This window comes from Nicotiana tabacum, chromosome 12 (genome assembly GCF_000715075.1).
Source record: "Nicotiana tabacum cultivar K326 chromosome 12, ASM71507v2, whole genome shotgun sequence".
In the NCBI taxonomy this organism is placed as follows: Eukaryota; Viridiplantae; Streptophyta; class Magnoliopsida; order Solanales; family Solanaceae; genus Nicotiana; species Nicotiana tabacum.
In genome coordinates, this window is record NC_134091.1 from 17,476,042 (window position 1) to 17,548,130 (window position 72,089).

Genomic DNA, 72,089 nt, shown 5'->3' on the forward strand with positions numbered 1-72,089 from the left:
TTAAGTTTTAAACTTTGGAACTAAGTGTTCTCATTCATTCCAAGACCTCACCGGACCCAAACCAATTACCCCAGCAAGTCACATAACCACTGTAAAGAATAATTTGAATAATAAATGGGGGGAACGGGGTTGTAATACTCAAAACGACCGGCTGGGTCGTTACAGGATAACACTTAAGTTTCCTATTGCGCCCGTTATCACTTCCTTTTCCTTTGCAGGTCTTCCCAAAGATGTTGCAATGGGGCCCACATCCGGTTATGAAGATATCCTCCCTGAACCATCTGCTTTGAGGCAAGATAAAGAGAAGAAAAGAAAAAGGGCTTCGAACTCTCTGTGCTCTGAGAAGAAGAAACCGAGGAGGAGGCTGGTGCGCAAATAAAAAGCAAGTACCAGCGCCCGAGAGATTCCATCGGACTCACTCCACCGGTTGAGGGATGATTTCGATGAAGAAGAAAAAGAAGCCTCTAAACCGTTCGCCTGTGTGCGGTTGTAGTCCGAGGGATGGGGGGCCCAAATCAGAGAGAGGCAGCATCGAATTGCACCGAATCAGGGGGTAATGGAGAGACAGTGGCCGAGGCCTCGAAACTAGCTAGGGGCGAGGTCATTTTGCCTCAAGTTAGGGAGGCCGATAAGTAGGATGCGGCCGATGCTTCTCAGGTAGAGGACAGTGCCCCAAAGGATGCACTTGGAGTGATAGATATCTCTGAGTCGCCTTCGTTTACCGACTCCATGATCAACGAGGCTCAGACGCTAAAAGGTCACCTCAGTGAAGGGCCCCAAGGGGTAGCAGACTCTCTCAACAACTTCTTCGATGGCTTAGATTCTACCGCCTCGGAGGACGTCATCGGGTTGGGTGACTTACCGGTCCCAAAGAAGAGACCATCTTTGGGAGCCAACAGACCTTCTTCAAGTCTGAAATTAGTAAACCAGTTCCAAGCTCCGAGTGCAGATCCTGATCGGAAGTGGTCAATTATTATGTCTATTCCAAAGGAATCCCGGGTTCTCTCTGCCCCCGTGGGGGTTGCTAGTTATCTGTTCCTGGTGACCGAAGAGGATCAAGCCAAGATGGACGAGGTGTAAGAGCCATGCTTGTTCAACGAAGATCAAAGGGGGTTAAATCGGGTAACTTCGAACACCTCTTTACTATGTACTTAGATTAAGTCGCAAACAATCGTAACATCTTTCTTTGTGCTTGTAGGCCTCGATGCTTCATCACAAGACTTTTCTCCAATATCGGGAGGAGTTAAACCATCACGAGGCTGAGACTCGGGAGCTTACTGGGAAGAGGGATGCTAACAAGCTTCTTAGTGAGAAACTCCATACTGAGCTAGAAGTGGCTCGGAAGGAGCATGCCGAACTGGTCGAGCAGGTAAGAAGAGTGTTTGAAATTAGTGATGATGAGTCAGATACAGTAGCTAATGGTCCGAACCCGCAGGTTAAAAAAAACTTGACCAGAACGAGCAGCTCCAGGTGGAGGTGGATACAGTAAAAGCTGAGGCCGTAGAATGGAAAAAAAACATGGACCGTCTGGCCTCGGAAAACGAGACTGCTCGAGCACAATTGGCTTCGGGTGAGGTCCAGCTTCGGGCTGCAAAGGAAAAGGCCTTGGTACAGGCCAAAAATATCGAGGAGCTCTAGTCTCAGTTGAGCTTGGCGCTCTCCGATCAAGAAAATCTGGCCAAGGAGCTTGAGGTGGCCAAGTCATAGGTCGTTGTGGTCAAGCCGAGGCCAATGAGAGGGTAGCCCAGCACAAGGCCGATGCCGAGGCGGCTCAGGACCAAGTGAGAAATATGGTAGAGCATACGAAGTGGAAATCTCGAAGGGAGGCCCTCGAGGGAGTTCATGCCTGGGGTTTTGACTAATTATCTTAAATCGAAAATGCCAAGGTATTCGAAGTCAAGTCCAGGAAGCTGGATTATCCCTAGGAGGAAGATTCCGAGGGGTATGAAGATTCGGGTGAGTCCGAAGGTGATGATATGTCCCCCGGCGAAGACTAGGCCACTTAGGATCCTTTTAGATATTTTTGTCTATTGCTTTTTGAGGTCGTTCGGCCTTTGTAAAATTTTGTATATGGGCTATTTGGCCCTTGTAAAAAGAATTTTGGATATGAATGTATAAGGATTTTTCCCCTTTCACAACTTTGTATTTTTCTCTTTGCTTTATTATTTGTCTTCGTAATGATCGAAATGCCTTAGCATGAAATAATTAGGTTATGCTCGAAGGTTCAAACAAACCTCGCCTTTAACATTATTCTATTTGAAGGCATCGTGGGGGTTCGGTATCACCGAAAACTTTTTTCTCAAAGTAGTTTAGATTATAGTTTCCCGAGGGTAGCCTTTAGAAGCAGTTGTAAAAAATAAATTTGAATGCCTTGTTTTTGTTATGGGTCTCGGACGGCTCCGAGCCATGTTAATATGGCCGTAGCCTTTTTAGTTCGGGTGTCGCCCAGTGGGATTGCTATTCCGAGTTATCTGGGATTGCCTAAGGTAACAGTCCCCGAGTGGGGGTGGCCGTGGCCTTTGAAATTCGGGCGTTACTCAATAGGTCTTATTCCCCCGAGGTCTAATAGCTTAGACTGTCCGAGTTTTTTTTTCAGACGGCAGTCTCCGAGTGAGAGAGTGATTGTTCAAACTTGGGTTAAGGCGACCCTTGGGCACGATACCTTAGGGGATCAGATGTAGGAAATTCCTTAAGAAATACAAGAAACAATTTTAAAGGGCAAGATGTTTGCAAGGAAGAGACTTCTTTTTATTCTTGTGCATAATAGTTATACATGTGTACATGCTTTGTGCCAGGGTTCGAGCAGTCTATGTGGGCATGGTTCATTTGACCGTTTGGCCCTTACAATGAATCCTATCAATCGAGACCCTTCAATCCTAAAGTCTCTTTCAATGCTAAAATTGATATCCGAGGGTAATGCCCCCTAGTGTTCGGGGTTGATCGAAAAGAGGCCTCGAATGATGTTGTTATCATCGTCACCGGCTCGTAAAAGGCCTTCAATTCTAAGTTAGCACGCTTTACGGTTTGCCTCATTAAAAACCTTGCTGGAAATCCATTTGGGACAAAATCGGTTCAAGGAAAAAAGAGTGCAACTCGTGCTTTCAGACCTAAAATATGGTATCATCCTTTATTGGTTACCTGCAAGCATTAGTTTAAAATGTAAATAAAAGAAAGAATGAGGTTGTACCTTAGAAATAATATCGCTTTAAGTGAGTTATATTCCAGTTGTTCAATAGTTTCTCGCTATTAATTGTTCCGAGTTTATAGGATCCTTTTCAGGTGATCTCGATAATTTGGTATCGTCCTTCCCAATTCGGCCCCAATTTCTCTTTGTTCGGGTTTTGGGTGCTCAGTGTGAACTTTCTTAATACCAAGTCCCCGGTATTGAAGTGTCGAAGGTTTTCCCTTCGATTGTAATACCTTTCGATCTGCTATTTTTGTGCGGCCAATCGGACAAGGGCGGCTTCGCGCCTTTCATATAATAGCTCAAGGCTCGTAGTCATAGCCTCGTCGTATGATTCCTATGTTGCATATCGGAATCTGATTCTTGGTTCTCCGACTACGACCGGTATCAGAGCTTCGACGCCATAAACCAAAGAAAATGGGGTAGCCCCGGTACTGGACTTCGATTTTGTACAGTATGCCCATAGGACTTCGGGTAGTATTTCATTCCTTCTTCCTTTGGCATCGTTTAACCTCTTTTTAAGGTTTTGGAGTATGGTTTTGATAGTAGATCCGGCCTGTCCATTCCCACTAGGGTGATAGGGTGTTGATATGACCCATTTGATCTTGTGGTCTAAAAGGAATTTGTTACTTTGCTTCCGATGAATTGTTTCCCATTGTCGCATACAATCTCGGCCGGCATTCCAAATCGGAATATGATGTGGTCCCAAATTAAATCGATGACTTCCTTATCCCAAGCCATCTCATATGCCTGGGCATACACCCATTTGGAAAAATCGTCAGTCATAAACAATATAAATTGAGCCTTACCGGGTGTCGATGGAAGGGGACCAACGATGTCCATTCCCCACTTCATGAACGGACATGGTGACAAAACCGAATGCAGCCACTCCCCAGGTTAATGAATCATCGGAGCGTGTCTTTGGCATTCATCACATTTTCTAATGAACGCCTTTGTGTCTTTTTCCATGTCGATCCAATAGTAATTGGATCTGTCTATTTTTCAAACCAGCGATTCGGCGCCCGAATGATTTCCACAGGTACCTTTGTGGATTTCCCTCAGAATGTACTCAGTATCCCCTGGCCCTAGACATATTATAAGTGGGCCACCGAATGTTCTTCTGAATAGGGTTCTGCCTTCGGACAAGCTAAATCGGGTTGGCTTTGTACACAAGGCCCTCGATTCTTTTGGATCCGAGGGCAGTTTACCGTTCCTGAGATATTCCACGTACTTATTCCTCCAATCCCAAGTTAGGCTCATTGAGTTGATCTCGGCGTGGCCTTCTTCCACCACCGATCTCATAAGCTTTACGACTGCTCCCGAGTTGAACTCGTCGTCTTCGACCGACGACCCCAAGTTAGCGAGGGCATCGGCCTCACTGCTTTGATCCCGAGGTACATGTTGCAAAGTCCATTCTTTGAACCGATGTAATGTCACTTGTAACTTGTCCAAGTATCTTTGCATTCATTCTTCTCTGACCTCAAATATTCCATTAACTTGGTTTACCACAAGGAGGGAGTCGCACTTGGCTTCGATCACCTCTGCCCCCGAACTTTTGTCTAGTTCAAGGCCTGCAATTATGGCCTCATATTCGGCCTCGTTGTTAGTCAATTTCACAGTCTTAATGATTGTGTAATTATATTACATGTTGGTGGCTTTAGTACGATTCCATGTCTGGACCCTTTTGCATTCGCGTCGTCGTCCGTAAAGAGGGTCCATATTCCCAAGAAAGTTTCTGAGTTAACCAATAACTCTCTTTCGACCTCGGGTATTAGAGCCGGCGTAAAGTCGGCCACAAAGTCTACAAAAATTTGAGACTTAATGGTGGTCTGAGGTCGGTATTCAATATCGTACCCACTTATTTCTACGGTCCATTTGACCAATCGGCCCGAGAGTTCGGGCTTATGCATAACGTTCCTCAACGGGTAAGTAGTTACGACACATATGGGGTGACACTGAAAGTATGGTTTTAGATTCCTATAAGTGCTTAGCAAAGCGAGCGCTAGTTTTTCTAGGTGAGGGTACCTAGTTTCGGCCTCACCTAAGGTCCTACTAACATAGTAAATTGGTAATTGCGTACCTTTCTATTCCCGAACTAGGACTCCACCTACCGCTATCTCCGACACCGCCAAGTACAAGTATAGTTGTTTGTCTGTCTTTGGTGTGTGAAGTAGTGGCGGGCTCGATAAGTACCTCTTGAGTTCCTCCAAAGCCCGTTGGAATTCCAGGGTCCACGAGAAGTTATTCCTCTTCTTCAATACTGCAAAGAATCGGTGGCTCTTATCGGATGACCTCGAAATAAATCGCCTCAGGGCGGCTATGCGCCCGGTTAACCTTTGCACGACCTTTACGTTGTCCACGACGGTGATATCTTCGATAGCTTTGATCTTATCGGGATTGATCTCGATTCCCCGATTGGATGCCATGAATTCGAGGAATTTACCCGACCCAACTCCAAACGCACATTTTTTCAGGTTCAGCTTCATATTGTATTGCTTCATTATGCTGAAAGTTTCCTGCAAGTGTTTTGAATAGTTCTCCACTCGTAGGGACTTAACTAACATGTCGTTAATGTAAACTTCCATTGATTTTCCTATTTTTTCCTCGAACATCCAATTTACTAGGCGTTGGTATGTGGCACCAACATTTTTTAAGCGGAACTGCATTACGTTATAACAGTATGTGTCGTATTTAGTGATGAAGGAATTTTTTTCCTGATCACTCGGGCTCATCCGTATTTGGTTGTACCCGGAATAGGCACCGAGAAAACTGAGGATCTCGTGGCCGGCCGTGGCATCGATCATACGGTCGATGTTGGGCAAAGGAAAAGAATTTTCGGGGCATGCCTTTTTCAAATAATTGTAATCTATACAAATTCTTAGTTTAGGGACTACCACTACATTTGATAACAAATCCGGGTATTTAACCTCCCGAATATACCCTATTTTAAGGAGTTTAGATACCTCGTCCTTGATGAAATCTTGCTTGATCTCGGACTGGGGTCTCCTCTTCTGTTTGACCGGGTGAAACTTCGGGTCCAGGCTTAGTTTGTGAGTGGTTATCTCCGGCGGGATCCCTGTCATGTAAAGGTGGGACCAAGCGAAACAATCTTCATGAGTTACAAGAAATTGAATGAGTTTTTCCCTAAGTTTGGAGCTTAACCCCATGCCAAGTATACCTTTCGATAAGTGTTCTCGCAATATGACTTGTTCCAGCTCCTCGACCGTTAATTTAGTGGCGTCGGAATCATCGAGGGCTATAAAAGATCTGGGAACCCCATCATCATCCTCACCTTCCTTTTTGTTTGTCTGAATCTGCCGAGGATGGTATCAGTAATTGCTATTTGGCCCCGTTTTTGACTATCTGGTTTGGATCCTTCGATGTTGACATTGTAGATGCCGGTATCATCTCCTCAACAGCGAACATTTCCTTTGCAGCCGGTTGTTCACCGTAGAACGTTTTGATTCCGCCAAGTGTTGGGAATTTCAGTGCATGGTGCATTGTCGAGGGCACCGCCCTCATGTTATGGATCATGGTCTTCCGAATAAAGCATTGCACACATTGTACCTCATGGCCTTCCGGCGGTGTTTACTGGTAATGTTATTTCGCCCTTAGTAGTCTCAAATGCCATGTTGAATATGTTTAGAGCTCTAACTGAAGGCACGATTTGGTCTTCTAGACCGAGCAGCTCCACGACCCTCGATCGAATGATGTTGGTCGAGCTACCTGGAACAATTAACACACATTTATCCCAAATTTTATTTACGAGTACAGATATTTTCAGTGCATCATTGTGTGGTTGTACGATCCCTTCCGCATCCTCATTGCTGAAAGATAAAGTTCCTTCCGGTATGTAGTCTCGAGTTTGTTTCTCCCTAGTGATGGATACTTTGGTGCGTTTCAACATCGCCCCCTGTGGGACATCAACCCCACCGATGATCATGTTAATGACGTGTTGGGGTTCTTCTTGTTTTGCTTGTTTGTTAGAATCCCTATTCCTGAAATGATTCTTGGCTCGGTCGCTCAAGAATTCTCGAAGGTGCCCATTGTTGAATAGTCGGGCTACTTCCTCTCTTAACTGTCGACAATCTTCTGTTACGTGACCGTGAGTGCCATTATATTTGTACATCTGGTTAGGATCTTTTTGGGTTGGATGGGATTGTAGAGGGCAAGGATATTTGGTATCTTTGATGTGCCCGAAAGCTGATACAATGGCGGCATCATCGACATTAAAGTTGTATTCCGACAACCTCGGCACTTCTTTAGACCCGATAGATCTGTTGAAGCTATTCTTGGTCATGAGTCCCCGGTTGCTCAGACCTCGGTCATTTCTCCTTTCGTTTCTCATGGAGTTCTGCCCGTACCCACTGCTTGTCCGAGCTCCATTATATGACTGATATTAATCCATGTTTGGTCTCGGTTCACGATCGATGCCTATATTGACTTTGTCAAGGGTTCTAACGGGATAAACAGACCCCAAAAGGCTCCCGAGTTATCATCTTTGACTCTTATTTTTGATTGATACCATTTATGCACGTCGGCTCAGGTAATGGCCGGGTATTCTATCAGGTTCTACTTTAGCTACTGTTAAGCCACCGAGCTTCGAATATTGAGTTCCTGAGTGAAAGCTTGAATGTCCCAGTCATCAGCAACTGGCGGTAGGTCCATTCATTCGATCTGAAACCGGGACACGAACTCTCTAAGCATCTCATTATATTTCTGTTTCACTTTGAAAAGGTCTAATTTCCTGGTCTCGGCCTTGATGGCACCGGCGTGTACTTTTACGAAAGAATCTACAAGCATAACAATGAGTCAATAGAATTAGGAGGCAAATTGTGGTACCATATCATAGCTCCCTTTGACAAGGTCTCTACAAATGTTTTCAGCAAAACGCACTCGATTTCATCGTCCTCCAAGTCTTTTCCTTTGATGGCACATGTATAAGATGTTACATGCTCATTTGGATCGGTCGTTCCGTTATACTTGGGTATCTCGGGCATACGAAATTTTTTGGGGATCGACTTCGGAGCCGCGCTCAGATGAAAAGGTTTTTGCACGAACTTCCTGGAATCCAGGCCTTTCAATATCGGAGGTGCTCTTGGGATTTGGTCTACCTTGGAATTGTAGGTTTATACCTTTTTGTTATTAGCTTCGATTTTCTTCTCCCTTTATTATATCCTTTTTGTCAGCTCCTCAAGCCTCTTTATGATCTCAGGGTTAGCCCCTGATTCGCATTCATTTGTCTTTTCTATGACCGGTTCATCCCTGCGGGTGACTTCCCGGGGCGGATTGGGCTCAACCCTGCTTGGTGCACGACTTTGGTTCTGTAACTGAGCTATCGCCGCATGTTGAGCCTGCATTATTTCGAAGATCACTCGTAGACTGATTTCGTCTCCTTCAACATTTTGTGGGTTTTGAGTTGCCGATCGGGCTCCACCACGAATGCTATTTTCGGGGTCGGTAGGCAAGTTTGCGTTGATAGCCACATGTGAATTAGCATCAATCGGATCTGCGATCGGAATTCCAACAGGATCAGTAAGTGGTACCTCGTTACATGGCGTTATGTTGTTATTTTCATCTTGATCACCGTACTCGTTGTCAACATGTAGGGGTGCTGATTGAGAATTTGACATTTTATGTTTTAGCTTGGAGTTAAAGATACTTCAAACAGAAAGTGTAAAGCAGTATGTGTTATGGAAATTTATATCAAATAACAGCTATTATCCTTAGTCCCACTGTGGGCGCCAAACTGTTTACCCTCAAAATCGGATAACAATTGAATTTGTATGTGGTTTTAAGGATACGTGACCTAACTTGATCCAAAATGAGAAATTAGATTAAAATTTAAATAAGCGATAAAAAATCTCTTAATTTGCTAGTTGCCGGCTCCTTGCCGATATGCGCCGAGATTTCCGCCGTAATATCCGCTCGGTCGCAGATATTTTGGTCTTCTGTTAGTTATTTCTGAGCTCACTCGAGGCTAAGGTCGACGCTGGACTCAACGTTCCTCAAAGGCAGGTCTTCTGACCTCGGGTTCTAGCTCGATAAGACTTGAGGTCGATCTCTAGTTCATGGTCTCCACGTTCCAAGCCTAATCTACCAAGTTGTAGTCGAGCTCGATTTCGGCCGTACACACTCTGATTGTATTTTTTTATTTTTTTTGCTTATATATAATATATGTACTACTATGTAATTGTCTATATGTTCCATGTTTTCTATGTAACTTCTGTTCTAATAACCAAATCATGATATAAAGTATCTTCAACATTTTAATTGCTTTCAGATTAATTATCTACGCTTGTTTATGCCTCTAGATATATGGTCATTCTAGATGTTGTTCTACACACATGAAAAAATATAATTAACCTTATCTTTCAATAAAATTTTAGAAATATCTAGATATGTCTTCGAGATAACCTTTTTTGCTCGAAATTATGATATTTTAAAAAATCGACTTTACTTTTTCACAATCGTGTCAAGTCACGATTTTAGAGGAAGGAGGGTATATAAACTACTTTTAAGCATCCCCTCCACAAGCCCATCCTAAAGAAAACATAGCCGAGCCATGTCAAAGAGAGATAAATAATTGAACTCGATTCCCTATTATCTTCAAAGTCAGTCGAGCAGCAAAAGTGTATATTTAATATATCTATATCTATCTATCTATCTATCTCTCTCTCTCTCTCTCTCTCTATATATATACAGCATGAAGGCCCTTAGCGAAATATCGTTCTCACGACCCAAAATCCACCTAGTCGTGATGGCACCTAACCCAGCCCGTCACATAAGCCAATTAATAACTATCCAATTTAAGGAAATTTATTGAGATAAGAAATGATAATACATAGCTTTTATACAAAAATTTTCCAATGACTGGTAGTACAAATCATGAGCTTCTAAGATTTAGAGTTTACAAAGCTGATATGAAATAAAGTACATCATCTGTTTGAAATATACATCAACAGATTTTCAATAATCTAAGGCTACCATGAACAAGAGGCAGCTACAACCGGAACGCAGATACATTTTCAAATCCAGCTCCCGTCGAACACAGCAACATCAGCATCCAATATCTGCATGCAATGTTCATAAGTGTAGTATGAGTACAACCGACCACATGTACTCAATAAGCAACAAACCTAATCTTAGATTGAAAGTAGTGACGAACTGGAACAGAGATCGGAGTCCAACACCAATTGCCAACAACAGTTCATAACAACATAATAATAATAGTACAAGAAACAAACTCAGATATAAGATGCTCAACTCGTTCACAGTTTCGGAAAAATAGGCATGCTTTTCAAGTGTATCAGTGAAATCCCAAATTCTTTTACCGAAATCACCAAAATATGAGTAGGTTTGTAAAACTGTGATTTTTTCCAAAACTTTTCAACAACAGACAAGATGTATCATTATCAAATGGCGCGAGAAAAATACATCTCTACGCCTACATGTCAATGCATATGAGACGTCATGAATGACGTGATACCGTACAACATGAGAAAAATGCATCTCTATGCATGTATGTCAAGTGTCCATATCGAATGTGATGCAACCCAGTGATAAAACTATATGCATACTCCCAGAGTATCAATTCACTCAGTCCTCCTAGTTATTCAGTCCTCACAATCACTCATTCCTCGCAGTCACTCAATCCTCCCAATCACTCGGTACTCGCACTTAGTAGGTACAGGTGCTCACTTGGGGTGTGTAGAGACTCCAGAGGGGCGCCTTCAGCCCAAGCGCTATAACAAGCCAATCATGGCATAAATCAATAAAACATGTTGCGGCGTGCAGCCCGATCCCATCATAAATCAATATCCTCACCATCAGGCCCTGAACCTCAATCAGTCATCAATCTCTCCAGTCTCTCAGGCTTACAATGTCATGAAATCAGCCCAAAATGATGATATGATGCATCAATAAATGGTAACAGAGACTGAGATATGATATGCAAATGAATATGCATGACTGACTATGCAATTGCAAGGTAAGCAAATAACTCAACAGCAGAACTGACCTCAGTGGGTCCCAACAGGCTAAGCATATAGCCTAGACATGGTTTCTAACATGAATCACAGCTCAAAAGCTCTAGTACGTAGAGATTTCATGGTTATAGATAAGATCAGGTAACTACACAGTACCATAGAAATAACGGAGTCACCATTCACTCGATGCACGCCCACACGCCCGACACCTAGCATGTGCGTCACCTCAATACCAAAACACATAACACATAAAATCAGGGTTCATTCTCTCAGCTCCAAGTTTAGAAGTGTTACGTACCTCGAACAAGTCAAATCCAATATCGAGCAAGCCAAATGATGCTACAAAAATGCCATCCCATGCATACCGACCTACGAACAGCTCGAAACTAGCCAAAAGCAACTTAAATACATCAATTAATGCCAAAGGAAACAAACCCAATCGATAAAGATCAAATCTTTAATCAAAAGCCCAAAATCGACTAAAATATCAAAACCGACCCCGCCCCTTGGAACCTGACAAAACTCACAAAATCCGACAACCCATTCAATTTCAAGTACAACCATACTAGTTTCACTCAAATTCGACTCTGAATCGACGTTCAAAACTCAAAAACTCACTCTATCAAACTTTAGGCTAAAAACCCCCCAATTTTCTATTTAAAATTCATCAACCAATTGCCAAAAAATAAAGATAGTTTCATGAAATAAAATCAAAACCAAGTGTAGAACACTTATGTCACGACCCCAATTTTTCTCTGTAGGATGTCGTGATGGCACCTAGTCTCTAAGACTAGGTAAGCCTAACAATTTACGGAATAACAGAATATAAAACTGAAACTCAAACCTCAACATTTGAAATAAATACAAACTGCGATTCAAAATAATTACAACCCTCAAAACCCAATAAAAATAAGTCACAAGCTTCTAAGAGAAATATTATGTATCTCTATACATCAGAGTCTAAAGAGAATAAGGAAAATAATATAATAAGGATAGAGGGGGACTCCGAGGTCTGCGGACGCTGGCAGATGTACCTTGAAGTCTCCACGCACAAGCTATCTCACTTGTATCTAGTCTGGTAGGAAGAACCCGAATCTGCACAAAATGATGTGCAGAAAAGTAGCATAAGTACACCCAATGGTACCTAGTAAGTGCCAAGCCTAACCTCGGTAGAGTAGTGACGAGGTCATGCCAGGGCTACTGGAAATAATAAGAAATAAGGCGAAAGATATAATAATATATAAAGAAATAACTGAGAAGTGAAAAATGAGAATTTACAGAAAAATAACAACACAATAAATAGAGGTAAACAACAGGGGTGTTTCCGAGGTACCGCCTCATAGTCCCAAAAGTAAATACACAATAGGGGAGCTCCCGAAGTACTGCCTCGTAGTCCCAAAAGTAAATATGCAACAAGGGGTACTCCCGAGGAACCGCCTCGTAGTCCCAAAAGTAAATATGCAGCAGGGGGTACTCCCGAGGAACCGCCTCGTAGTCCCAAACTTTAGTATGTATTATGTAACTTGTATTTTGGAACATCTTGATTAGTTCCTTTTTCTTCTCAATGATGGTATTAGCACCTTGTTGTGCTCATTTCATAGGGGGGAGGAAGACCAAGAAAGATATTGCCATATTTGTTATTGCTATAATAAAATTACAAGGCATTACTTTGAATATCTTTTTACAATAATTTTGTCTTTAAATTTGAATTAAAAAATTAGGTCACAATTTTATAATAAATTTACAAGGTATTGCCGTAGATATTTTTTTAACATCTTTTTGTCTCTAATTTGTAATTAAGAAACTACTGCTTAGTCGTTGGGCCCATTTAGCCCGTTGGGACCGTGGGCCCTTCCCGTTTAGCCCAGGAGCATGAGTTTGTGGGACCGGTTTCTACAATAAGCACGCTTAGTCCTAGACCATTTAGCCCGTTAATTTAAGGCTCGGGACCGCAGCCCACGAGACCAGCACGTTAGGCCCGTTTAGGGCCCATCCCGGCCCACTTGCCACCCCTAATTCGTACATAGGTCATCAAAATTCACAATAAAGTATATAAGAAATTTTACAGGGCAGTATTCTTTATTTATTGAACTAGCTGAATTGGATCAACATTTATCAATTTTAGGAACTTATATTTTCTTTTAATTTTTGTTCAATAGCTCAAACACATTATTTAATAATAATTACTTAATTTTTTAAGATCATATATTCACTTATATAGGGTACACGTGCAAAGCGCGTACCCTAAGACTAATACTATATTAAAAGCACGATGCCCCTCAACGAAATATCGTTCGCCTTTTTTATCCTTTAAAAATAGAGTTCACACTAGATAAGATAATCATTTAATTCTTCTCCTAATATTTAGGACCTAGAAATTCATTAAAATTTGGTTATTATATCTTTCTTTATTTAAACTAGGTACCTAAAGTTTAGGACTTTAAAATCAATTAAAATTTTACCTTAAATAAATATTTTAAAAAGTCAATTTAGAACATTAGTACAAAATTTATAGATGCTCATCCGAAGTAGGTTATACATGGCAATTGAAAAGTGATATCCTAATGGTACTCAAATTGTATTCATGGTCAATAAAATAATTTTTTAACATCAATAAGTAATTTTTTGAAGGATAATTTACTTCATTTGGTATTTGCAATAAATTACATTAATTTATTCTAATTATGTGGTAAAAAGAACTGTAGAAAAATAAAATTTTATTAAATTTAAATCCACAAGTAATTTGGATTTCATCATATATTAAATACATATTAGTCCAAATCATACTATGGGCTAGTATAATCGGGTCGATTATTTAAATCTAAAATAAATTGATTTAAATAAAAGTCCAATGTATTATTAGGCTAGCCCGTCAATTAGTCTTCTATCAAATGGGTTGGCCCATAAGCCTCAAGCCCAATGATCCACTAAGGTTTTCTTGGAGATTACTCCACCCCACACCTATATAAAGGGATCAGGACAAGGCTAAGACAGGCAAGTAAGCAGAAGGAAAGGCTAAAGAAGTTCTGAAGAATAGCATCAAGGTCTCCATCCTCATATGCAATCTTTGTCTGTGGTCAAATCCCAAAGGCGAACACAAATCATAAGCGGGCGGCATCAAATCTTCCGTTCGTGATAACCCAACAACAAATCTTGGTTCGTGAAGACCTTCAAATTGTTTATGAAGCACCACAATTTAAAATCCGTCAAGTTCAAGATCAAACTCTCAAGCTCTTGAACCATCGTTCTTGAGGAGAAGAATAAGAGGACTACATCAATTTAGATTTGAGATATTCTAGAGATTGTAACCCCATCACTTGAAATTGAATATAATATTTGTCGCTATATTTCTTGTCTTGATTATTATTTTTCAAGAACGAAATTTAGTTGTAACAAATTTTGGCACGCCCAATGGGACCATATCTACCTCTTATCTCTTCCCAACTCTCAACATTCAAGATAACTAAGATGGCTTTAAAGAAGATCGACTCAAAAGTTGCTGACTCCAAGTTTTCTTCTGTCGTTGAAAGTATCTTGAACGCTACTATGGGGAGTCTTGGGACAATAACCCGAAGCAAGGCGAATGTCTTGGGACAACAAGCACTCCAAGTGTCGTTTGCACCAATACTTGCTTTGAGATCTTCATCATCCGAAAAACAAAGGTCCTCTGCTAGCAAATCATAGACAGGAGATAATATTGCAGAAGTTGTGGAGAAAGCTCTTGCTCAACTTACTTTATATAATGCTAAAAGTCAGCTTACCCAACCTGGTGATGAAGTTTTAAGTGTTGGATCTACGCCAATCTCGCCACATGACATGTTCCAAACTGAGTTCAATCCATGGGAAAGTCTCAGTTATTCTTCATCATCTGCAATAATCATGGAGGCCATGATGACTAACACTTCGACAATGGAGGAACAACTCGCAAATCTGACAAAGGCGATTGATGGCTTAACAAAGTATGCTCAAGATCAAGATGTCTGTATCATAAAATTGGCAGGCATAATTGAAAGCATGATGGATATAGAATCAAGTCATGCACCTGGAAAGCTCCCTGAAGTCACCGAGAAGGCTGATCCTCCAACAAAATAAGTGTTATCTGCCAAAGAACTTCATGTCTCCTCCGAAGGATCAATTCCCGTCGAGAAATTGAAGGAATTCATTGTGAGAACTATTAAATATAAGTTTGAGGTCGCTTCAAAGTCTTCTCTCACGTACGCAAAGACGTATACTGCAAGAATCGATAGCTTAAAGAGGCCTGCTAGCTATCAACCTCCCAAATTTCAGCAGTTCGATGGCAAGGGAAATCCAAAGCAACATGTCATGCACTTTATTGAGACAAGTAACAATGCAGGGACTTATAGAGATTACCTTGTCAAGCAGTTCGTCTGCTCACTAACAGGAATGCTTTTGATTGGTACACCGACCTCGAGGCTGGATCCATTGATAGTTGGGACCAATTGGAGCAAGAGTTTCTCAATCGCTTTTATAGCACGAGGCGTATTGTGAGCATGCTGGAACTTACAAACACTTACCAATGAAAAGATGAACCAGTTATTGACTTTATCAACCGATGGAGGAATGCAAGCATTAATTGCAAAGATAGACTAAGCGAAGCTTCTGGCATAGAGATGTGCATCCAAGGAATGCATTGGGGACTTCGTTATATCTTGCAAGTAATTAAGCCTAGGACATTTGAAGAACATTCCACCCGTACTCATGATATAGAGTTAAGCATGGATTCTGTGGAAAATGAAGGGCTGCCCATCTACGAACCTCGCAAGGGAAGAGATAAGCAAGAAGTCAAGAAATGGAGCAAGTTCGTACCCAAGAATGAAAGCATAGAATCCATGAACGCCAATGCCTCTCCTTTGAAGTTTACTACCAAGGTGAGCAAGAAATAGAGTATGAAAACAACTTCCTCTCAAGACAATGCAAATCAGAAGTTGACTCTCAAAGAGATGCAAGAAAAGGAGTACCCATTTCTAGACTCTGATGTGCCTGCAATATTTGAAGAACTCCTCAAGCTTAAGCTTATTGAGCTGCTAGAAATGAAGCGGCCAGATGAAGCTGGAAAAAGCAATGACCCAAAATACTGCAAATACCATCGTCTTGTAAGTCACCCTCTTGAGAAGTGCTTTGTCTTAAAGGACAAAGTTATGGATTTGGCTCATCAAAATAAGATCGAGATTGAAGACAAAAAGGCGAGCACAAACCATGTGTTCATTGCTTTGGCTCATTTGATCCAATTGAGATATGCACCTGTGAAGGGAATAAATATGAAGAATTATTGGAGGATGACAAAGTCCGCGTTGATCAACTTGATGAAGAAGGTTGGACCCTGGTGACTCGTCGAAGACGCCATAAATTAAGTCCGCAAAAAGGATCAACAAAGCAACCTACGGGCAATAAGGTGGTAAGAATACCAAAGAAGAAAAAAATGGTTAAGAATCCAAAGAAGGTGGAGATAGAGACACACCATCACCAAAAGCTATGCCACCCGGTGACTTTGGGAGAATTCTTGCCGAGTTGGTTTCGCATCAGGATTTCTGACGATGATGACAAGGCCTGGTGTAGTAATGCTGATAAAGAAGAAGAGGAAAAGAATGAAGTCACATCAACACCATATCTATCATTGTCTAATAGTCTTATTGAGTCCTCCTTCCAAAAAGCGGGTATATGTAATGCAAAAATCACCTTCACTGAAGATGATCTCCTACTTGGTGAGACACCACACAATCGCCCTTTGTTTATGGTGGGTTATGTGCTCGAGTGGAGGATAAACAGAATCTTAAGAGATGACGGATATGCAGTTAACATTCTTCCTATTCACATAATGAAAGAACTCGACATCTCAACTGAAGAACTTTCTGAAAGCCGACTAATGATTCAAGGATTCAATCAAGGGGGACAAAGGGCCATAGGAGCTATCAAACTGGAAATCATCATGGGAGATATGCAATCAACTGCATGGATGCATGTGATTGATGCAAAGACTTCATACAATTTGTTTCTTGGCAAGCCGTGGATACCCGAGAACAAAGTTGTCCCATCAACTTACTACCAACGTTTGAAATATAATAAAGATGGAGTTGAAAAGAAGATAGTTGCTGACGACAAGCTGTTCACTGAAGCCAAGGCATACTTCGCTGATGCAAAGTTCTACTTGAAGAACCACATCGTGAAGGGAGTAAACGCTGATGACATCATGAAGGCCAAAGCTGATAATATTGTGTCCAAAAGGGATTAAGTAACTTTTTGTGAAGATAAAGTTACAATAGAAGCATACCATGTTTTGAAAGCTCACAAAATGAATGTTGCAACTGCAAGCAAGAAAATAGCTCATTTATTTCGTTAAGTCCCAAAAGTGAAGAAAGATGATGGAGAATCATCAAGCCTCCAAAAAGATGCACTAAGAGAATTAACCCTTCCTATCAAGCAGATTGATACCATTCAGTTATCTTCAAAGCTACTGGAAATGTTTGAGGCCGCTAACATGCCTCAAAATAAGGCACTCCCCACGAAACTCACAAATGAAGGTTTTGTCCGAATTCTTACATGTTCTTCGAAAAGGTTGGATATGATCCCAACGAACCATCTAAGCCAGGGAATCTCCCACCCGAAGCTACTAGAAAAGCAAACACGATAAAGATAAGGAGCATGTGGTGAAGCAATCACGTGAGGGTCTGGGTTACAAATAACCCCCACCACTTCGCATCTCCATTAGAAGAGCAAGTAGTAATTATATCATGATGGAAGATGAACTCAATGATCCTAATAAAAGGCCTTCTGTCTTTGATCGACTTGGAGAACCAACTACAAGAACTTCTATATTTGAGAGGTTGGGGCCATTGAAAAAGAAGAAGAACAAGTCCCAAAGAAATTATGAAAAAATAAGAAGACCTTTGCCATCTAGAGTCCAAAGTATCTCCAAAGAGTGTCAAAGCCTTATCCATTCCAGAATGAGGCGACAATCAGAACTTTTGATTTCATGCGAAGAGGTACTCAAAGTGAAGACTCGCATAGTGGTCCACACTAGAGAGCGTGATGAAGATGAAGAAAGTGTAGGATCTTCATATCACATTACTGCGAATGATAAGCAATACACTTCATTTCTAAGGAAGGTCAACAAAAATTTAGGAGATGCCTCTTGGTGTGGCCATATATATTTTAATGATGGTGATCCCCAAGAAGACGAAGATGTTGAGGACGCTCCTCCAGAACTAGAAGAAGGAATTAAAATGACAGTTGATGCATTTAAAGAAGTTAATCTTGGCACCTCATAAGACTCCATGCCCACCTATGTAAGTTCCCTACTAACCACAGATGAAGAAAACACTTATGTGGAGCTACTCAAAGAATATGGAGATGTCTTTGCTTGGAGCTACAAAGAGATGCCCGGTTTAGATCCTAAAGTAGTAGTTCATCATCTCGCGGTCAAGAATGGAGCTCGTCATGTTAATCAAGCCCAAATATGCTTCAGGCCAGAATTGATCGCATCAATCGAAGCCGAGGTCAATAAACTCATCGAAGCTAGTTTCATTCGGGAGGTTAAATATCCTTCATGGATATCAAGCATTGTTACTGTGAAGAAGAAGAATGGCCAAATTTGAGTTTGTGTCAATTTTAGAGACCTCAATAATTCATGCCCTAAGGACGAATTTTCGTTCCCCATCCCAGAGATTATGATTGACGCCACCACCGGATGCGACGCGATGTCTTTCATGGATGGATCATCTGGCTACAATCAAACACGTATGGCACCAAAAGATGAAGAGCTTAGTGCATTTTGCACTCCTAACGGCATTTATTGCTACAAAGTAATGCCTTTTGTCTTGAAGAATGTCGGCGCCATATATCAAAGGGCAATGCAGAATATCTTTGACGACATCCTCCACAAGAATGTGGAATGCTATGTAGATGATTTAGTGGTGAAATCAAGAAAGGAAGGAGACCACTTGCAAGACTTAAGAATGGCGTTCGAACGACTCCGGAGATATCAACTTAGAATGAACCCGTTGAAATATGCCTTTGGAGTTACTTCTGGAAAATTCCTTGGCTTCATTGTTCAACATAGAAGGATTGAGATAGATAAAACCAAAGTTGATGCAATCTTGAAGATGCCCGAGCCCAGAAATGTACATGAGCTAAAAAGTCTATAAGGAAAATTGGAGTACCTTAGAAGATTCATCTCAAATCTAGCAGGGAAGTGCCAACCTTTTAGCCGTCTCATGAAGAAGGGTGTACTTTTTGAATGGGACCAAGCTTGTTGCAACGCATTCCAACGCATCAAATCTTACTTGATGAAACCTCCGGTTCTGGTAGCCCCTATACCAGGAAAGCCATTGATTCTATATATTGCAGCCCAAGAAAGGTTAGTTGGAGCCCTTTTGGCCAAAGAAAATGGTGAAAGTAAAGAAAATTCTCTCCACTACTAGAGTAGGATGATGACCCCAAATGAGCTGAAGTATTCTCCGATCGGAAAGTTATGTCTGGCATTAGTTTTCGCAATTCAAAAGCTGAAGCACTACTTTCAAGCTCATGTCATCCGTCTCGTCTCAAGGGAATACCCGATCAAGTTTGTTATGTCAAAACTCGTCCTCAATGATTGATTAGCAAGGTGGTACCTCAAATTTCAACAATTCGAGATTGTGTACATCCTGCAAAAAGCGGTGAAAGGACAAGCTTTGGCAGATTTCTTGGCAGATAATCCAATGGCTGATGATTGGGAGTTGACTGATGAACTACATGATGAGGATGCAATGGTCATCGAAGTGCAACTACCATGGAAAATTGTAACGACCCGATCGGTCATTTTGAGTATTACAACCCCGTTCCCCTATTTACTACTCAAATTGTGATTTATTATTGTTATTTGACTTGTCGGAGTAATTGGTTCAGGTCCGGTGAGGTTTTGGAATGATTTGGAATACTTAGTTCCAAGGTTTAGAACTTAAGTTGAAAAGGTTGACCGGATGTAGACTTATGTGTAATGACCACGGAGAATTTTTGCTAAGGAATTTTTGCTGAAAAAAGTCATTTCTGCGGCCCACTATACGGTTGCAGAATCACTCTGCGGATTGCATAATGGCCGCAGAGTGAATTAGGAGGGGGAAAGTGTGGAGGAAAGTCTGTGGCGCATTATGCTACCGCAGATCATTTCTGCGGTTAATTATACAACCGTAGAACATGTCTGCGGACCGCATAACGACCGCAGACTGAGGCAGCATTGCCCAGTTCCGGAGGCAATTTTTGCGTCCCATTATGCGGGCTGCAAGAGCATTATGCGGTCGCAGAGTGTGTTTCGGGGCTTCATTTTTCTGGTTTTCTAAACCCGACACTATTCTTATAAAACACTATTGGGGATTATTTTGAAAGGTTTCATCTGATATTTTAGAGAGAGGTGAGAGCATCTTAGAGAGAGAAAGTGAAGACCTAGTCATTTGTCCATCAATTTTTGTTCAAGGTTTGAAGATTTCACAAGGATCTTGCTAGGGCTTCAAAGAGGTATGAATTTCTAACACTAGTCTTCAATTTCGAGTTTGGGTAAAGATGGGTGATTGGGAGTATGATTCTTGGGTGTGAGAGTATTATTTATACATACACATACCAATAAGGTTTGTGAAAAGATTGTTCAGTTCAAATGGGTAAGGATTGGGTTGAAAATGGTTGAAATCTTTAAAGACTTTAATTGAAGATTTGAGGGTCGAGTTGGTGTCGGAATGTTTTAAAATTTGTATGGTTGGACTCGTGATTGGATGGGCGTTCATATTTTGTAACTTTTGTCGGGTTCCGAGACATGGGGCCCACATGCAATTTTTGAGTTAAATTTTGAATTTTATTGGAAAAATGAGTATTTCCTTATGAAATTAATTGCAATAATTAGTATTGATTGAATCGATTAATTATGGCTAGATACGAGGCTTTCGGAGACCAATTCTCGTGGAAAGGGCATAGTGGAATAAAGAATTACACGGTTTGAGGTAAGTAACAGTTCTAAATTTGGTCCTAAGGGTATGAAACCCCGGATTATGTGTTATGTGATTGGGTTTGAGGTGACGCACATGCTACGTGACGGGCATGTGGGCGTGCACCGTTGTAATTGTTACTTGATCAATTCCATGGATCTGTGTAGTTGAATAAATTGTTGTTACCGTACATATCTCCACGTATTAGGGAAATTAAAATACAAATCATGTTTAAACTATGTGTTGATACTGTTGGGACCCATAGAGGTCGTGTACATGTTGAATTATCTGTTAAATTACTATTTTGTACTCAGTCATGATTTTACTTGCATATTATATCTCAGTCTCTCTTATTCATTATTGATGCATCATATCACTGTTGTTGGGCTGTTTATCATGATTTCTGAGAGCCCGAGAGACTGGAGAGGTTGATGACTGAGTGAGGCCGAGGACCTAATTGTGAGAATATTTATGGGATCGGGCTGCACGCCGTAGCATGTTTTATTGATTTATGCCATGATTGGCTTGTTATAGCGCTTGGGCTGAAGGAGCCCCTCCGGAGTCTGTACACACCCCAGTGAGCGCAAGTACCTACTAAGTACGAGTGCCGAGTGTCGGGTGGTGAGTGATTGAGTGAAATGAGTGACTGAGAGGAAAGAGTGACTGTGAGGTTGGAGTGAATGGGAGGACTGGGTGACTGTTACTCTGAGATGATGCATTGATTCCATTATTGCTGCATTTCAGCTGTCATATATCACTGCTTTGGAAAACTCTGAAAGATATTATTTCTGTTTCAATAAAAAATTGATATGAAATTGCTGTAGAGTTATAAATGTTGAACTTGAAAGCATTCCTACCTTTTCATGTTGGAATGTACTGTATTTGGACTTAGCTGTAAAGCTCGTTACTACTTTCAATTCTTTATTTTTTATTGTTACTTGCTGAGTTGGTTGTACTCATACTACACCCTGCACTTTGTGTGCAGATCCAGGTGATCCCGGACACAGTGGGTGTTGATTCTTTCACACAATAGATTTTTCGGAGATTCATAGGTAGCTGCCATGTTTCGCAGACCTTGTCTGTCATTCCCTATCCTTTTGTTTATTGTATTTGGTCTCGGATTATTATAGACTGTATTTTACAGACTTGTAATGTATAGATGCCCATGTACTCAGTGACACCGGGTTTTGGGAGTCTATTTATATTCAGTATTTATGGTATTTTCTCTAAAACTTAATTATTATGTTTTCAGTATTTAAAAGAAATTGTGGATTATTGATATTGTCAGCTTCCCTAGTATTGAAATAGGTGCCACCACGATAGGTTAGTATTTTGGGTCGTGATAAAAATGTAATTTGATGGTGCCACACATCGTGAAGGAGCTGGTGCAGGTGTTGTGTTTGTCACTTCTTAAGGAGAAGTCTTGCCATATTCCTTCACCTTAACACAACATTGCACCAACAACGTTGCAGAATATCAAGCACTGATACTTGGGCTTGAGATGGCCGTTGATATGAGACAACTCCAATTACATATTTTTGGAGACTTTGAGTTAGTGATCAATCAATTGTTAGGTAGCCACGAGGTCAAAAAGCCAGAATTACGTCCTTATCATGATTATGCGCAGAAATTGATTGGATGGCTTGGCAATGTAACTCTTCAACATGTGCCAAGGAAGGAAAATAAGAAAGCTGGCGCCTTAGCTGCTCTAGCTTCGACATTGACTCTGCCCGGCCAGACACAAATCACTATCTTCCAAAAATGGATAGTACCACTAGATGAGAACGAGGATGAAGAAAGTAAGCTCAAGCATTTGGTAGCCTTCATTGGAGCTGAGAAGGTTGATTGGCGACAAACCACGATCGACTACTTATGTTATGGGATACTTCCAGAAGATCCAAGGAGAAAGACCGAAATTGGTCGGCGTGCCCCTCGCTTCCTTTACTACAAAGAAACTTTGTATCGAAGATCATTTGAGGGAGTTCTCTTCCGTTGTTTAGTAGAAGGTGAAGCAACTCAAGCTCTGCAAGAGGCACACTTTGGAGTTTGTGGATCAAATCAATATGGGCCGAAGCTCCACTTCCACATTAAGAGGATGGGTTACTACTGGCCGACAATGGTGAAAGATTGCTTAGATTATGCTTGAAGATGCAAGGCTTGCCAATTTCACGCAAATTTTATACACCAACCACCTGAAATGTTACACCCTACTATTGCATCTTGTCCATTGACGCTTGGGGATTAGATGTTGTTGGACCACTTCCAAAATCTTCTAGAGGACATCTATACATCTTGGCTACAACTTATTACTTCCCAAAATGGGCCGAGGCCGTCGCTCTCAAGGAAGTGAAGAAAGAGAATGTTGCAAACTTCATTCGATTGAACATCATATATCGTTTCGGCATTCCTAGTTATAAAATAACAGATAATGGCAAATTGTTCGATAACAAATTGATGACCAAGATCTGTGAACTTTTTGGCTTCAAGCAACATAATTCGTCAATGTATTATGTTGCTGCAAATGGACTAGTCGAATCATTTAACAAGACACTTTGCAACTTGTTAAAGAAGGTCGTCTCCAAGTCTAAAAGAGATTAGCATGACAAAATGGAAGAAGCTTTGTGGGCATATCGTATGACTCATCGCACACCGACACAAACAATTCCTTATTCTCTTGTTTATGGAGTCGAAGCAGTTCTTCCTCTTGAGCGTCAAATACCATCCTGGCGACTCGCTGTCCAAGAAGGTCTTACTGAAGAAGAAAACGCCCGTATGCGCCTTGAAGAACAAGAGTCCCTTGATGAAAAAAGGCTAGAAGCCCAACAAAGTCTTGAATGTTATCAAGCTCGTCTTTCTCGTGCTTTTAACAAAAAGGTTCGCTTGAGGTCCTTCCAAGTTGGCAATCAAGTTCTTGCAGTAAGAAGACCTATTATCACCTCTTGAAAATCCGAGGGCAAATTCACTTCAAAATGGGATGGTCCATATGTTGTGCAAGAAGCCTATTCAAGTGGAGCTTACAAGTTAGTTGATGCAGATGGCATGAGAATTGGCCATATCAATGGGAAAGTTTTGAAGAGGTATTATCCTTGAAGAATAAACGATCCTTAACGCACGAGTCTAACCTGCATGTTGCTATACTCCTGGCCCGCATGAGCCTAAATTGTGAACGGCGCCAAAACAAAAAGTAGTTTGCTTGGTTGAAAACCTCGAAAGGGGCGACCTAGGAAAAAGTTAGGATATAAAAAAAATTCTAGGTTAAAAACCTTGAAAGAAGCGGCCTAGGCAAGACAAAATCCGCTAGGTTGAAAACCTCGAAAGAGGCGGCCTAGGAAAAAGTTAGGACATAAAAATATTAAATTTTTTTATAAAAATTCACTTATTTTGAACTACGTCATGACTTGATCCTCTTCACCGAGGTACGTATGCAGCTTAGAGTTTCATTCTAAATTCAGTCGCATAAGCTTTAAAAAAAATGTGTTTAAACGTGACATGATCATTAAAATTCGAGCTGAAGCATCATGTTGATTACTCAAATAGGCGCATACTGCAGAAAGAAAGAAGGCAATTTGTGTCGAGCCAGATTGGACATTTCATTGCTTCAATGCTACAAGGATCTGATACATTATTGTCAATAGACTAAAAGGATGAAAATATTTGTACTTCATCCTATACGAATAATCTAAGTCATAAAAGCAATTGACGCGAAAGATTGTCGCTATCTTGTCTTGAATGTCTTTCCAAGTTCGCTTCATTTCTTCAAAATATGATGCTACCATAAAGCTTTACTTAGTTGAATCTAATGTGAACTTTTCTCCCATTATGTGGCCTAACTGTAAAATTTCTAATTTGGGTTCTGAAGGGTCAAGCAATACATGATCTGGAACTTTGACTAATCCAGAAGGTCTTATACCGCAAAGACTTCTATATGCATGTGAATATGAAAGTTCATTGCAGTTGTGCCGATTTCGCAAATTTTCTGTTGGTAGACCAAAAAACAAGTTCTTCCATGAAATTCATATGTACTTCAAATCTCTGATTTACTTTCTAACAGCACAAACGGATTGCAATTCCGACACACCAAGCTCAAGATACGATTTTTTTCACTGAAAGTACGCGAATCTGAAAGTTTACTGCAGTTAGGTTGAGTTCAGAAATTTTCTGTTGACACCCATAAAATTTATACAAGTTCTAGATCTCTGAGTCTACTTTCTTACACAGCAAACGGATTGTAATTCAGATACTCCTAGCTCAAGATATAATTATTTTTCGCTGAAGGTACGCAAATCTAAAAGTTCACTGCAGTTAAGTCGAAGTCGTGAATTTTTTGTTACTTCATGTCTCTGAGTTTTCTTTCTAATGATGCAAACGGATTATAATTCCGACACTCCTAACTCAAGATATGACTTTCTTTAACAAGCACACAAGACATGTGCTTAAATTTAAGAAAGAAATAATTGGGAGTAGCGGAGGGAATCCAGGTCTCAAAGAGTGATATCACATACTAAAAATAAAGATACTTTTATTTCTCCAAGAAATAAGTACTCCATTACATGATATTAGTTAAAAATAAAAAATAAAAATCGTAAGTCGAGAATCCTAAGAAAAAAAAAACTCTAAAATCATGGAAATGGTTTGAAGCTAAGTATTTGTTGGTGGCTTGTCTCGACTGCCCCTTTTAGGAGGGATAATTTCTCTGCTTCAGCATCAGATAATGGATGATTGGCTTCAATGGTATAAATCTCCCCTTCGGTAATGTCAATGTTCTATTGACTTTTAGCCAACTTCACTTGTTGTTTATCCAAGAGCGTGACGATTTTCTTCTTTCTGGAGGCCAAGGCAGCTAGTTGTTGTTCAACACTCGTAAGATTGTCTTGAAGTTTCTCTACAGACTCGCTCACTTTTTTATATTCCTGTTTTGCATCATCGAGGCGTCATCGTGCATCAGAAAGTGACTCTTGGTGAAATTATTTAGTCATCTTGGATGATCTTAAAGCATCGTAATCTGCGTACGTCTTGAAGAAAGCCTCAACAAGAACCTCTAAAGTATAAGTATCAATAATATTTTCTTTCTTAATTTCCTCAAGAGTCAAAGTGGTACTTTCCTCCAACTTTGTGAAGCTATCCAGAGAATCAAGAGAGAACTCTTCGATCCATTCACACAAGGTACGCTACATCATGTTAACAAAAGAAAGTTTAATACGAAAAATAGTCTCTTGTGGTTTGAAGTTTGAAGCATCAAGATGCAACGGCCATGGAGTAGGCTCGAAGGCTTTATGACATTTTGCTCGACTTGCGGCAGCCTCCATCTTACTCATCATGGCTGGCTTGAAAATCATAACATCTTCCAGAAGAACGAGGTGCGACTCTTTGGGTAGACTCAAATCTGTCAATGGAGCGTTGTTTGCAGCATGATGTTCAACACCATCAAATAAAGTGTGAGGACTTATTGCGGCCACACCGAGGGAATTTGGGCTTGTAACATAGTCTTCCACCATGTTGTCACCAAGTACATCATCATACAACTCATGGATGCCCAACTGCAATTAAAAAATAATAATAATAACTTTGGAGTTAAAAAAATAAAAGGAGTAAATTTGAAGGAAATAATATTTACTTGTTTCTCCAGTTCAGAAAACAGCATCTTTGAGCTAGGGTCACCCTCTAAGAAAAATCCAATATCGATACTAAGAGCATCCAAGTCAGCAAACTCACTATGGCTCGTGTCCTTAGCCTTCTTCTTTGAATGATTCAAATGTATGTCGTGACTAACATCACTCTCGTTCAAACTGGAAGTCACACTAACATTCACAATCTCATTGGGCAAAGCAGAAGCTTGAGTCCTTTCCTCGTTTGTTGGCACGACATTGGTTGTCTTCGCAACATCTTTGTTTGGTGAAGTAGAAGGCTCTTTCCTTTTGCAAGGATTGTTTGTCACCTTCACAGTGGCAGTAGTTGTCTTGGAAGTCAACAAAATATGTTTAGCTCCTTTGTCCACATGGGCATACCCGCCCGTCGAAGGGGTAGACTTGGATACGACCTTGGTGCTTGGCGAAGGATCTTTCGATCTTATCTTGGAAATAGAAGACCCTTCGTGAGTGTTCTTTAGACGTTGATCATCTTTGGAGGATAAAGGAATATCATATTTCCTTGAAACTTTCAAAATGATGTGAGTACTTTGTCGGGAAGAGTGCACTCGACGAGCTGACCACCAATCTACATACTCACGAGTCATTAGAGGCCCCTCTTCTGATACAGGCGTAGGGACAATAATCTTTGACTAACCTCAAAGACGAAAACATGAGTCCTAGAATTGCACTAGCATTTTCAGTGAGCCGTCATAAGGTCGTTCTATGAGGTTGCCAGGAACATCTTGACAAAAGACGAATTGACGACTAAACCTATGGGGGCTATAAGATTCTACAACATGAATGCCATCATGCCTAAGGGTGATGAAGCTTGAGCGAATTCAATTGTTCGTCACTCCAAGAATTCGATTGTTCGTCATGATCGGTAAGATGCAATTCCCTCGTAGAATAGCCAAATGGTGAAGTTGTCGCACACTAACTTGTTGAAATAGCTCACGGGCATTACTAAGGTCAAAATGCTTGGCCATCTTCTCGCCAGAAACCTTGCACATTTGCGGACCTCGTTGTTGACTTTTAACACGATAGTAGGTGTCGAAATATGCTCCTATCCATCCATTTACTTAATGAATAGAAAAGAGTGCTTTGTAGGAGCCCAAATCTTAAGAAGTGGAGACCTCCTTCAAGCCATGATAGATACTTGCAAGGACTAGAACCGCCAAGGAAAACTTCTCTCCAGGAGCCATCAAACTCGTGAATTGAATACATTAGCACGAATGTAATCGATATTCTTGTTGGGGAACACAAATTTGCAAAGCCAGCATGCAAGGAAAGCCGCCAAATAAGTCTCAGCTCTAAGTGACTCCTCCACGCCAAGCTCAATAAAGGGGGCATTCTCCTCATCGGTTCGTGGTAGGAAGCTCGCGTCAATACTTTTAAAAGGATTATGATTCAACTTCGGCCTTGTAGTACGATTCATTGATGACTATTGTGGAGGTTTGGCATACCTACTCGGACCTCAAAACAAAAACTACACCCAATCACGAATGGAGACCTTGTGGACATCATCCTTCATGAGTTTTAGAACGCCGAGAATAGGTGCAGACAACTTCTTGGGAGGAAAGGTTTTCCTTGATCGTCCGTTTATGTCAACTCCTTAGCCGAGGGGATAACTTCGTCATAGAAGGACCCATGCAGCGGAAGGCCTCTGATTGCTCACAAGTCACACAAGGAGATGGAGAGTTCACCAATAGAGGTAGAAATTGTGTTGGTAGATGGATGCCAAAGCTGACAAAAGGCACGGAAGACAATCTCATTGTAGTCATATGTGAACAACGAAGCAAAGATGGCATCATAGGCCTTGATTCCATCCAGAGTCAACTTGTTGCGGGGAAGAACATCTTCTACCCACTCCTAATATTTGGACAAATAGCGAACTTCACCAAAGCCGGAAGGACGAACACTCCAAGTGGCGAGACGTCCATCATGATCACGATGAGGAGGACTAGCAGACGCGACCTTCTGATGGGTTGAGGACTTCAAAAGTAGGACCTTCATGTTGGTTGCTTTGCCTGAAAATCTGTCCAATACATCCTTCGTCTCTCTATTCGACCATTCTGCAAGATCAAGGGAGGCATCAAGCGGCTTTCTAGCAAGCGAGAAAGAACCTATCACCGAAGGATGAACTTTTAAAGCGAGAACTTGGGCGCACGGATTCTTCTTGTCACTAATAATCTCAAGGTGTTGGTATGGTGTATCGTGGTCGATAATATGAATCCTTGCTGATGGAATTCACAGTCTTATGTGCTGTTCCGAGAGTCTGCAAAAAGAAAAAGGAAGAATCTATGAAAACCAGCAAAACAAAAAAGGGCAGCATGTCACAATATATTACCTAATTTTGATAAAATATCCGGGAAGATATCGGGATATTCTGATTATAATATTTACCTATGTTGTAGCTCCAGAAGTCTATTATCTATAGCCATGAACCGCTCATGATTTTGATGCTCCTACGCCAAAATATGATATTTTTGGTGAAGATGCGCAAAGCTGAAATACCAAACGCGACAGAACTTGAAACCAAGTAAAGAAGTTCACATTGGACAGTACAAAGCAAATTTAACCTCAATTTTGAACATGCCTTGCCTCTAAGTGTCTACCTTTTGGAGGATCAAACGGATTGAGTTTTGGAAACTCCTACGACAAGATATGATATTGTTTCCCAATAGACGTGCAAAGCTGATAATTATTGGCAGCAGCTGCAGCAAAAAATAAAACGTTAGTCTGCTCTCAGGAGAATCGAGCGACGGGATTGCGTAATGCCAACTATTGAAAAGTACCTACTAAGACCAACCAAAAGGTGGTAGTGCTGATTTCATCAAAAGTGTAGGATTGCTGCTATGACAATGATACAAGGAGAAAGTGGCCAATTTATAGGAACCAGCAAGGTAGAAATTAAGGAAATTCTTGGTGTTCAAGCGACTGACGTGCAAATAAGGAAATATCATGTCCGATATGTACATGAATAGGTTTGAAACTAGGAAACCAAAGAAGAAAAGGAAAATTATTCCTGGCCCAAATATTTTTTACGAGAAAGTGAGGAATGCCTTTTTTTAAATTTTTATGTTCCAATTAATAGGAGGAAACAACGAGTAAGGAAAATATATTATTGTAGCAGCTAAATTGGAAGAGCACAAGTTGTGAGAGTTTTCTTTGAGTAAATGTTCCAAGCGCATCAAAGTAAAGCATATCTTTTGAACCGGAATTCAAGTGAATAAACCAAAGGTTTCTCGTAAATCTAACAGTTTAAATTTTAATTTGTCCGGGTGGATGGGTTTGACTTAGTTCAATATGAACTTAGTTATTCTTTAATTAAGTTGATACTACATAATAAAGGCCACCAAATTTGTTTTCTCACTAGAGAAGGGGAATTAAGCTACAAGAGCCAAGCTTGCTATTAGGGGTCGTTTTTGGCTCACTTTGAACAAGTAAAAGAGTTGTCAATTCCAATCATTGATGAAGTCAAGTCGTTGTTCGGAAATAGAACATGTAAACAATTATTAATGCAGTATCTTACAAAATGATGGGGAAAATATTGTCGTCATCACCGGTACTTCAAATTCGCCATTCATTTCGGCAAGCCTACATCTCGACAAATCTTGAAGCAAGGGGCATTTGTAGACAAATAAATTTTTATTAAATTTAAATCCACAAGTAATTTGGATTTCATCATATGGGCTAGTAAAATCGGGTCGATTATTTAAATCTAAAATGAATTGATTTAAATAAAAGTCCAATGTATTATTAGACTAGCCCGTCAATTGGTCTTCTATCAAATGGGTCGGCCCATAAGCCTCAAGCCCAATGATCCACTAGGATTTTCTTGGAGATTACTCCACCCCAGACCTATATAAAGGGTTCAAAGGAGAAAGCTAAGATAGGCAAGTAAACAGAAGGAAAGGCTAAAGAAGCTCTGAAGAATAGCATCAAGGTCTCGATCCACATCTGCAATCTTCATCTATAGTAAAATCCCAAAGGAGAACACAAATCATAAGTGGACGGCATCAAATCTTCCGTTCGTGATAACCCAACAACAAATTCTAATTCATGAAGACCTTCAAATTATTCGTGATGCACCACAAATCTAAAATACGTCATGATCAAGTTCATGCTCTCAAGCTCTTGAGCCATCATTTGTGAGGAGAAGAATAAGAGGATTACATCTATTTAGATTCGAGATATTCTAGAGATTGTAACCCCATCACTTGAAATTGAATATAATATTTGTCGCTATATTTTTTGTCTTGATTATTATTTTTCAGGTACGAAATTTAGTTGTTACAAGAACATGAATGAGTAATTTTTTGAAGAAGAATTTATTTCATTTAGTATTTGGAATAAATTACATTAATTTATTCTAATTATGTGGTAAAGAGTGTGGGACTAAAGTTGAAAACTACTAAATATATAGTAAAATAATGTTTCACTTTTTAAAAGAAAACAATTGTCTTCTTCAATTAGTCTAGACTATTATAAAATCTTAAAACTTCAACGCAAAATTGATCAATTTTTTATTATTTAAAAATAAATTTTATATTGGACAAATTTATTATTTAATTAATATTTTTTAATAGTTAGGACGTTGAAATTAACTAATGTTTTGCCAATTAAATGTTTTACTTATTTGAACTATATAGGAGCTCCTAATATTTAGGAATGTCATCCTAGTAAAATTATTTATATAAGTCGAGTAAGTCCATTTTCACAAGATTCATAATTTTAGGAAATTGTTATTTCACTTAGAATAATAATATTCTAGGTGACATTAGAAGTATTCCACTTTATGATGCCAAGAGACGAAATATTAAAGAAAACTGTACAAAAATCATACTCAAGAGTTCACGATTATTTTCAGATTACTAAAATTTTAAAGATTTAAGGTTGATAATGTTAAAAATGTTAGCTATTTCAAGCTAATATTTTTTTAGAAAAATAATAATAAAATATTTTTCAAACTTTTGTCATAGAGTTTCGTAATTTCTCATAGTGTCGATATGTAGCTATTGATATTACCCATCACTGTTGAGCTAAAGGAAGTAACAATGTTTATTAGCATGGATAATCCCTTTATCATGATAATGATCGAATCTACATAGAAAAGATGGCATGAGAACCTAAATCTATCCCTAACAAAGGTCCAAAGATTTACATTCATCTATTTTTCCTTCAGTAGTTTGATTTTGTTTTTGTAATTGTTGTTTAATAATTCAGACGCTTTTGTGAATAATATCTATAATTTTTATAAAATTTACATTTATTGTTATTTCGGCTGAGCAATATCGGATGACACAAATTGGTTGAAGGTATTCAACCAAGGGGTGTGAACCGACATTCCTTCGCCGGAAAATTACATTGTATTACTAGATAAATTTTTCTGTTTTATGTATATTTATTATACGTTGATTCTCCTAAACTTTTCAGTAAATCTATTTTTTAATATATTGGCACCCCTTAATGAAATTTCTAGCTCTGCCACTTATTTATCATAACGGCAAAAAGTTGAAAAATTAGTTAGGATTGCAGTATCCCTTGGTAGCTTAAAACTTACTACTAGTAGGAAAACTAGTTTGTATGTAGTTCTCTCTCGTTATGCTTGTTCTGCTCATCTTATATGTTAACCGCATTCAATTTAGATGTTCATGATTATTCTGTTAAAAAATGGTATATTTCTAAAATTGGAAATAATTCAACTTTAAACTATTCATTTTACCCTTAATGAGAATCTTTTATAACCACACAAATATTATGGCCCCACAAAGCTTTTACCCCTTAAATTTTTAAGACTATAAGTATTAAAAGTCTTTTTTTTTCTTAAACTCTATGTCGAGTCAAACTAACTCATCTAAATGAAAACGAAAGCATGTATTGTTTACATTTTGCCTTTCCAACCGATCATGACCCCTTTATTTCATCTCAAAGAGACTTCTTTTCCCTATGTCTATAACTGATAGTATCATAATGATGACGTCATTAGGCTTGTGTATTTTGGCCGGTAAAAGGACATACGTGTCACTTTTTCTATAGAAAATTCTCGATTATTGTGCCTTTTTGGTCCAACAGGTGTCATTACATGAACATAACACTCCGTGTTACACATTGCAAAGAATCGGAACCAAGAATTTTCATTTAGCTAGTCGGAATAATTAGTCAAAACCTATGAGTCCGATATTAAGAGTATAGTGTAACGACCTGACCAGTCGTATAAAGAATTGTAACCCCATTTTCCTATTTACTGTTCATTATGTACTTTATAGCTGTATTGTGACTTGTTGGGGTAGTTAGTTATGGTCCGATGAGATTTTGAAATAAATTGAGACACTTAGTGGGCGTTTGGACATAAGAATTATAAAATTTCAAAATAAGGGAAAAAATTTTTTAAGTGAAAATAGTATTTGAAATTTAGAGCTGTGTTTGGACATGAATATAATTTTGGATTATTTTTGAAGTTTTGTGAGTGATTTGAGTGAAAATTTTAAAAAACAGCTTTTTGGAGTTTTTCAAATTTTTAAAAATTTCCAAAATGCTTATTCAAATTGGAAATTTTATGAACAAACGGTGATTTCGAAAAAAATGGAATTTGTTTGGGAAAAAAGGGGAAAATTTCTTATGTCCAAACGGATACTTAGTCTCCAAAATAAAAATTTAAGTTGAAAAGGTCGATCGGATATTGACTTATGTGTAAACGACCCCAAATAGAGTTTTGTTGATTTCAATAGCTCCATATGGTGATTTTGTACTTGGGAGCGTGTCCGAAAAATTATTTGGAAGTCCGCAGCTAAATTAGGCTTGAAATGGCTAAAAATAGAAATTTAAGTTTGGATGTTTGACCGAAAAATTGACTATTTGATATCGGAGTCAGAATCCAGTTCTGAAAATTTTCATGGCTCCGTTATGCCATTTATGACTGGTGCGCAAAATTTGAGGTCAATCGGACTTGATTTGATAGGTTTTGGCATAGAATGTAGAAGTTTGAAATTCTTAAGTTTCATTAAGTTTGAATTGGGGTATGATTTTTAATTTTAGCATTATTTGATGTGATTTGAGGTTTCGACTAAGTCCGTATGATGTTTTAGGACTTGTTGATATGATTGGTTGAGGTCCCGAGGGCCTCGGCCGTAATTCGGATCATGTTCGGCGCATTTCGGAAACATGAAATTGTTGAACCTGCTACTACTAGTTTCCTTCTTCGCGTTCGCGAGGGAGGTCTCGCGTTCGCGAAAAGTACCTGGAAGCCAGCGGAGTTTTGTTATTCGCGTTCGCGAAGGCCTGGACTCATCATGCACCGCGTTCGCGAAGAGAAACAAGAGGCAATTAGGACCCCACACATTTGGTTTTTGCATTCGCGATGGGCGTCCCGCGTTTGTGAAGCTTAAGATCTGATAGGCATCGCGTTCGCGAAGAAGAAATTTTGGCAGGCACATTTTTATGCTTCCCGAACGCGAGGCAAGGGCCGCGTTCGCGAAAAAGAAACCACTGGACAGAAACTTTAAATTCTGACCATTTTTGACAAATTGGAGCTCAGGAAGAGGCGATTTTCGAGAGATTTTCAAGAAAAACGACGAGGTAAGTGTTCTTAACTCAATATTGGTCAAATTACCCGAAGTCATGGTTGTTTTTAACATTTAATTGAGGATTTAAGTTGGAAGATTTAGAAAACCCTCTTGCTTTAAATTGAAGATTTGAGGGTTGAGTAGATGTCAGATTTTAGTAAAATTTATATGGTTGGATTCGTGGTTGAATGGACGTTCGTATTTTATAAATTTTGTTGGGTTCCGAGACGTGGGACCCACGGGCGATGTTTGGGTTAAATTTCGGATTTTGTTAAAAAATTTGTATTTTCATATGGAAATTATTCCTATAATTTGTATTGATTGAATCGAATTAATTATGACTAGATTCGAGCCGATCGGAGTCAGAAAATCGAGAAAACGGCATACTACTTGACTGATTGAGCGTGGTTTGAGGTAAGTGACTTGTCTAACCTTGTGTGAGGGAAATTCCCCTTAGGATCGGTATTGATAAAAAAAATTTGATATGTTGAAAGTCGTGTACACAAGGTGACGAGTGTGTACACGGGCTAAATGTGGAAGATTATGTCATTAAATTTTGTGGATCACTGTTGCATATTAATTAAATTATTTTATTCTATTATATTCATCATCATTATTATATTTTCGTATTTTAAATTTGCCTGACCTGTTCCTGCTAAGTGTTTTACATGTTTAGTTGAAACTTTGTTTCTTTTGTTCTGTGCATTATTTGAAGGTTGGATTTCTTAATTTAAATATTATTAAAATAAATTATTTTACATTTAAAAATTTGATATTAAGGCAAGGTGTTTAATTTGTGAAATATTATATTTGCTGAGTTATTCATTCCTGAATATTTTGAGAGATTTTGTACTCATTCTGATTGAGCCGCGAGCTCCTTATTGTGGAACATATTCTTGTTGTTGATTTATTTTGACAAGTTGAAATATTTGGGCACTTGAGGTATAAATTATGATATATCGTGATATTGATACACATGCGGTGGTATAAGGTCTGGGTGTTGAAACGCATGCGGTGAGATATGGGTGGCTTTATATGCGTGGCTAGTAGGAGAACTATTAGAAGTCATGCGGTGTGATAAGGGTGGCTAAAATGCGGGATGCTATTTCAGGAAAAATGTTTTCTTTAAAATTTAATATTAAGGCTCCCGCAGTGATATAAGGAAATGAGATATTGTGAATTTATTTATAATTTGGGACTACGAGGCGGTACCTCGGGAGTGCCCTTGTTGATAATTCTTTATGGTTGCATTTGTATTTGGTTATTTTGGCGATTTCTTTAAAGTCGTAAATCTCTGTTTTCTTTCTGTGAGGTATTATTTGTCCTTATTCTGTGAAGTTAAATTGTGACATACCACATACTTGATTCATTTCCATTGTTATTTTGTTATTATTATATTGTTAAACTTTTCACTTGTCTTTTATTATTCCAGTAGGGCCTGACCTGACCTCGCCACTACTCTACCGAGGTTAGACTTGGCACTTATTGGGTATTGCTGTGGTTTACTGTTTTTTGGGCAAATTATACTACTAGGCATTCCTAGTAGCCATTTTATTAATAATAAAAGAAAAAAAATCACAACGGAAAAGTACAAGTAAGGAGGCTAGCTGCAATACTGTTGCCTCTATACCTTGACTATATAATCACTCCTCTGCGCCTCCATTGCCTTAAGATGGAAGCCTCATGTAGAGGATCATGGTGTAGCTGCCAGCAAAAGTCTCACGAGGGCATATAATCTCATAGCTGCTTGGATCTTCCCAAAGGCATAGGAATATAGCACACATATACTGTGCTAGACCTTACCTTACAAATGCTATTGAGGCATAATAAACCTCATCTACTAGCAAGCATGAAGAAAATACGAATTGGAATGAACTAAGTACTCTATGATCATCACAAAGTTTATAACATACTCTATGATGATATTAAAAATGATGATACTTAAAAAATGATAAAATAAAACAAGGTAAAAATTTGAGTGTTGCCCCCCTTTCTTCAACCTTGTGCACTCTTCAATTTGTAGCTCAGTGGCTTCTTCTTCCACTGTCTTCAAATATTATTCAAGCTTTATCATTTCTTTTTTGATTTATTTGACCTTGTGGAGGTGGTAGGGACACTCGCCTTTAGCTTTGCAGTTCTCATTGGTTGTTTCCTAATGACAAACTCTGGTGTTGCTTTGCCATCCCAACTATATTGCCTTTCATGTGCCTTCTTTTTTATTTTGTTTGATCCACTTCTCATATGTCTAGGTGAAAGATCTCCCTCCCTAGCTACATTTTGAAGGAGTCATTTGGTAGTTCTTCCTCTTCCCCTTCTTCATAAAAATCTTGATCCGTTTCCATCCCAAACGCGTCACTATGATTGTATCCGGACATCACTAATGTACCTTGATCATTCCTCAGATTATCGAGAGTTCTCAATGTATACATATCATGCGTAACAAGATCATGGAGGATATTGGTAGGTGTCAAGTTGAATTTTGTAGTCAATGCAAGCGTACTTCTAGTAGTTCTTCCAGTAGCTACTGTCTTGTGCATTTCTTTAGTATGCAAAGAAATTCTAGTGCCATTCATGTTTGCTGTTAGCTGCTACCCTGCTGGAATTGAGGACTTGTTGATCTGCTCAGTACTATGCTGAATAGTCGAAACAATTGCTTCATTTTGCTTATGTCCAGTTGGGACAAATGCAGCAGCGTTTGGACTTAAACCTTTCTCGGTTCCTAAAACAGTAGCAGATTTAGTGGACTGTTCATCGTGCCTCCCAATTGCTTCATGGTGCATATGCTACTCCTTCTTCTTCTTCCGTGTTGCTGCCCTGGAGATTGGTATATTGGAATTTTGTGCATTGGAAGGATTATCAATCGACGCATAACTATCCATCGACTCAACCTCATTCCCTTCCTCCTCCTCAACCTGATCTACCCAGCTTTTGGATACATGTTCATCTTCATCCTCCTCATATTTCTTATCAGAATCATACTCCTCTTCATCCTCTTCTCTTTGGTCAGCCCTAGTATTATGCCTACACATATCTGCATTCTCTATCTCATTTGAATTCTAGGAAATTACCACATTTGTGGATGTTTGAGAGAGCGAAGCCAAACATTTGTTTGCTTGTTTGTTATTGCCCGTTGATAGTAGTTGATGTGTGTACTCATACTATGCTTATGCACATCTTTTTGTGCAGATCCAGTTACTTCCTATCAGACCAGGCATCAGTGAATTAGCCGTACGCGGAGACTTCGAGGTATATCTGCCAGCATTCGCAAACTTCGAAGTCTCATTCTATCTTATTATGTTGTCTTCCATATTTTCTTTAGATTATGATGTATAGAGACATTGAGGACAAATTCTTAGAAGCTTGTGACTTATTTCCACCGGGTTTTGGGAGTTGTAATTATTTAAATTGTAGTTTCATTTATTTGAGGTTTCTATTATGTTATTTCGCATTGATAGGCTTACCTAGCCTTAGAGATTAGGTACCATCACGACATCCTACAGAGGGAATTTGGGGTCGTGACAAGTTGGTATCAGAGCTCTACGTTCATAGGTGTTATGAGTCACAAGCAGGTTTAGTAGACTCTCACGGATCGGTACGGAGACGTATGTACTTATCTTTGGGAGGCTACGGAACTGTTAAGAAATGTTCACTTCTTTGATTCCTTATCGTGCACATTTGTTGACTTTAAAATTCTAAACCCTTGTCTTTCTATTCTCTCGCAGATGGTGAGAACACGTACAACTGGATCCGATGATCAGACACCCACGCCCCATGTTAGAGCCGCAAGAGGTCAGGGCCGGGCCAGAGGTCGAGCCAGAGGTCGGGGCCGGGCCAGAGGCCGAGCCAGAGGCCTGGAAAGACCACGTGGTACAGCTAGAGCACATACACGAGCTGCTGCAGTAGAGCCACCAGTAGCTCTAGTTGGAGAGCAAGCACCTGAGTCGCCTGTTACTACCCCTGCACTTCAGTAGACTTTTGCCCTATTTTTGAGCATGTTTGGTACTCTAGCTCAGGCAGGATTGATTCCACTTGCTCCTGCCACATCTCAGGCTAGGGGAGGAGCACATACTCCCGTCGCCCGTACCCCAGAGCCACAGGCCCAGGTTGACCATGTCCCAGAGGTTATATCAGTGCAGCCAGTTGTCCCAGTTTGGCCCGAGGCTATGGCAGTAGTTTCAGAGGGGGAGCAGCTCAGGCTCGAGAGGTACAAGAAGTACCACCCTCCCACTTTCAGCGGTTTAGCTTCAGAGGATGCTCAGGGTTTTCTTGAGGAATGTCATTGTATCCTCCATACTATGGCTATTGTGTATTCTAGTGGGGTTTCTTTCACGACATTCCAGCTTAAAGGAGAGGGCTACTAGTGGTGGCGGACATATGAGTTGGATAGTCCGGCTGAGGCAGCTTCACTCACTTGGACTCAATTTTCAGATATGTTCTTGAGGGAGTATGTTCCTCAAAGACTTAGAGATGCATGGCACGCGGATTTTGAGTAGCTACGCCAGGGTTCTATGACCGTGTTAGAGTATGCGGTCTGATTCAGTGATTTGGCTAGGCATGCACCCGCCTTAGTTTCTACTGTTCAAGAGCGGGTTCACAGATTTATTGAGGGGCTCCACCCTGGTATAAGGTTCAGTATGGCCTAAGAACTGGATATGGACATCACATACCAACAAGTGGTGTCAATTCCTAAGAGATTGGAAGGTATGTGGGTCCGGGAGAGAGAAGAGAGAAGCTAAGAGACCCCGAGATTGTAACACATATAACAGTTCTCGTGCCCCAGCTACAGCCTGTTATGGTAGAGGCTATGTGAGCCGTCCTATTAATTCAACACTTCCAGCTTCCAGCGGTATTCCGGCTACTCCCAGACCTCAGGTTCCATATTATGCACTGCTGGTGTCCGTTGTACGGGGTGCTTTCAGCAGGCAGTCCAGTCGATCAGGCCTGAGCCAGTCCCAGTAGACACGTCCTCCGAGGGCTTGTTTTGTGTGTGGTGACACTCGTCATATAATGAGGGATTGCCCCTAGATTTAGGAGGGGTTCACCTCTACAGACTTCTCAGGCCCAACCCATTCCACAGGGCCCTCAGGATTCTCAAGTCATGATTACTGCACCAATTGCTACTCCACCTGCACAACGAGATAGAGGTGAAGGTCGGATAGGTAGAGGTCGCCCTAGAGGGGGAGGCCATGCCAGATATTATGCCTTTCCTACTAAAACGGAGGCAATTGCATCAGATTCTATTATCACAGGTATTGTTCTGGTCTGTCATAGGGATGCACCAGTCTTATTTGATCCAGACTCCACTTATTCTTATGTATCATCTTATTTTGCCCCGTATTTGGGCGTATCCCATGATTCTTTGAGTTCTTCTATTTATGTATCCACACCCGTGGGTGATTCTATTATTGTTGACCGCATATATTAATCGTGTTTGATTATTATCGGTGGTCTTGAGACCACAGCCGATTTATTATTGCTCAGTATGGTGGATTTCAATATTATTTTTGGGCATGGATTGGTTGTCTCCCTATCATGCTATCCTAGATTGTTACGCCAAGATGGTGGCATTGGCTTTGCCAGGTCTACCGCGGCTAGAGTGGAGAGGTACCCTAGATTATGTTCCTAGCAGGGTTGTTTCATTTCTTAAGGCTCAACGAATGGTTGAGAAGGGGTATGATGCGTATCTGACCTATGTGAGAGATGTTAGTGTTGATACTCCTATCGTGGAGTCAGTTCCTGTAGTAAGGGATTTTCCTAATGTATTTCCAGCGGATCTTCTGGGTATGCCACCCGACAGGGATATTGACTTTGGCATTGATTTGTTACCGGGCACTCAGCCCATTTCTATTCCACCATATCGTATGGCCCCAGCAGAATTGAAGGAATTAAAGGAGTAGTTACAGGAGCTGCTTGATAAGGGTTTTGTTCGGCCTAGTGTATCGCCTTGGGGTGCTCCTGTCTTATTTGTGAAGAAGAATGATGGTTCAATGCGGATGTGTATTAATTACCGCCAGTTGAACAAGGTTACAGTGAAGAACAGATATCCATTGCCACGTATTGATGACCTATTTGATCAGCTTCAGGGTGCCAGAGTGTTCTCTAAGATCAATTTACGTTCAGGCTATCATCAGATGACGATTCGGGAGTCAGATGTCCTGAAGACTGCCTTCAGGACTTGGTATGGTCATTATGAGTTCCTTGTAATGTTATTTGGGCTGACCAACACCCCACCAGCATTTATGCACTTAATGAACAGTCTATTTCAGCCTTATCTTGATTCTTTCGTCATTGTGTTTATTGATGACGTTCTGCTGTATTCCCGGAGCTGGGAGGATCATGAACAACACCTAAGGATTGTGCTTCAGACTTTGAGAGAAAATAAGTTTTATGCAAAATTTTCAAAGTGTGAATTCTGGCTTGATTCAGTAGTATTTTTGGGTCATGTGGTAACGAACAAGGGGATCCAGGTAATCCGAAGAAAATTGAAGCAGTGCAGCGTTGGCCCACACCGTCATCAGCTACTGAGATCCGGAGTTTTCTTGGCTTGGCGAGGTATTATCACCGATTTATAGAGGGTTTCTCTTCTATTGCTGTACCTATGACCAAACTGACCCAGAAGGGTGCTCCGTTCAGGTGGACCGAGGAACGTGAGGAGAGCTTTCAAAAGCTCAAGATAGATTTGACTACAGCCCCAGTATTGGTATTGCCTACAAGTTCAGGGTTTTATACTGTGTATTGTGATGCGTCACGCATTAGTCTCGGTGCAGTGTTGATGCAAGATGGTACGGTGATTGTCTATGCATCCAGACAGTTAAAGATACATGAGAAGAATTATCCGGTCCACGACCTTGAGCTTGCAGCTATTGTTCATGCCTTGAATATTTGGCGGCATTATTTGTAAGGTATCCATTGTGAGGTTTATACTGATCACCTGAGTCTACCACATATTTATTAAACAGAAGGATCTTAATTTGCGGCAACGGAGGTGGTTGGAGTTGCTTAAGGATTATGATATCACAATTCTCTATCACTCCGGGAAGGCCAATGTGGTGGTTGATGCCCTGAGTCGTAAGGCGGAGAGTTTGGGCAGCTTAGCATATTTACTGGTATCAGAGAAGTCTTTAGCCTTGGATGTTCAGGCCTTGGCCAACCAGTTTGTTAGGTTGGATGTTTCCGAGCCGAGCCTAGTTTTGGCTTGTGTGGTTTCTCAGTCTTCTCTTTATGATCGTATCATAGAGCGTCAATAAGATGACCCCCCATCTGCTTGTCCTTAAGGATACAGTTTAGCACGGTAATTCCAAAGAAGTCACTATTTGAGATAACGATGTATTACAGATGCAGGGCAGGCTATGTGTGCCTAATGTAGATAGTTTGTGCGAGTTGATTCTCCAGAAGGCTCATAATTCGCGGTATTTCATTCATCCAGGTGCCACAAAGATGTATCAGGAATTGAGACAACACTATTGGTAGAGGCGGATGAAGAAAGACATAGTGAAATATGTAGCTCGGTCCCTAAATAGTCAGCATGTGAAGTATGAGCATCAGCGACCAGGTGGATACTTCGCTTCTACACATCTTTTTGTGCAGATCCAGGTACTTCCTATCAGACCAGGCATCAGTGAATTAGCCGTACGCGGAGACTTCGAGGTATATCTGCCAGCGTCCGCAGACTCCGGAGTCCCCTTCTATCTTATTATGTTGTCTTCCTTATTTTCTTTAGACTTTGATTTATAGAGACATTGAGGATAAATTCTTAGAAGCTTGTGACTTATTTCCACCGGGTTTTGGGAGTTGTAATTATTTGAATTGTTGTTTCATTTATTTCAGATTTCTATTATGTTATTCCGCATTAATAGGCTTACCTAGTCTTAGAGATTAGGTGTCATCACGACATCCTACGGATGGAATTTGGGGTCGTGACAAATAGACTCCAATTTTCCCTTTATTTTCGACCAATAATAATACTAAGAACGAATTAAGTGAAGGCGGGGATCTATTTGAATTTTTGAAAACTTTTAGGGCTGACTCAAAGCTCAGCAAATGAAAAGTTTTCCTCTTCGTTGAATCCACCAAAGCTTGAGCTTTAACTCCCAACTTTTCCATTCCACATCAAAACTCAGCAATCTTAGGGCATGTTAAATTGTACTATAATTTTGTAAAAAAATCATCTATACTGTTAGTAGTAAAATAAATCATTTCTTATAAGATGTTCACAAGTTTCGGTGCCCAAATTAATCATCATATGCTTTTGATCCAACCCCAACCTGAACCAGCGGGCTGGTAGGTGCAGAATCTTTTTATTGCTAATTAAAGTGAAGGTGTACAAATATATTTGATTGTGTTGATATTTTTTAATATAAGTTTATTATGAACGCATTTTATATCTTAAGATCATCCTCTACCGAGATTTAGGTAATCTTTCAGTTTAGTAGGATTAAAATAAAGACTTTCCTGATTTTAGGCCTAAACTGAAACGGAGAGAGTATTTTGACCTAAAGATCTTCAAAAAAAATTGAAAGCATACATAAAGAACAACGAAAGCAAAAGAGAATTGTTAGAGTTAAGACAATTTGGTTCTTTTTAAAATGATATACTTTCGTAAAATACTCCTCTAATCAGAGGCAATTGCAGCCTTTTCTTGAATCAGTTCAACTGAACATAGTATTGTTTGTGTGTGTGTGTGTATATATATATATATATATATATATATATATATATATATATATATACGCGCGCAAGGATCATAATGGATAGTGCAATTCCCTCCGTTTCAATTTATGTGAACATATTTCCTTTTTAGTACGTGTCAAAAAGAATGATCATTTTTCATATTTGGAAATAATTTACTTTTATACAATGATTTATAGTCACACAAAATATATGTACCTTATTTTACACCACAAGTTTAAAAATCTTTTCTTTTTTCTTAAATTTCGTGGCCAGTCAAATAAGTTCATATAAATTGAAACGAAGAAAGTATTACACTAAACTCATAATTTTAAAAGTACAATAAATTCAACGCTAATAAGAATGTCCTTAAAGATAATTAAGGAAACAGTTGAAGAAGGAACAAATTCTTAATCTTTTTCCAACTAAATCATTATTCGCAGAACAGAAAATGACTCATCGTGAACTCTAGCCGTTATATATAGGAAGCGTCCCTTGTTGAAAAATTATTCACCAATAATTGACCATAGGAACAAAAATAAACAGTATAGCAAAAAAAGAAAAAGAAAAAATGCCTTGGTTCATTCCTAGAGGTGGAAGTCACCCACTAACTGAAGAGCAAGTGAAAGGTATTCTCAAGAAATATGATAAGAATAGAGATGGTAAACTTTGTAAGCAAGAACTCGAGTTAGCTTTTAAAGAGATGGTAACTGTTGTTGCTAGCTGCTTTTGTGTTGTCGTGTTTTGTTTTGTTTGAGAACCAAACATCCTTGTAATATTTGGAAGAAAGGGTCTTCTGATTGTATATATAATATATGTACTACTTGTGCATAAACTTTAATTGCATTTCAGGATCTTGAACATGATAATGTTACACAAAATCGTACAGAAAACATACCCGAATCGTAAGCCATCATCGTGAAGCGGAAGCGTTAATTCAAATTGGTTTCTCGCCCTTTGCCCTAACTTTCGTTACCGCCGATTTTAGTGATGAAAGAGAGAAAAATAAAATACGGTAACCCTAAAGGGTGGGGAGAGGACCAATTTATAGAGGTTCTCACTTAATCTGGTACGTCCATCAAGTAACCGATCGTACGGATGAGATTTACTCATTAATTAAATATTAATTATGAGCCTTAAACTTATTGGGCCACCAATAAACGTAGGAAAATCTTACATTCTCCCACTTGTCCCAATAATCACATAACATTAATATTTAATCATATAAACATTAGTTGCGCATAAATAAATCTCTTCTACAATGTCCATTATAAATTTCATAACACGATAAACTACTAAATGGCGGTTATATATAATTTGTCTACATACTCCCTTCCATATACTACAACATTAGCAGCTCATCGTACCAGGTCCATAAACTATAAAATATTATGGTCCACAATAATGTCTCATTGAGACTTATCCTATAACATCTCAAAACATTAATATGTACACCATTATGAGAAACAGGAATCATTAATGTATATCAGAAACATATAAATGAGCTTAGAGTGTCAAAACATCATAAATACATCAATCATAAATACATTCAAGACCCATTCTATGTACATGTTCTTTAAATATCTTTGGCTGTAAACCTTTCGTTAATAGATCTGCAATCATGAGATCAGTTCTAATATGCTCAAGTGACACTCTTTGTTTCTGAACTTCCTCCTTGACGGTAAAGTACTTTAATTCCATATGTTTGGCACCTTTGGAGTACTTATCGTTCTTGGAGAAGAATACTGCTGCAGAATTATCACAGTAAATTTTCAGCAGCTTGGTAATGGTGTCGACAACCCCAAGTCCTGAAATAAAGTTTCGCAGCCATAGTGCATGAATTGTGGCTTCAAAACATGCCACAAATTTTGCTTCCATCGTGGATGTAGCAATGACAGACTGTTTGGCACTCTTTCACGATACTGCTCCTTTAGCTAATTGGAACAAATAACCAAACGTGGACTTTCTAGTGTCAATACATCTAGCAAAATCTGAATACGAGTATCCAATAATTTCCAAATGCTTGGATTTCCTATACATGAGCATGTAATCCTTCGTTTCTTTCAGGTACCTCAAAACTTTCTTTACAGCTTTCCAGTGATCAATTCCTGGATTACTCTGGTATCTTCCCAGCATCCCGACCGCAAAACTAATATCCGGTCTTGTGCAAGTCTGAGCAAACATCAGACTACCAACAATAGAAGAGTAAGGAATTGATTCCATTTCCTTTCGTTCTACATCATTCTTAGGGCATTGCATGAGACTAAATTTGTCTCCTTTTGAATTGGAACAATTCCTGCTGAACAGTTATTCATGTTAAATCTCTCTAGAACTCTTTCGATATAGTCTTTTTGAGACAATCCTAATAATCCTTGTGATCTATCACGGAATATTTCTATTCCTATCACATAGGATGCCTCACCCATATCTTTCATTTCAAAATTCTTAGAGAGAAAATCTTTAGTCTCACGCAATATGCCTAAATCATTAGTAGCAATTAGAATATCACCAACATATAGGACTAAAAATATAAACTTGCTCCCACTAATATTTTGGTATATACATCGATCAACGGTATTTTTCACAAATCCAAAAGATGTTATGGTATCATTAAACTTTATATACCATTGTTGTGAGGCTTGTTTAAGTCCATATATTGACTTCTTCAGTTTACACACCATTTGACTTTTTTCTTTAGTTTCGAAACCCTATGATTGGTCCATATAAACTTCCTCCTCAAGGTCTCCATTAATAAAGGCAATTTTCACATCCATTTGGTGTAACTCTAAATCATAATGAGCCACCAACGCCATAATAATTCTTAACGAGTCTTTCTTTGAGACCGGTGAAAAGGTCTCTTTATAATCAATGCCTCCTTTTTGAGTATAACACTTGGCAACAAGTCTGGTTTTGTATCGTTTAATATTTCCATTTGAATCGCATTTGGTCTTAAAGACCCATCTACACCCGATTCTATTAGAACTTTTTGGCTATTCAACGAGATCCCAGACTTTATTGTATTCCATGGATTTTAGCTCTTTCTTCATGGCATAAATCCATTTGTCAGACTCATTACTTTTTATGGCTTGTGAAAATAAAATCGGATCCTTATTGAGACCAATATCAAATCTGACTCTTGCAAATAAACCACGTAATCATCCGAAATAGCAATTTTTTCTAACTCTTTGAGATTTTCTTAATAGCATTTCTTGTGGTTCATTTGTGTCAGATATTTGTGAGTTAGTTTCTTCATGAAGTATTTCATCCAAATGTTGCTAGGTGTTGTCAAAGTGTTCTTCAACAACTGAAACAATATTTAGTATGTGTGTGAAAGTAAGCACATTCTTGGGTAATAGAATATTGACCCTCACCTATTTTATTTCCACACTTTGCTTTTCAACACTCCTACTAACTTCACCATTCTCAATGAATCTTGTATTACCGGTTTCAATAATTCCCGAACTATGGTTTGGATAGTAAAACACATACCCTTTAGATTTCTCTAGGTAACCAATAAAGTAACCACTTACTGTTCGAGAATCTAATTTCTTTTCTTGTGGATTATAAACTCTAGCTTCCGCTGGGCAACCCCAAACATGTAGGTGCCTTAAACTAGGTTTTCTTCCTGTCTACAGTTCAAAAGGGGTCTTTGGAACTGCCTTACTAGGAACCCTGTTTAATAAATATACAACAGTTTTAAGAGCATACATCCACAATGATTTGGGTAATGAGGAATTACTCATTATTCTCCTAACCATATCCATAAGTATTCGATTACGCCTTTCTGCAACACTATTTTGTTGAGGTGTTCCTGGCATAGTATACTGTACACATGTTCCATGTTCCTCGAGGAACTTCGCATCCCGATTCATTATATTTTCCATAATATTCACCACCTCTATCTGACCTAATTATTTTCACCTTTGTATCTAATTGCCTTTCAACCTCATTAACAAACACTTTGAGAGCATCTGTTACTTGAGATTTTTCTTTCAGCAAATAGATGTATCCATAACGTGAAAAGTCATCGATAAAAGTGATAAAATATTTTTCTCCACCAAAAGATGGAACATCAAAGGGTCCACAAATATCGGTGTGTATAATTTCAAGAAGCTGGGTGCTTCTTGTGGCACCTTTCTTACTTTGCTTGGTTTGCTTTCCCTTAATGCAATCCAAACATATAGTAAGATCAGTAAAATTTAGATTCGGAAGAATCTCATTCTTTACTAATCTTTCCAACCTTTCTTTGGATATATGACCCAAACGTCTATGCCACAAGTAAGCAGAACTTTCATCTAGTGAACTACGTTTAATTCCAACATTATGTTGAATAGTAAGAAGGGATTCAGAAAAATCAATATCGAGTTTCAATTTATATAAACCATAACTAAGAAAACCATAACCATAAAAAATAATATTCTTATATAAATTGAAACATCCATTTCCAAACTTTAAATCAAATCCAGAAACATCAATTCTTGAAAGACAAATCAAATTCCTAGAAACTAAAGGTACATAAAGAGTCTGTAATAGATCAAGGTGACGTCCAGTCCCCGTGATCAAACGATAAGTCCCTATGCCTTCAATTGGAGCCTTCATACGATTTCCCATGAACAAGAAATCCTTATTTGGATTTGTACTTTGGATCGTAAGGAATCCCTGCAATGTAGTAGATACATGAGCAGTTGCACCAGAATCAAGCCACCAAGTATTATTAGGAACTTCTATTAAATTTGATTCAAAACATACAAAAGCACTAATTGTACCTTTCTTTTCGAACCAAGCTTTACGTTACAGGCAATCTTTCTGATAGTGTCCTTCCTTGTTACAGAAACAATACGTATCTGCCTTATGTTCCTTCTTAGCATCCTGTGGAGCTTTAGTAGGTGCTTTCTTCTTCTTGAACTTGTTGGGCTTCACTTTAAGTCCTTTACCAGCTCCTTGACCCATGAAGTTGATTATTATGACCCAAAAGGTCATCTTATGTTTTAGAACTCGAATCTGCGTTCTTAAGCCTTAAAAATCTCATTTTTTTTACCCTCCTTGATTTGCGTGCATAGTCCGGGCATATTTCCGGAAAGCTTTCATGTTGAAAATTAATGAAAATAAGAATTTATATCTTAAAAGTTGATTTTAGTTGACTTCGGTCAATATTTTTGGTAAACGGGTATGGATCCGTATTTTGATAATCCCAGTGGGTCCGTATCGAATTATGGGATCTGGGCATACGCCCGGAATCGAATTCGGAGGTCCCTAGCTCAAGTTATGAATTTTTGATAAAAATTAAAAGTCTGAAAATTAATTATTTTTAAGAATTGATTGATGTTTGGCATTGTTAGTGCCGGGTCCGTATTCTGGTTACGGATCCTGGTACAGGTTCACTATGATATTTCAGACTTGTCTGTGAAATTTGGTGAGAAACGAAGTTGATTTGACGTAATTCGGACCTTCGGTTGAAAAAATAGAAATTTTAAAGTGTTCTTGAGAATTTCATTTGATTTGGTGCTAAATTCGTAGTTCTATGTGTTATTTTGGTGATTTCATCGAGCGAGCAAGTTTGTATGATATTTTTAGACTTGTGTGCATATTTGGTTTAGAGCCCCGAGGGCTCGGGTGAGTTTCGGATAGGCCACGGGATGTTTTGAACTTAGCAAAATCTGGTATTTTAGCTGTATCTGATGTTTGCAATACTGTGCTTCGCGATCGCGAAGGGGAAACTGGACTGGGGGAGGATTTACTCTACGCTAATGCGAGACCATGGTCGCGAACGCGGAGCATTGGGGGGGAGTTGATCTACACGAACACGACAGGTCGAACGCAAATGCGTAGCTCTAGCTATGCTGGGCAGAGGACCCGGGGAAGCTCTACACGAACGCGAAGGTAAGGCGGGCTAAGCCTTCGCGAATGCATAAAGCCTCCCGCGATCGCGTAAGTCCTTAGGAAGTTGCTCTTCGCGAACGCGGCAGTGTTCACGCGATCGCAATGAACACTGTCGCCCAGTGCATAAAATAGAATCAAACACGGGATTTATCCAAAAAAAATCATTTTTCTCAAAAACCAAACAGTGTGAGGCGATTTTACAAGAGTCATTTCTTTCCCAAAGTTTTGGTAAGTGATTCTAAACCATTTTCTTTCAATTACCCATTACATTTCTTGAATTATCAACCTAAAATCTAGAGTTTTCATGGTAGAATTAGGAGTTAGGGTAGAAACTAGGGATTTCGGGAATTTGGGGATTTAGTTCTCGATTTGAGGTCGGATTCCAAAACCAATTACATATTCGGGCTCGAGGGTAAATGGGTAAATGGATTTTGGTCCGAACTTCGGGTTTTGACCAAGCGGGCCTGGGTAGATTTTCGACTTTTTGAAGGAAATTTTGGGAAATTTAATTTATGTAATATAGTTGATTCCTTTAGCAATATTTGATATTATTGAGACATTTTTGAATAGATACGAGTGGTTTGGAGGTGAATTCCAAAGGAAAAGCTATGATTGAGAATTAAGTGGCCTTCGGAGCGAGGTAAGTGTCGTGTCTAACTTTGGCTTGAGGGAATAGCTATTATATGTTTATTTGCTATGTGTTTGGTTGTTAAATACGATGTATAGGTGAGGTGACGAGCATCTATGCATTGTTGTCGAGTCATAGCATGCGAGTGAAATTCTATTCTTGTCTATTTTGTAACCTTAAATTCTACTATCCATGCTTAGCGGGTTATTTCAAATGTTGGATGACTTATATCTAGTTTCACTGAGATTTGGTAACTTTCGAATATTGATTCAAGGTTGAGGTTACATTGTGCTGTTGATTATGGGTAAAATACCGGTTTCTTTGTGATACTCCTATCTATCCGTTCTTATTGATTATGTGATTTGTGAGGAGGAGTGTAAAGTACGAAGGGTGATGCCGTGCATGCATTATTTATATTGTAAGGAAGAGTGTAAAGCACTAAGGGTGATGCCGTGTATATTATGAGAGGTTTAATGCACAAAGGTTGATGTCGTGCCGTTCTATTTATTTATTTGGCGAGGTTGAGAGTAAAAGCACGAAGGGTGATGCCGTGCCGTTCTATTTATTTATTTGGAGAGGTAGAGAGTAAAAGCACAAAGGGTGATGTCGTGCCCTCTCTATTTTTATTTGGTGAGGTTGAGAGTAAAAGCACGAAGGGTGATGTCGTGCAGTTTTCCTTTGTTGTTTTATTTGCTGAATTTGCTTAAGGATTTTCGGTTTAATTCTGTCTTTTTATTATTCTCATTCTTTATATTGTATTCTCCCACTGTATGTCCCCTTTCCATTATTTCTGCGTTATTTCTTTATTTACTGTTGTTGCCACTAGCATGATTATACTGTTCAGGTTATATGTGGGTTTCTTGTCCTAGCCTCGTCACTACTTCGCCAAGGTTAGGCTCGACACTTACCAGTACATGGGGTCGGTTGTACTGATGTTGCACTCTGCACTTTCTGTGCAGAATTTGGTACCGGCTCAGGTTGATCGAGATTTTTCTATTGGTCCGCTGTCCGGAGACTCAAGATAGATCTGTCGGCGTTCACAGACCTTGAAGTCCCCGTCTATCTTTTATGTGCTACTGTTTTCTTTCATTCAAATAGTTGTATTTATTTCAGACTATTACTTGTATTAAGTTCTAGAATGCTCGTGAATTATGATTCCAGATCCGGATCGTAGTAATTTATACAGTTTTATAATATTCCGCACGTATTATATTTCATCTTAGTTAATTATTGTTATTTACTTAATGGAAATAAGGAATTGGTTTAAAGATTCTCTAACGTTGGCTTGCCTAGCAAGTGAAATGTTAGGTGCCATCACGATCCCATCGGTAGGAAATTCCGGGTCGTGACAGTTGGTATCAGAGCACTAGGTTGCCTAGGTCTCACGATTCACGAGCAAGCTTAGTAGAGTCTGGAGGATCGGTATGGATATGTCTGTGCTTATCTTCCAAAGGCTATGAAGTTTAGGAACAAGTTTCACTTCTATTCTTCTCTGTCATGCGATTTTGCTTTCTCAATACTGATTGAACTCTTCTACTCTTATTCTCTCACAGATGGTGAGAACACGTACCGCTTCCTCAACTGAGCATCAGCCAGAGCCTCCAGTAGCAGATCCTACACGGGGCAGAGGTCGAGGCCGAGGCAGGGGCAGGGCTCAACCTAGAGCCCGAGCAACAGCCCCAGCAGTGGAGCCTCAGATAGAGCTTGACGAGGAGGTTCCAGCCCAGACTATTCCTACCGGACCAGCTCAGATTCCGGAGGGGTTCATTGCCACCCCAGTACTTCAGGACGCTTTGGTCCGTTTGGTGTGCCTTATGGAGAGTGTGGCCTAGACTGGCACATTTCCCATGGCACCAGCAGTCTCCCAGGCTGGAGGAGGAGCCCAGACTCCCACCACTCCCGCTCCGGAGCAGATAGCTCCCCAGTATTAGGCTCCAGCAGCTCAGCCAATCGGATTAGTTCAGTCGGTTATTGCGGCACAGGTCGGAGATGGGCCAGCTATGTCTTTTGAGGCTTTATGGAGATTGGATAGGTTTATCAAGCTCTTTCCTGTTCACTTAAGTGGTGCTCCTTCAGAGGATCCCCAAGAGTATCTTTACAGCTGTCATGAGGTTCTACGGAACATGGGTATAGTTGAGACCAATGGGGTCGATTTTGCTGTATTTTAGATGACTGGTTCTGCCAAGAAATGGTGGAGAGATTACTTGTTGACCAGACTAGATGGGTCGCCTGCTCTTACTTGAGACCAGTTCTCTCAGCTCTTCATAGAGAAGTTTCTGTCTGTCACATTTAGAGAGGAGCGTCGCCGTCAGTTTGAGCATCTCCAGCAGGGCAGTATGACAGTTACTCAGTATGAGACCCATTTTGTGGATTTGGCCCGTCATGCTATTCTTATGCTTCCCACCGAGAGAGAGAGGATAAGGAGGTTTATTGATGGACTTGCTCAGCCTATCAGATTGCAGATGGCTAAGGAGACTGGGAGTGAGATTTCTTTTCAGGAAGTGCTAATGTCGCCAGACGAGTCGAAATGGTTCTTACCCAGAGGTCTCTTGCCAGGGGTCTGACAAGAGACCTCATCATTCTGGTGAGTTCAGCGGTGCCTCATCTAGGGCAGGAGTACTTTTGGTAGAGGCCATCATCCCAGGCCATTTCATTCAGCACTCCAGGCATCCCATGGTGCCTCAGGTGGTCGTGGTCCTCAAATGCTTTATTTCGACCAGCTAGCTATAGTGCACCACCAGCTCCTACTAGTGTACATTTATTCCAGAGTTATCAGGGTGGTTATTCAGGCTGACAGGGTCAGTTTCAGGGTCAGCAGTCACAGCAGCCGAGGTTATGTTATACTTGTGGAGATCTGAGGCACATTGCTAGATTTTTCCCTCAGGCAACGGGCAGCTCACAGCATCAGAGTTCTCGTGCCATAATTCTGGCACCAGTTGCTGCATCACCTGCTCAGCCAGCTAGAGGCAGGGGTCAGGCAGCCAGAGGTAGCGGCCAGACTGTTAGAGGCGGAGGCAAGACTATTAGAGGTGGAAACCAGCCAGTTAGAGGTCGTCCCAGGGACGTAGTTCAGGGTGGTGGGGCCCAGCCCCGGTGTTATGCTTTCCCAGCCAGGCCTGAGGTTGAGTCATATGACGCTGTTATCATAGGTACTGTTTCAGTTTGCAGTATAGATGCTTCAGTTCTATTTGATCCGGGATCTACTTACTCCTATGTGTCATCCTATTTTGCTTCCTATTTAGTTGTGCCCCATGATTCTTTGAGTGCTCTTGTGTATGTGTCCACACCAGTGGGAGATGCTATTGTTGTAGATCGTGCTTTTCGTTTGTGTGTGGTCACCATTGGGAGTCTTGAGACTCGTGTAGATCTTCTACTTCTCGACATGGTTGACTTTGATGTCATACTGGGTATGGATTGGCTGCCACCTTATCATGCTATATTAGATTATCACGCCAAGACGGTGACCTTAGCCTTGTAGGGGTTGCCTCGATTAAAGTGAAGAGGGAATCTTGGCCATTCTTCCAGCAGGGTTATCTCTTATGTGAAGGCTCGGCATATGGTCGAGAAGGGGTGTCTAGCTTATTTGGATTATGTCCGCGATTCTAGTGCGGAGGTTCCTTCCATGGATTCAGTGCCGGTTGTTCATGAGTTTCCAGAGGTGTTTCCTGTAGACCTGCCGGGGATGCCACCCGACAGGGATATTGATTTCTGCATTGATTTGGCTCCGGGCACTCAGCCTATTTCCATTCCGCCATACCGCATGGCCCCACCAGAGTTGAAAGAATTGAAGGAGCAGTTGCAAGATTTGCTTGATAAGGGCTTCATTAGACCTAGTGTGTAGCCCTGGGGTGCACCTGTGTTGTTTGTGAAGAAGAAAGATGGATCGATGAGGATGTGTATAGATTATCGGCAGTTGAACAAGGTCACCATCAAGAACAAGTATCCATTGCCAAGGATTGATGATTTATTTGATCAGTTTCAGGGTGCCAAGGTGTTTTCAAAGATTGATTTGAGATCTGGCTACCATCAGTTGAGGATTAGGGCATTCGATGTTCCTAAGACAGATTTTCGGACTCGGTATGGGCATTATGAGTTTCTAGTGATGTCATTTGGGCTGACAAATGCCCCAGCAACATTCATGGATTTGATGAACCGGGTATTCAAACCCTACTTGGATTCCTTTGTGGTTGTGTTTATTGATGATATCTTGATCTACTCCCACAGTCGAGAGGAGCATGAGCAGCACCTTCAGATCGTTCTTTAAACTCTAAAAGACAGCCACTTATATGCTAAGTTTTCAAAATGCGAGTTTTGGTTGAGTTCAGTTGCTTTCTTGGGTCATGTTGTATCAGCAGAGGGTATTCAGGTGGATCCTAAGAAGATTGAGGCAGTTCAGAACTGGCCTAGACCCACATCAGCTACCGAGATCCGTAGTTTCCTGGGTTTGTCGGGCTATTACCGTCGATTTGTAGAGAGGTTTTCATCCATAGCAGCCCTGTTGACCAGATTGATCCGGAAGGGTGCCCCGTTCAGGTGATCAGACGAGTGTGAAGCAAGCTTTCAAAAGCTCAAGACTGTTTTGACTATGGCATCGGTATTGGTGTTACCCACAGGTTCAGGATCTTATACAGTATATTGTGACGCATCCCGTATTGATCTGGGTGCGGTATTGATGTAGGGTAGCAAGGTTATTGCATATACTTCGCGGCAACTGAAGGTTCACGAGAAGAATTACCCTGTTCATGATCTAGAGCTGGCAGCCATTGTTCACACGTTGAAGATTTGGAGGCACTATCTTTACGGCGTTCCATGTGAGGTATTCACTAATCATCGGAGCTTGCAGTATTTGTTCAAGCAGAAGGAACTCAATTTGAGGCAGAGAAGGTAGTTGGAGCTATTGAAAGACTATGATATCACCATATTGTATCATCCCGGGAAGGCCAATGTGGTTGCCGATGCTTTGAGTAGAAAATCAGCTAGTATGGGTAGCCTTGCATATATTTCAATTGGTGAGAGACCGCTTGCATTGGATGTTAAGGCATTGGCCAACCAGTTCGTGAGGTTGTATGTTTCTGAGCCCAGCCATGTTCTAGCTTGTACAGTTGCTCGATCTTCTTTGTTTGAGCGCATCAGAGATCGGCAGGATGACGATCCTCATTTACTTGTCCTTAGAGACACAGTGCGGCACGGTGGTGCCAAGCAGGTCACTATTGGAGATGACGGAGTTTTGAGGATGCAGGGCCATATTTGTGTGCCTAATATGGATGGACTTCGTGAGTTGTTTCTTGAGGAGGCCCACAGTTCCCCGTATTCTATTCATCCTGGTGCCGCCAAGATGTATCAGTACTTGCGGCAATATTATTGGTGGAGGAGGATGAAGAAAGATATAGTTGCTTACGTGGCTCGGTGCTTGAATTGTCAGCAAGTGAAATATGAACATCAGAGACCCGGTGGTTTGCTTCCGCAGATGGAGATTCCTGAGTGGAAGTGGGAGCGTATCACTATGGACTTTGTTCTTGGACTCCCACAGACTCAGAGGAAGTTCGATGACGTGTGGGTTATTGTGGATAGGCTAACTAAGTTAGCGCACTTCATTCCTGTGGCAGTTACCTATTCCTCGGAGCGGTTAGCAAAGATTTATATTTGGTACATCATCCGTCTTCACGGTGTGCCCGTGTCTATCATTTCTGATCGAGGTACGCAACTTACCTCGCACTTCTGGAGGACTTTACAATGTGAGTTGGGCACGCGGGTTGAGTTGAGTACATACATTCCATCCTCAGACGGACGGGCAGTCCGAGCGTACTATTCAGATCTTAGAGGATATGCTCCGCGCTTGTGTCATAGACTTTGGAGGTTCTTGGGATCAGTTCTTCCCCCTTGCAGAGTTTGCCTACAATAATAACTACCAGTCAAGTATTCAGATGGCTCCCTATGAGGCATTATATGGTAGGCGGTGTCGGTCGCCAGTTGGGTGGTTCGAGCCGGGAGAGGCTCGGTTGTTGGGCACAGACTTAGTACAGGATGCCTTGGATAAGGTCAAGATCATTCAGGATCGACTTTGCACAGCTCAGTCCAGGCAGAAGAGTTATGCTGACCGTAGAGTTCGTGATGTTGCATTCATGGTCGGAGAGAGTGTTACTTCGGGTATCACTCATGAAGGTTGTAATGAGGTTCGGAAAGAAGGGCAAGTTGAGCCCTAGGTATATCAAACCTTTTGAGATTCTAGAGAGAGTGGGAGAGGTGGCTTACAGGCTTGCGTTGCCACCTAGTTTAGCAGTTGTTCACCGGATATTCCATGTGTCCATGCTTCGAATGTACCATGGTGATCCGTCCCATGTGTTAGATTTCAACTCTGTCCAGTTGGACAAGGATTTGACTTACGAGGAGGAGACGGTGGCAATTCTAGCCCAGCAAGTTCTCCAGTTGAGATCAAAAAGTTACACTTCAGTTCGAGTGCAGTGGAGAGGTCAGCCTATTGAGGCAGCTACTTGGGAGTCCAAGTCCGATATGTGGAGTAGATATCCCCACATTTTCACCAGCCCAGGTACTTTTCTATGTCCGTTCGAGGACGAACGATTGTTTTAGAAGCGGAGAATGTGATGACCCAAAAGGTCATCTTATGTTTTAGAACTCGAATTTGCGCTCTTAAGACTTAAAAATCTCATTTTTTATCCTCCTCGATTTGCATGCATAGTCCGAGCATATTTCCGGAAAGCTTTCATGTTGAAAATTAATGAAAATAAGAATTTATGCCTTAAAAATTAATTTTAGTTGACTGCGGTCAATATTTTTGGTAAACGGGCACGGATCCGTATTTTGATGATCCCGGTGGGTCCGTATCGAATTATGGGATCTGGGCGTATGCCCGGAATTGAATTTGGAGGTCCCTAGCTCAAGTTATGAAATTTTGATGAAAATTAAAAGTCTACAAATTAATTGTTTTAAAATTTGATTGATGTTTGGCATTGTTAGTGCCGGGTCCGTATTCTGGTTCCGGAGCCTGGTATAGGATCGCTATGATATTTAAGAGTTGTCTGTAAAATTTGGTGAGAAAAGAAGTTGATTTGACGTAATTCGGATCTTAGGTTGAAAAAATAAAAATTTTAAAGTGTTCTTGAGAATTATATTTGATTGGGTGCTAAATTCGTAGTTCTAGGTGTTATTTTGGCGATTTCATCGCGCGAGCAAGTTCGTATGATGTTTTTAGACTTGTGTGCATGTTTGGTTTAGAACCCCGAGGGCTCGGGTGAGTTTCGGATAGGCCACGGGGTGTTTTGAACTTAGAAAAATCTGGTATTTTTGTTGTATCTGATGTCTGCAATACTGTGCTTCGAGATCGCCTAGTCACTCCCGCGATCGCGAAAGGGGAAACTGGGCAGGGGGAGGATTTACTCTACGCGAACGCGAGACCATGGTCGCAAATACGGAGCATTGGGGGGAGTTGCTCTACGCGAACGCGACAGGTCGAACGCGAACGCGTAGCTCTAGCTATGCTGGGCAGGGGACCTGTGGAAGCTTTATGCGAACGCGAGCCATTTCACACGAACGCGAAGGTAAGGTGGGCTAAGCCTTCGCAAACACATAAAGCCTCCCGCGATCGCGTAAGTCCTTAGGAGGCTGCTCTTTGCGAACACGACAGCGTTCACGCGATCGCGATGAACACTGTCGCCCAATGCATAAAACAGAATCAAATAGGGGATTTAGCCAAAAAAAATTATTTTTCTCAAAAACCAAATGGTGTGAGGCGATTTTTCAAAAGTCATTTCTTCCCCAAAACCAATTACATTTTCGGGCTCGGGGATGAATAGGTAAATGAATTTTGGTCTAAACCTCGGGTTTTGACCAAGCAGGCCCAGGGTCGATTTTTGACTTTTTGAAGGATAATTTGGAAAATTTAATTTATATAATATAGTTAATTCCTTTAGCAATATTTGATATTACTGAGTCATTTTTGAATAGATACGAGTGGTTTGGAGGTGAATTCCAAAGGAAAAGCTATGATTGAGAATTAAGTGGCCTTCGGATCGAGGTAAGTGTCGTGTCTAACTTTAGCTTGAGGGAATAGGTATTATATGTTTATTTGCTACATGTTTGGTTGTTAAATACGATGTATAGGTGAAGTGACGAGCATCTATGCGTCGTTTTCGAGTCATAGCATGCGAGTGAGATTCTATTCTTGTCTATTTTGTAGCCTTAAATTCTACTATCCATGCTTAGCGGGTTATTTGAAATGTTGGGTGATTTATATCTAGTTTCACTGAGATTTGGTAACTTTCAAATATTAATTCAAGGTTGAGATTATATTGTGCTATTGATTATGGGTAAAATACCGATTTCTTTGTGATGCTCCTATCTATCAGTTGTTATTGATTCTGTGATTTGTGAGGAGGAGTGTAAAGCACAAAGGGTGATGCCGTGCATGCATTATTTATATTGTGAGGAAGAGTATAAAGCACGAAGGGTAATGTCGTGTATATTATGAGATGTTTAATGCACGAAGAGTGATGTCGTGTCGTTCTATTTATTTATTTGGCGAGGTTGAGAGTAAAGGCACGAAGGGTGATGCCGTACCGTTCTATTTATTTATTTGGCGAGGTTGAGAGTAAAAGCACGAAGGGTGATGTCATGTCGTTCTATTTATTTATTTGGTGAGGCTGAGAGTAAAATCACGAAAGGTGATGCCGTGCAGTTTTATTTGCTCAATTTGTTTAAGGATTTTCGGTTTAATTCTGTCTTTTTATTATTCTCACTCTTTATATTGTATTCCCCCACTGTATGTCCCTTTCCCATTATTTCTGCGTTATTTCTTTATTTACTGTTATTGCCACTAGCATGATTATACTGTTCAGGTTATATGTGGGTGTCTTGTCCTAGCCTCGTCACTACTTTGCCGAGGTTAGGCTCGACACTTACCAGTATATGGGGTCGGTTGTACTGATGCTGCACTCTGCACTTTCTATGCAGAATTTAGTACCGGCTCAGGTTTATCGAGATTTTTCTATTGGTCCGCTGTCCGGAGACTCAAGGTAGATCTGTCGGCATTCACAGACCTTGAAGTCCTCGTCTATCTTTTATGTCCTACTGTTTTCTTTCATTCAAACAGTTGTATTCTTTCAGACTATTACTTGTAGTAAATTCTAGAATGCTCGTGAATTGTGACTCCAGCTCCGGGTGGTAGTAATTAATAAAGTTTTATAATATTACGCACTTATTATATTTCATCTTAGTTAATTATTGTTATTTACTGAATGAAAATAAGGAATTGGTTTAAAGATTCTCTAACGTTGGCTTGCCTAGCAAGTGAAATGTTAGGTGCTATTACGGTCTCGTCGGTGGGAAATTCTGGGTCGTGATATTGATTGAATGACTCCCTTGTTTCTTAAGTCTTGGATCCTCCCGAATAAGCATACTGGATAATTCACTAACATTACACTTATCCTTAATTGTGTTATAGTTAATTTGAAATGGTCCATACTCAGAAGGCAACGAGTTCAGAATAAACTGAACCAAGAAGGAATCATCCACTTTCATCCCCAAGGTCTGAAGTCTTGCTGCAATGTTAGTCATCTCGGTGATATGGTTTTGCATACTACGCGACCCGTCAAACTTTATGGTCGTGAGTTCAATCATTAGTGTACCAGCGAGAGACTTATCTGCAGAACGAAAATGTTCTTTCACAAACTTCAGGTATTTTCTGGCACTTTCTGTTTTTGGAATAGTAATTTTAATGTTGTTGGCAATATTCATTCGCATAAACATAAGGCTTAGCCTATTAGAGCGTTCCCATGCTTTATGGAAAGACTTCTCATCCGCACTGCTCGAATCAGTAATGGCAGCGGGCTTATCATTCAGCAGAGCCAAGTCAAGATCCATCACACCTAAGGGGAACTGGACTTGCTCACGCCATTCAGAGAAGTTCAATCCGTTGAACACAGTAACAGACGAAGCATGCGAATGAAAAGGAATAGCTGCAAAATAGATAATACATGCTCACAAATCAATATGGATTCAACAAAATAGTTAAAGAATATCACAATTCTCCTTTGGGTAAATACTACGACACACTATCATAATTTAAATGTCATTTATTCTTTAATAGGTAATTAAATATTTTTAACCAAATATATATGCCATCTTTGGACAGACAATATATATTTGACTAAGAATATTAATTTACCTCATCATATTCACTATTCATAGAATAATTATTCACCTTTCGGTAAAATCCTTAAGTTCTAGCAATAGTGAAAATTAATTTATCCACTAATTTTTAATTATAGGCATTTTATTAATTTTATGGATAAACTATAACATAAGTGCACACACAAAATAGAGATCATAAGATTTTATGCATGTGATTACTTTAAACAATCTAGTTTGGTCACTTTGGTGACTAACAAACTATATACACATTAATCACATACATAAAATAAATAATAAATAGCTTTATCAACTAATAGCCCAAAATAAATTATTAAATAAACCCAAACAAATTACTTCATAGCCTAAAGTTAACAGTAACTGATCTAATTTTTAAATCTTTCATAAAAAAGAATTTTTCATAATGGCTTAGAACGTTGGAACATAATATCCTTAAGCATTCAAAAGGAGAAATTTAGACAACATAAATATATGAGGCAAACTTTAAATGGATACCTAATACATAAAGAATCAAACATTGAAGGTTACTGCTTTAAAGAAATAGATACATTTGGGTGGGATTGTAGAGGAATTTAATTCCACAAATATTCATTCCCAATATAAAACTTCATTAGATTTCGTTAACTGTAGTAACACTTTATTGGTGAATCTTAAGCAAAATTCATCACAGGGAAAAATTCATCACAGCGTCCGACCTTTCTTCGTTCAAATAGAAAATTTTACATAATTTATTACTAGCAGTTCATAAAAGAAATTTCATACTTTATTAGATATCCTAAAATTAAAGAACTGGAATCAGAAACGAGATTATTACAAATTCAATTAGAACAGTACGCATCAACATAAAGATATAGTCTTTTTTTTACGAAGATTATCAGTTCAAATATCCAGGCTCGTGATACCACATGTGAGCATAAACTTTAATTGCATATCAGGATCTTAAACATGATAATCTTACACAAAATCGTACAGAAAACATACCTGAATCGTAAGCCATCATCGTGAAGCGGAAGCGTTAATTCAAATTGGTTTCTCACCCCTTACCCTAACTTTTGTTACCGCCGACTTTAGTGATGGAAGAAAGAAAAATAAAATACGGTAACCCTAATGGGTGGGGAGATGACCAATTTATAAAGGTTCTCACTTAATCCGGTACGTCCATCAAATAACTGATCGGACGGATGAGATTTGCTCATTAATTAAATACTAATTATGGGCCTTAAACTTATTGGGCCACCAATAAACGTAGAAAAATCTTACACTACTATGTAAATGTCTACATGTTCCATGTTTTCTATGTAACTTTTGTTCTAGTAGCCAAATCATGATATAAGCTATCTTCCACATTTTAATTTCTTTCAGATTAATTATTTGCTCTTCTTTATGACTAGTGATATATGATCGTTCTAGATGTTGTTCTACACACATGAAAAAATATAATTAACCTTATCTTTCAATAAAACTTTAGAAATATCTACATATGTAAAAAAAATCATTTATACTGTCAGTCGTAAAATAAGTCATTTATTTATAAGATGTTCACAAATTTCCGTGCCCAAATTAATCAGCATATTCTTTTGATCCAACCGCAACCTAAATCAGCGGGCTGGCAGGTCCAGAATCTTTTTATCGCTAATTAAAGTGAAGGTGTACAAATATATTTGATTGTGTTGATATTTTTTTAGATAAGTTTATTATGAAAGCATTTTATCTGATCTTAAGATGATCTTCTGCCGAGATTTAGGTGATCTTTCAATTTTGTAGGATTAAGATAAAGACTTTTATGATTTTAGGCCTAAATTGAAACGGGGTGACTCTTTTCTCTTTTCTTAAATTTCGTGTCCAGTCAAATAAGTTCACATAAATTAAAACGGAGAGAGTATTATACTAAACTCATAATTTCAAAAGTACAACGCTAATAAGAATGTCCTTAAAGATAATTAAGGAAACAGTTGAAGAAGGAACAAATTCTTAATCTTTTTCCAAATAAAACAATATTCGCAGAACAGAAAATGACTCATCATGAACTCTAAGCTGGCCGTTATATATAGGAAGCGCCCCTTGTTGAACAATTATTCACCAATAATTGACCATAGGAACAAAAAGAAACAGTATACAAAAAAAGAAGGAAAACATGTCTTGGGTCATTCGTACAGGTGTAAGCCTTACACTGAGTGAAGAGCAAGTGAAGGGTATACTCAAGAAATATGATAAGAATGGAGATGGGAAACTTAGCAAGCAAGAATTCAGATTAACTTTTAAAGAGATGGGTTTGCATTTTTGCCATTGGAACTCAACTAGCAACAAGTCTACATGGAGGGTGTTGATTACACTGAAACATTCTCTCCTGTGACCAAAATGGTCACAGTAAGATCTGTTCTGGCAATTGCTGCTGCCAAGCAGTGGTACATCTATCAGATGAATGTCCATAATACTTTTATACATAGAGAATTACTTTAGGAAGTCTACATGGAGATTCCTCCTGGGTTGTGAGTAACATAGTCCTTCAACCAAATTGGTGGTCGGCTGTCCCTGCTAGATCTTCTACTAGCAACAAGTTCAGCAATAGCCAATATAGAAAATATTGGCTCAGCAGGGATGACTACTGAATGAGCAAGAGGATCAACATAAGACTCTACATCATCCTCATAGAGTGCAAAGGTGTCACTCTCTGAGTGATTGTGAGGAGGTGCATCATCTGGTGATGCAACATTAGGTGCAACATGATATGGAGGTAACTTGTTCTCAGAGAAAATAATAGGATTATTGAGATCTAGCAAGGAAACATAGAGGAGATAGTACTAGAGGCATATTTGAAAAGGAAGATATCTTCTTTGAAAATCACATCTCTACTGACAGTAAAGCCTTTTGAGAGAAGATTATACATTTTGTAGCCCTTTTGTGTCATAGAATAGCCTAGAAATACAGCTGGAACAGCTCTAGGAGCAAACTTATCTGATCTTCTCACATCAGTTACATATCCTAGACATCCAAACACTCTCATATTGTCCAAAGGAGAAACATGACCAATTAAAGCTTCAAAAAGAGACTTACCTTGAAGGGTTGTTGAAGGTAGCCTATTTATAATATACACAACATTGGTGACACACCCACCCTAGAATTTGAGAGGTACAAAAGCTTGAAACCTCAGTGATCTAGCCACTTCCAAAATATACATGTGCCTTCTCTCAGCTACTTCATTCTGTTGTGGAGTATATATATGCAAGAACTCTGGTGAATTATGCCTTTAGTCTCTAGCAACTTAGCTACTTGAGAGTTGAGAAATTCACTGCCATTATCTGATCGAAAAACTTTCACATATGCTGAATAGATATTCTGAATCATATAAATAAAAGATCTAAGGACAACAATCACTTCTGATTTGGTAGGCAGCAGAAATATTCAAGTATATCGAGAATAGTCATCTACAAGAGTTAAAAAATACTTCTTTCCATCATAAGTAGAAACTTTATAGGGTCCCCATACATCACCATGTAATGTATGAAAGCAAACATCAGTAGTACTTAAAGGAAAGGGTAGCCTGGTTTGTCTTGCAAAGTGCATATAATGCAAGTGTCATCAGAATTCTTGTAATTGTGATTCTGAAATCAAACCATGGTTTTCAAGGTCTTTGTAAGCACATGTCCGAACCTCTTATGCCATAAGGCAACATCCTTTATTCTATTCTTAGTGATCATATTAACAGTAGGTAAGTTCTTTTGAGTTGATAGCCTAGGAATTGGTCTGGGAACTACAGCTTGAATGTCAGTTGTATTGACCCCTGCAGAATAGAAAATATAAAGACCATCATCTTCTCTACCAATCCCCTTCACCTGTCCACTGGAGAGTTCCTGAAAAATGCAAAATTCAGGAAAGAACATCACTGCCCATCTCATCTCCTTTGTTAGCTTTGAGACATATAAAAGATTGTAGTTGAAGTCAAGTATATGAAGTACATTACTAATTGTTTGGCCCTGGTTAATATAAGTTGATCCTATGTGACTTAAGGAAGCAGCATTTCCTGTAGGAAGTTGAACTGTACCATTCTTACCATTATTCAACCTCTTAGGATTAACTAATAAGCCAAGACTGTGTACCATATAACTCGAGGCACCTGAATCCACTATCCACTTAGCCAACACTTCTGGAGTCACTACACAAGATGTCATACCTGCTGGCAATGGTGTAGTTATAGTTGAGTTGTTCCCCTCACTTTCTTTTCCCAGTAGCTGAATTATCTGACGGTACTGTTCTTGAATAAAGTGTGGAATATTGAGCATCACATTATGAGTCCCCTGTCCAGGCATTGCACCTTGTTGAACTTGTGAGGTACCTGCAAAATTAGCTATAAAAGTTTGATTGTTCCTTGTAGCAGTTGTTTTTCTTGGTCATAAAGTCTAGAGGATATCCATTTAGTTTATAACATGTCTCCCTAGTATGCCCTTTAAAGTTGCAGTAGTCACAGTACATAGTATTCTTCTTGGACCTGTAGTTGCTTCCTCCAGTATAACTATATCCACTAGGATAATTGTTGTTGAGTCCTCGAGTATGAGTATAATTTCCTGTGGCATTATTGTACCCTTTACCACTGAACATACTAGTATTGTTATTTGGTATTCCTGTGGTTTTTCTACTAAACAAGGCAATGCCTTAAGCAACTTCAGAGACCTGTGATGAATGGCACATAGATCTTCTGCTTTCCTAAGATATGATCATAGCATAGGCTTTGTTAATGGAAGGAATATACAACATGTACAAAATCTGATTGCTTGACTGAGAATAGGATTCATTTATCCCCATAAGAACTGTAGTAACCTTTGATACTGGAAATGTTCAACATATTTTTTTGATTCATCACAACCACACCTAGGGCAGGGCATAAAAGCATCGAATTCTGCCCAGAATTCTTTCAGCTTGAAGAAGTAGACACAGATGATATCCTTTGGGTTAATGTAGCAATCTGCTTATGAAGATATAACACATGAGAACCATTCACTTTATCAAATTTCTCCTTGAGATCCATCCAAACCTTGTGAGCACTCGAGGCATACACCATACCACTCAATAATTCAGCACTTACTAAGTTCATAATCTAAGAGAGAACTATTGCATTGCATTTTTTCCACAATTCATGAAGAGACGCATCGAATTTCTCCTTAGGATATCTACCACCCATAAACCCTAGCTTACTTTTTCCTAGTAAACTAACACGCATTGCACTACTCCACATTGTATAGTTTTCAGGTCTAGTTAATTTGACTGAAATCAGAGAACTACGTGGAGTATCACATGGCTAAAGAAACAGGGGATGATGTTGATCAATTCAAGTTGAGCTACCGCCAGCAGCTCCTATGCTTGTGTCAATTTCTTCATTCTCGACTGCCATTGTTAATGAGGCACTCGAGCTCAGATGAAGAAGCAAAAAAAACGGAGAAGAAACTGCTAATTGTTCGAATTAGCCCTAACTTCGAAGATATCGAAGAATTTATCAAAATACAAACACTGAGCAAGCTTAGATCTAGATAATTGATAACGAAGCGTGATTCATAAATACAAGCTCTGATACTATGATGAAATCCTAGATCTAATCTGAGCTGCTAAGCTGAGAATGAAGGAGAATCGGTTACACGCTAATGGAGAAGAACGTTTCTTCATTTTCTGTTATTTTTTGTTACAAACACTATATACTAACCGTGTATATATACAAACAAGTTAGCAACTAACACACCTACTTGACAAACTAAACCTTCCACTAACTTAGCTTAGCTGGCATCCAATTGTACATTCCACTGTCTATACACCTAATACTTCAACAGATGGATGTATTAACGAAGATGAGATAAGTGACCTCGTACAATATGTTTTGAAATGGGGCATTAGGGCCTCTTAGGCTTCTACATTGTTTTTAGATCTGTATTTTCTTTTGTTGCTGTCGTCGCCGTCGCCTTTTTGTTTGAGAACCAAATATCCTTGTAGTTGTAGGGTTTTTTGGGAGTTTTAATAAGTATTAGTACTATGTAACTGTCATTATGTCGTACATGTCTATGTTTCGCGTTTTCTATGTAAATTCTGTTCTTGTAGCCAAATGATATAAGTTATCTTCGACATTTTCTTCTCAGTTATCCCTGTGAGCTTTCTTACCTCCTGTACGGGTACGTAGAGGTGGATCCAAAAATTTAAGTTTATGGGTTCCTACAAAAATCTTAAGTTAATATACAATAATGGATTAACGGACTGTGTTCCAAGCTAAATATTCTTATATATTTAATAAATTTTTCAATATAAATACCGGATCTAGACAAAAGTTGTTGGGTTCACGAGAACTAGTAACTAATGCACTAAATTCGCCCCGGGGTATGTAATATTGACTTGGAACTTTTATTTGAGATAGTTTGATCATGTCCTATGTAGATATCAGATGCGTCGACTTGTACTTGAGAAGGCCATGAAGATTCAATTAGGTGTTAATATGAGATGAAGCAGATCACCTAAACTAATAGTTCTAAGCTCTCTCCAACTCCATGCAATGGTAAATCATGATCTTTGTCGCGCTTGAGGTTTTCAATATAATATGAGTTACATTAAATACAAAAAGTAGGCATTATTGGAACATAAAATGATTAAGTAAATGATTACACACATCCACATATATAAAAAAAAGGGCAAAGGGCCGAATATACCTCTCTATTTTTGAAAATGGTCTAAGAATACCCCTCGTTATACTATTGGGTTATCTATACCCTTGCAGTCATACTTTGGGTTCAAATATACCACTCATTTAAACGGAGGGACACGTGTCATCGTCCTGTTGGTCAATTCTAATTAACTCCTAATTAATTAAAAAGACTCATTATCCATACCCGAAAAATAATTATTTTTTTGTAAAAACTGAAAAAAACTAAAAAAGAAATTTACTAAAAACTGAAAAAAATAAAAATATTTTTTTTTTCAGTTTTACAAAAAAACTGCTTTAGAAAAAACTGAAAAATATTTTCTAAAACAATGTTTTTGTAAAAACTGAAAAAAAGAAGAAGCTGAAAATCAATTTTCTAAAGCAATTTTTTTTGTAAAAACTGAAAAAAACTGAAATATTTTTTACTAAAAACTGAAAAAACGATTTAATTATTTTTTTTCCACCTTTTACAAAAAAACTGCTTTAAAAAAAGCTGAAAAATATTTTCTAAAATAATATTTTTATAAAAACTGAAAAAAGAGCTGCAAATCAATTTTCTGAAGCAATGTTTTTGTAAAAACTGAAAAAACAAATATTTTCTTTTTTTCAGGTTTTAGTTAAAAATATTTCAGTTTTTTCCAGTTTTTAGTTGTTTTAGAAAATTGCTTTTCAGTTTTTTTTTTCAGTTTTTACAAAAATATTATTTTAGAAAATATTTTTTAGTTTTTTTAAAGCAGTTTTTTTGTAAAAACTGGAAAAAAAATATTTTTGTTTTTTTCAGTTTTTAGTAAAAATGTTTTTTAGTTTTTTCCAGTTTTTACAAAAAAAAATTATTTTTCGGGTATGGATAATGGATCTTTTTAATTAATTAGGAGATATTTAGAATTGACCAACGGGACGATGGCATGTGTCCCTCTGTTTAAATGATGGGTATATTTGAACCCAAAGTATGACCGCAGAGATATAGATAACCTAATAGTATAACGAGGGGTTTTCTTAGATCATTTTCGAAAGTTGAGGGGTATATTTGCCCTTTGCCGTAAAAAAAATTGAGAAAGAGTTTAGCAGGGACAAGTCTTATTTAGGTGACCTTTTAGGGTAAGAAGCAATAATTATTAGATTTGCTCCCTAAAATAACTGGCCCATCTCAGGGCACAAAGTTTGACACGTCGCACTATCTCAAGTTATTTTATCTCCCTCTCACCTCCCTTTTCTATCCAAAGATTCTTGTGATTTGTTTCTCAAAAAATCGTCCAAACTATATGGTCTTGTTGTGACCCTTAATTACCCGTATGAAAAAGACTTATCAAAAGTTGAAATTCGAGGGTTTTCAAATGTTGAAACTTGTTCAATATTGAGAATACTAACAAGTTTACAAAGTGGACGAGAAGGAGATTAAAGCTGTGTTGGAAATATATTTCCATGTGACTTTGCCTACAATTTTGGAATAATATAAATTCTCAGAATCATTCTCGGCTAGGCGTAGACTACTTTTAGGTTCAATTCACACTTATCTTTACACCAAAAGATACGCAAACGGATTGGGAAAGGCATAAGTTCTCTCTCTATATGCTAGTATGTGTATCATACTTGTTTACCCTTAAAAATGAATATCGATTGAATTTATACGCGGTTTTAAGGATATGTGGACTAATTCAAAACAAGTGACTAATGACGTTAGATAAATCAAATAAAAGATATAGTAAATAGCCAAACCAATGATGATAGTGAGTCTGAGCTCGGTTAAAGACTTAATAAGGAACATGCCTTCGGTTCCTCAACAAGTCCTCTCTTCATCTTCCCAAACGACCGTCGGTATTGAGGCGGCTGCTACCGAAGTAGTAGCCCTCAAAACGGCTTCTCCAGAGGTAGATGCCAACGAAACGGCCGCCGAGCCTCCCTTAAAAATATATATTCCCGAGGGTTCCTCAATTGCAGACGACTTTAAGGTCGAGAAACCCACACGCAAATAGGATCGGAGTGAAAGAGCATCAAGGTACATATGCTTTAACCGAAGATATTCTTCCTGTGGTCCGAAAGGACTGATATTGGGAAGACAACGACGATGTGGTAGTCCTCAGGCCTGGGGACGCCATTACTACCCACGTGAAGAGTACTTAAGTATTTACGCTTACCCCTTCACATTGGGCCTGGTGGACCCGGTTGTTTTGGATTTTTGCAAGAGGTACGAGGTGTGCCTCGGAAAAATTCATCCATCTCTATGGAGGATCGTGATCCTCCTTCGCTACTTCTTGAACAAGACCAAGTCTCGTCGGTTCACGATCAATCATTTACTTCATTTATACAGTCCCCAAATTTTTTGAGGGGGACTAATCAAGCTTACTCGTCGGGCCAGCAATGTCCCATTTTCGAGTATTCACAAAGAGCAAGACCGAGGCTGGTAGAGATGCTTCGTTCGTGTGAAGATTGAAGACGAGATTCCCCCCGAGTTTCATGCCTTTCCCTGAGAAGTGGAACGGATCTCGTAAGTGCAGTCTCTCCTTTTTGTTTTATCTTTTTTTATTATTTCTCCCTTCGCATTCATACTTGTGATTGTGAAGCCGTCGCTCGTGTTCCAACTATAGTCCCCCATCTAAAGGAATGGATTGAGGGCATCTGTAAACAAATGACATACTCCGAACGCGCATGGAACGGTCTTTCGAAGGGCCAATGGGAGGCCCGTTCTCCTGGTAAGGCCTCTCTATAAATAGTTAATGCCATGCTTCTTACTTTCATTATACTAACTTTCCTTCCCCTTTGTTGTTGCAGGTTTTCCTAAGACCACCGAACTTAGGCCTTTGGAAGGGGCGGGGGACGTCCCCTTGTCTGTTGATCCCTCCGTTGTGGGGCATCCTAGGGCTGCCGCGGAGGAAAAGAAGAAAAGGAAAAGGAAACCATCAGGCTCCCCGGGCCCTGAAGCAAAGAAACAAAAGAAGAGGGTAGCTCGCAAGCCCAAAACAATCTCAAACTCTCGAGTACCAGACCCTGATTCTCTTCTCCGGCTCGAGACAAGCCGGGGGAAAATCTCATTTTTGTCACCCACGAGACGACCATTCCCTGGGGGCAAGAGGCATCCAGAGGGGAAACTCGTGAGGCTGACCTCCCTCAGACTCGAGAGGTCGATATGGAGACCCGGGGAGGGACTCCCCAAGAGGCCGGCTCCGCCCCGAAGAAGGCACCCGGTATAAGTAGAGATTTTGGGGACGCCCTCCTACACCGAGTCCATGCTCGAGGAGGACCAAGCGGGAAAGGAGAAGTACAACGAAGGGGTCCATGGCGCGGACGATCCCCTTCATTCCTTTTTTGACGGTGTGGACTCGTCCGTTGTAGAAACTTCCTCCGGGATGAGCGACCTAGAAGTTCCGAAGAAGGACACATCCTCGGAAGTTGGCGGGCCGAGTTCGAGCCTGAAATTGATCAACCAGTTCCCTGCTCCGAGTGTGGACCCTGATCGCAAGAGATCAATTATTCTGACCGTCCCGGAGGATGCCCATGGCATATATGCTCTCGTGGGGATAGCTAGCTACCTCTGATGCCTGATGACCAAGGAGTACCATGCAAAAATGAATGAGGTGAACGTGTCATGACTTTTTAATAAGGCGCACCAGGCGCTGAACCAGGTAAGACATTATTATGTTCCTTTGAACTTGACTTAGGTTTTGATTTTTCTCAGGTTTTCATCTTTTTGCAAGCCTTGGTACTTCACCACGAGAGCTTCCTTCGGTACCAGGTCGAGGTCAATCAGCTCGAGATCAAGGTCAAGGAGCTTGCCCCAAAAAGGGAGATGTACAAGCTTCTCAGCGAGTAGCAAGAAGGGATCATTAAGGACCTTCAGTCCGAGCTGGATGGGGCTCAGAAAGAAGCATCACCCCTAAGGCGGGAGCACGCCAACTTGGTTGAAAAGATAAAGGTCTTTGAAGTTACAAACGAGGAACCGATCATTAGTGGCTAATGACAATATCCTGCAGGTCCAGTAAAAGATCGACCAACTCCGAAAATAGATGGACGAAATCCAAGTTATGGCCGACGGGTGGAAAAGCAACATGGATCTGCTGGCCTCGGAGAAGGAAACCGCCCAGGCTAAACTATTTTTAGTAGAGGTTTAACTTCGGGTGGCGAAGGAGAAATATGATAAACGGGCTCAACTAAGTGAGGATCTCTGAACACATTTGGGCTTGGCCATGGATGAACGCGATGCCCTTGGAAAAGAGCTCGAAGCAACGAGATCCAAGTTAGAGACAACCTCAGCCGATGCTGACAAGATGGTTGCTCAATACAAGGCCGATATCGAAGCAGCCAAGGCCCGCCTAAAGACCACCGTTGAGTACGTGAGGTGGCTATCTCGAAGGGAAAACCTCGAGGAAATCCATGCCTGAGGTTTCGACCTGTATGCCGAGATCGAGGAGGCAAAACTACTTAAGGTCGACGAGAAGAAGCTACATGAGCCCGAAGGTGAGGAGGCATCCGAAGAATCCGAAGGCCCTGATGGTTCTGGTGATGAATCGGGCTCCGGTCAGGCGTGAATGCCTTAGGGTTTTTTAATTTTTGTGTTGTGTACATATTTTTTGTTCATTTTGTGGTCGTTTTTGTTGGGCCTTTATAAAGATATTTCAGAATATATAAAATTTTCTCCTTTTTGGCAATTTTAACTTTTTTAGCATCTTTTCACAATTTCTATTTTTGCAAATATTTTTGATGCCTTAGCATAGTATCAAATGTAGTAATAGGTCGTATGTTTTTCGAAGGTCCAAACAGAACCCGACCTCGATGCAATCTTTTGTTTGCTTGAAGCTTTGAATCCTCGGAGTGACCGAAAGTTTTCTAAAAATACGTAAGTGTTCTCAGACGAGGGTAACCTTTTGGCAGGTTTTGAATATTTATTGAAGGCCTTACGTTTTGATTACGGGCTTCGGACGTCTCTGAGCCATTTTTTAGAGTGGTCGTAGCCTCTTGGGTTTAGGCACTACCTAATAGGTTTTGTGCCTACGGGTTTTGATAACCCGAGTTGTTCGAACTTATTTCGGACGACAGTCCCCGAGTGGGGGTAGCCCTTGGGCTCGGATAGGAGTAGCCTTTGGGCTTGATAGTCCCCGGGTAGGGAAACATTTTTCATTTTTGTGTGTAAAGTACAAGATTGAAAGCGTGTAAAACCTTGTATGTTGGCTAAGGTGGCCTACACGGACACAATTCACTTAACCGTTTGGCCCTTACAATAAATCCTAACCACCGAGCCTAGCCTGTTAAGCACAAAGTTTCCTTCTTTCCTTGCTAAGAAGATTGAACCGAGGGTGATGGCCCCCTAGTATTCGAGGTCGATCTTGAGAGGGCTTGGATACTGTTGATGAGACCATTGACTATGATTTAAAACCGTTCTTTGATTCTAAGTTAGCACGATTTAATGTTGCCTTGTTAAAAACTATTTCGAAAAACCCATTTGGGATAAAACCGGTTTAAGGGAAAAAGAGTGCAACACATGCTTTCAGATCTAATAGTCACATTCTCCTTTGGTTGTTGCCTGCAAGTGTTAGTTCGATTCTCAATATTATAAAAATGGTAAATGAAAATGTACCTTAGTAATAGTATCGCTTTAAGTGCGTCATGTTCTAGTTGTTTGGTAGTTGTGCACCATTTCCTGCTTCGAGTTTGTACGAGCCCTTGCCGATAATTCTGATGACTCGATATGGTCCTTCCCAGTTCGGCCCCAGCTTTCCCTTATTTAGGTTTCGGGTGTGCAACATTACTTTC

General features: G+C 39.8%; 4 protein-coding genes across 4 annotated transcripts; 1 reads left to right on the plus strand and 3 right to left on the minus strand.

Moving 5' to 3' along the window:
* Nucleotides 1–23,747: 23,747 nt before the first annotated feature.
* Nucleotides 23,748–24,083, plus strand: LOC142167027 (uncharacterized). The gene has a single exon (XM_075227177.1). It carries the CDS (start codon nt 23,748–23,750, stop codon nt 24,081–24,083), a length of 336 nt encoding a protein of 111 aa, XP_075083278.1.
* A 20,830-nt stretch (nt 24,084–44,913) lies between these two features.
* LOC142167028 (secreted RxLR effector protein 161-like) lies at nt 44,914–45,222 on the minus strand. Its single transcript, XM_075227178.1, has one exon. The coding sequence runs from the start codon at nt 45,220–45,222 to the stop codon at nt 44,914–44,916; it is 309 nt and encodes a 102-aa protein (XP_075083279.1).
* A 13,606-nt stretch (nt 45,223–58,828) lies between these two features.
* On the minus strand, nt 58,829–60,668 carry LOC107815912 (uncharacterized). The gene is made up of 2 exons (XM_016641564.2): nt 60,653–60,668; nt 58,829–59,478 (listed from the first exon to the last, which is right to left on the minus strand). The coding sequence occupies exons 1-2, from the start codon at nt 60,666–60,668 to the stop codon at nt 58,829–58,831; spliced, it is 666 nt and encodes a 221-aa protein (XP_016497050.1).
* A 1,330-nt stretch (nt 60,669–61,998) lies between these two features.
* Nucleotides 61,999–65,057, minus strand: LOC107815911 (uncharacterized). Its single transcript, XM_075227180.1, has 8 exons — nt 65,009–65,057; nt 64,487–64,631; nt 64,158–64,372; nt 63,286–64,004; nt 62,942–63,007; nt 62,598–62,786; nt 62,170–62,472; nt 61,999–62,082 (listed from the first exon to the last, which is right to left on the minus strand). The coding sequence occupies exons 1-8, from the start codon at nt 65,055–65,057 to the stop codon at nt 61,999–62,001; spliced, it is 1,770 nt and encodes a 589-aa protein (XP_075083281.1).
* Between the last annotated feature and the right edge of the window lie 7,032 nt (nt 65,058–72,089).

Bases quoted from the DNA above. Each gene is read 5' to 3' on its own strand.
- LOC142167028 (XM_075227178.1), bottom strand. From the start codon at position 45,222: ATGGAATCAATTCCTTACTCTTCTATTGTTGGTAGTCTGATGTTTGCT.
- LOC107815911 (XM_075227180.1), bottom strand. From the start codon at position 65,057: ATGGCAGTCGAGAATGAAGAAATTGACACAAGCATAGGAGCTGCTGGC. The intron at 64,632-65,008 runs GTAGCTCAACTT...CTTCATAAGCAG, and splicing joins AAGCATAGGAGCTGCTGGCG to ATTGCTACATTAACCCAAAG. The intron at 63,008-63,285 runs GTTTGATTTCAG...TATATGATTCAG, and splicing joins CAAAGACCTTGAAAACCATG to AATATCTATTCAGCATATGT.
- LOC142167027 (XM_075227177.1), top strand. From the start codon at position 23,748: ATGGAAGAAGCTTTGTGGGCATATCGTATGACTCATCGCACACCGACA.